The 72,089-nt window shown below is 37.9% G+C and overlaps 1 long non-coding RNA gene across 1 annotated transcript; it reads left to right on the top strand.

Annotated features, from left to right (window-relative positions):
* Positions 1-20,486: 20,486 nt before the first annotated feature.
* LOC121824086 (uncharacterized) lies at positions 20,487-31,985 on the top strand. The gene is made up of 4 exons (XR_013045912.1): positions 20,487-21,559; positions 26,781-26,830; positions 28,853-28,915; positions 31,380-31,985. It is a non-coding gene; the product is annotated as an uncharacterized LOC121824086 (long non-coding RNA).
* Positions 31,986-72,089: the final 40,104 nt, after the last annotated feature.

Raw genomic sequence — 72,089 nt, 5'->3', positions numbered from 1 at the left:
CCTGGGTTATAATGTTCCTATTACCATGGTGCTCTCTGTGTCCTGGGCCCACAATCAAGGGACTGAAGGATGAAAGATGGAATCCTGTAAAACATGAACCCCAATAAACTTGTCTTCTCTTAGGTTTCTTTCATAAAGCCCTTGCCCTAGTGAAATGAAAGTCAATAACACATGTTACTTTTAGTAACAAATGAAAATTATTATTAACTAATAGATGTATAATTGAACATTGCATTGAGAATAAGTCACCTATTTATATAGTGTCCTGGCCAAAGTTGCATAAACTATACTTAATACTGAAGAAAACTCAGAGAAATTCAAGTTGAAAAACATTATAGAAGAGCGTAAACACTAAATACATAGGAAACTGGCCAGTGATATTTTAAGAAATAGGGAGTTATGGAAGTAAAAAAAAATGCCTAAAAATGCTTCCAAACCAAAGATGACCAACAAAACAATACAACTCTCTGCAATGCTTGAGTCTGATTTGGAACCTTCCTGTGGTAACTGGTTACCATAGAAACCACTGGTGGAACTTGAGTAGGATTTGAGGATTAAATATAGTAATGAATCAATATAAATTGTATTTATTTGAGTAGTTCTATTGTGGTTAAATAGATTATTCTAGGACACTTGGAACATCACCTCAGCAATCACTTCCAAGAGATCCAGAAATCAAATATTCTTTTTCCTTTGTGCAGATATATGTGCACACATGTGTGCATGGTTTTATGTGTTAGGGTCACATGTGTGTGCATATATTTAGTGGTCCAAGGTTGATGTCATGTGTTTTTCTCAATTGCTTTGCTACCTATTTTATTTTTTTGAGGTAAGTTCTCTTATTGAACCCTGAGCTTATAAATTTGGCAAATCTGGATACCAAATGTGTTCTACAGAGTCTGTCTTTCTACCTCATGTTAAAATTATAAGTGGGCCACCACAACCCCTTCCTTTTCATGGGTTCTGGAGATGCAAAAGCTGGTCTCCCCACTTGAATGACAAGAACTTTCCCTACTGATCTTCAGTCCTTCCAAATCATTTTTTTCAATCATTCACTTTTCTTGGACATGTTGGACTCATTCAAATTATAGAAATAAAGTGATGATTTGCTTTGGATACTAAGGGACAATGACCTTCAGCAAAGCATTTGCACTCCTTTTTATTTTAAAATTCCAAATAAAAGTATATTTTGATTTAATAATTATCCCTTAGATCACTCACTGAATTAGTTATTTTATTAATATACTCTTAACTCGTGAAGCAATTTTAAAATAATGCAATAAGTGGTGTAAAATTGGAGACAATTTATGTATTTTAGAGTTAATGATTGTGACATCCTAGTGAAAAGTCATTCATATTTTATTCTAATTTGAACTTGGAAATAATGTTCAAAGAATGTTAATCAAAGCCACATGCAGAATAGGAAAGACTGAGCTGAAGTTCAAACGTTATAGACTATACCCAGTAGATTACAATTGACCTAATGACAGATATGTACACTGGAACATTCATTCTTTCAATGAAGTAACCAATTTATTGATAATTGTGCTATAATAAAACAAAGCTTGAAACTATAGCATTGTTATTCTTCTTTAAATAGAGATGTTTGTTTCCTGATAACTTCTAACCAAAAAAAGAGAAATGGCAGAGAAAATTGTGACTAGAATAAACATGATCAGAATTTTAAACACATGTGGAAAGAAAGAGTCGATGTGATAAACCCCCAGACTGTTTGAGTGAAATATGTGCCATTCCAGAGAAGGTGCAATTATTAAGACAATTAAAGGGTTCATGGTTGAAGGAAGGCATGAAGAAGATATTTTCTAAGTGTAATAAAATTATTCTCTGTGATTCTGTATTGGTGGCCGTGTGCAAACCCACAGGCGTGTGATATAAGAATCATCTCTGATGCAAACTATGGACTCTATGTAGTAAGGTATTCATATAGATTCATCATCTGCAACACATGTGGCACTTTCCTGAAAGGTACAAATATTGGGCAGACTGTATACATAACCCTGTAACCCAGCAGGTGTCATGAAGCAGCTCTGCATTTTCTGTATAATCTCAAAACTTTTCTGTAAACAGAAAACCCCCTCCACTCCTGTGTGTGTGAGTGTGTATGTGTGTGGGGGGAGGTGTTGTTTAAAAATTTCCTCTGAGATTGAAACATTCTGTCCTATAGGGAAGCTCTTTAAACAGAAAGCCAAACAACTCAAATATCTTGAGGGAGTCTCTGAAAAATGACTGGATTCACTTGGCCCTTCCCTGCCAGAGGGAGCAATAAAAAGAGAGAGTCACTCTTATATCAGCCAAGCTGAAAAGAGACTCCAAGACCAGATCAGCTTCCCAAAAGAAGCAGAAACCAGCAGGGCTGCCTAAAACACGTTTATACCCAAGTCACTTTGAAAGGACATTCTCCAACCATCTGATCTGAATTCAGACTGTGCAATTGGTGCCTGGTTCCCAGCTTTTGTGAGCTTTTACTAGTGCTATGGTAGGCTTTGGTGATACGGCTGTCTGTGAGACATTTTTGCTCCTGTAAATAACATTCACCCTTATTTCCATAAGTAACTCCAATAGGCCTCATTGGCTTAACAAATTGGACTTTGATGGTATTCATACTTTGGTCTGTCATGAGCTCCAAATCTAAGATGAGAGGACATGTGCATAGCATTTCCCCAAGAAAACTTTTGTCACACACAACAATATGTGACAGAGAGCCAAGAACAAAGATATTCCCAACTCACTCACCACTCAGATTTCTAAATTATGATACTTTGCCCAGTATCTGAAGTTACCTGTTAAGCTCTACATATGCTGAAAGCATTTCTAGACAACCAGAGGGATAAAACAATTCCCACACAACTTTCCAGGGCAGTCAGTAACATAGGCTCATACCATGAGTAAAAGAAGACACTATGAAGATAAACAAGTGGTCTTGTGCTATGTGTATGGCTCAATGGTAAAGCAGTCACCTGGCATTGTTGGGAACCTTCGTTTGATCCCAGCAATGCAGCAGTAAATCAATAAATAACCAAAACTAATTTTGCCTACTCTCTCAGAAGAAAATTATTGAGTGATGTCAACTATGTTTAGTTGTATCTGTAGAAAGTATCTGTTGATTGATTATGATAAGAAAACATTAAGACTGAGGATGCTTGAGAGATGTCTCAGTGGTTAATAGCACTTGCTACTCTCAAAAAGCACCTGAGTTCAGTTCCCAACATCCATATCAGGCTGCTCACAATCATCTATAACTCCAACTTCAGGGGATGTAAAAACCCCTGCTGGCTTCTAACAGCACCTACATAAACATGTACATACAGGCACACACACACACACACACACACACACACACACACACACACACACACACACACAGAGAGAGAGAGAGAGAGAACACAATAAAATAACAATATAATAATAATAATACTTTAAATAAAAACAAAAATGGCATGTTAAAGTTGCAAACCTGACTGTTCTTCTCAGGAAAACATGTAGTGAGAATTGAGTGAGCTAGAACTGTGCAGCTCCAAGAAAGAAGGGATTTATGTGAGCCCAGAGATCAGAGTGAAGTACGATGTGGGCTATTAAGAGCTCAGTTCATTGATATTCACTAGCCTTCCGGAAAATGATCAGAAAAGTCAGAGTATAGAGGTGTCATTGGAGTTCTCACTGAAGCTGGCAAGACAGAGAGAGTATAATAATCTGTCCTAGGGGCAATGGCTCTAGGAAAAGTGTTAAGCCTGCACAATGCGAGAAGTTACAGTTTCAGGATAAGACTCCCTAAATTTCTAAAGTTCAGAAGATCCCTAAGATGCCTTTGGTTCTGTCAAATCCATTCACACACCCCACTTTGTCATATTATCTCAGTACATTCTGTGTAAGCAGGGTTAGGGAAGGCATTTAGGGTAATGTTAGTTCATTTCAATTTTCCAAAATATGTTTGAATTTTTCCTGAGTTTTTTTTTCTCCCATCCAGTTAGTGTGATGAAATTTAACTGAGCATAATTACATAATACCAATATAACTACATACATAATCTATACAAATTTATATGTCACCACAAATACATACTTGATCATTTATTTTGCATATAGACATGAAGAACAATTTAATGAGAAAGAAAAAGAAAGTTTCATTTTTTTAACAATTACATACTTCAGTGCATTTCAAAGGCTTTCAAAAATACTTACAAAATGACACATTTAAACTACATACCCACATAATTCATTGAACATGAAAAGTTGAGCTCATTCCTACCTAGAGCCTTCACCACTACTGACTAGTGTCCCTGGTTCTGGAAGGTACTCTGCATGATAGCAAAGGAGAAAGGTAAACACAAGCCCAGACACAAACCTTTCAGTTTACAATGGTGATCTGATGGTGCAATAATGGCTGAAAGCTTGTGAAAATAACCAACCAATATCTCATTGGATTTAAGGCCCACTCTATGAGATAGAACCCAGACCCATCACTTTTGGAGTGATCAAAAACCTGGAATTAGATAGCTCGGGGACCTAGGGTAAAACCAAATAGTACTGTTCTGCTAAAGAATTCAGCCATAAAATGACTCCTCATGACATTCTGCTATATTCGATCACTGCCTTGCTCAGTCATAATCAGAGAAGCTTCTTCCTGTATTGTATGGGAATACAATTATACAGAAACACACAGCTAGACAATGTGTAGAGAGTGAGCGACCTTGGAACACTCATTCCTAAATGGTATGTCTCCATCAGCTCATCCGTTTAGGACACAGGGAACTCTGCAAAAGGGGAGGCAAAAGATTCTATGAGCAAGGGAAGATAGAGGACACAGCAGAACCAAAGTATATATGACCTCACAGAGACCGTGACAGCAAGCCCAGGTCACACACAGGTCTGGGCTAGATAAGAGTGCCAGCATCAAGAAAGGACATGTCTCTATTAATTATTATTAGTAGTAGTAGAAGAAGAAGTAGTATTTTAGATGCTTATTCGTATTCTAATGAAAGAGAGTGTGGATTAGGGTGGATGGAGATGTAAAGAGGATATGGGAGGGGTCAGGGGGAAGAAAGCCATTATTAAAATATATTGTACGTTAAAAAACTACTTTTAGTGAAAATATACCTACCTACCTTTATTAATTATTCAACAATGCAGCTTTCCCCTATTGGAATAGCTCCTTATCTTTCTAATTGAGAAGCACATAAACCTGACCAACATTTTAGTGTGCTTTAATGAGAAAATTATACGTAGCATCCTATGTTTTTCAAAACTTAGATGGTCTTTTAATAAAAAAAAAAAATTAAATTTAAAAAAAAAAAAACAACAAACCCAGAGTCAGATATCAGGGTGAAAGCTGAAAGATTAGAGAAGTAGAACAGCCAGCCACTAGTTCTTACTGCTATGAAAGCCTCAGCTTAAAGAGAGAGAGTTCCAAGCCGGGCGTTGGTGGCGCACGCCTTTAATCCCAGCACTCGGGAGGCAGAGCCAGGCGGATCTCTGTGAGTTCGAGGCCAGCCTGGGCTACCAAGTGAGCTCCAGGAAAGGCGCAAAGCTACACAGAGAAATTCTGTCTCGAAAAACCAAAAAAAAAAAAAAAAAAGAGAGAGAGAGAGAGTTCCTCTTTCCTCATGTCTTATATACCTTCTCTGCCCTGCCACATTACTTCCTGGGATTAAGGCAGGCGTGTGTACTTCCCAAGCAAAGACCTCAAGTGCTAGGATTAAACGTGTGTGCCACCACTGCCTGACTTCTGCGTCTAATCTAGTGGCTGGTCCCTTCCTTTGATCCTCAGGCAAGTTTATTAGAGTACACAATATATCACCACACTGTAACATGAGGGGCTGCAAGGTGGATGTCTTTAATACTGGCACCCATGCTAAAGAGGCACAGCCAGGCCTCCCCTATGAAGCCCTGGAGCTTGGAGATCCCATAAAAAGAAGGGAGGGTTTATTGGCAACTGTGCTCCCCTGGGACTGAACTCACGACCACTGCTGGGGGACACATTTTCTGTATGTCGTTTTTTACCTATTTAATTCCAAGAATGCGATTCTCTTGAGAGGGTGGCTTCCACTTTCCTTGGCTCACTTCCTTCTGAAACACAGTTCTGAGTGTTGGAACTTCTCCCTAGCTCCCCTAGAACCCAACCAGTCCTTCCTTGAGTGGAAGGTTATGCTCTTTCCAAAGCAGAGAAGGCAGAACTAGAGGGCTCTGTCACTAGCTCCAGTGGGTCACCCAGCTGTGGTGGTGTGAAGTCGGAAAAAGATGAATCTTGAAGAAGAGGAAGGTGGGGGAAAGCTTCCAGAGGCTGCGCCCCATCAGCCATTTCCTCCTCTTCTCCCCTCCTCAGGGCCTCTTTGGAGCTGTTTTTAACCTGGCTTTCCAGGCCCATCTTTTGCATACTTCACTCCCAAGAGTGGGCTGCTACAAACCTTGTCCCTTTCTCTGGGTGCCTGGGGACCCTCACAGTGGTGGCACACACGGCTAATCCCAGCACTTGAGATCTCATGCCTTTGCTTGGGAAGCACACATGCCTGCCTTTAATCCCAGGAAGTAATGTGGCAGGGCAGAGGAAGGTATACAAGAGATGAGGAGACAGGAACTCTGTTGCTGGAGGGCTTCTCTCCAGGTTCCCCAAGCCCCGCATTCCCACAATCCACGTATAAAATAATCACTCAGACGCTTATATCACTTATAAACTGTATGGCCATGGCAGGCTTCTTGCTAACTGTTCTTTTATCTTAAATTAACCCATTTTTATAAATCTATACCTTGCCATGTGGCTGGTGGCTTACCAGAGTCTTTACATGCTGCTTGTCCTGGCGGTGGCTGCAGTGTCTCCCTTCCTCAGCCTTCCGCTTCCCAGAATCCTCCTCTCTCCTTGTCCCAACTACTTCCTGCCTGGCAACCTACTTCCTTCCTGGTCACTGGCCATCAGTGTTTTATTTATATACAGCAATATCCACAGCAGAACTCACTCTCGTTAGGCTGAGGATTTCGTAGAGGTAAGGATTAGTGGCTGGCTGTTCTGCTTCTCTGATCTTTCAACTTTCACCCTGATATCTGGTCTGGTTTTTTTTTATTATTATTATTAAAAGACCATGTAAGATTTGAACAACAATCCTGAGTTCACACTGAGCAACGTGGCACAGATATTATCATCTAACAATGTTGTGAGAGCTTGTGCTCTCCAGTTCCCAGGCCACATCACACAGCAGAGGAGGAACTAGGAAGGAAACAAGGGGCACTATTTAAATTATAATAGTTTTTCTTGTTGTGGGAACTCTGTTTAAATACATATTTGTATAAGTTTAATATATGTAACAAGTTTATACATCTCCACAACTGTGTGTTTGTATCTGTGGCTTCTAACACAACTCAGAGAAAAGGCTATGGAAATTAGTAATAATAATAAAGAAAAATCCAATGGGTGGAAAATTGGCAACACAAACATTTTCACCAAGCCATCCACTTCAGCAAAGAATCATCTCATGCCAATTCAACATTGTGTGCCAAGTGGTATGAGACATCTCTGCCTTGATGGAGTTAAGTTTGAGAACTATATGAAAGTAAGAGAATCAGTAGTACGGAAAGAAAATTAACCAAATGAAGAAAGTTCTGATATTATAAATTATCAAATATACCTTAATTTTGCTTTATAAGAATAATAAAGTATACTATTTTTTAATCACAGAGTATTTATTAATTAAATGTACTAGAAATGCTGTAAACTTATTAAGCATTGACAGGAATTAAAAATCTGGAAAACAAACCACACTAGGAAATCCAAAGTACAGACAGTGGGTTAAATAGTATTGGCTTTAGCATACATGAGCTCAGAGTGGAAAAACAATAGAGATTCATTATGAATAGGGTGTGTGTGTGTGTGTGTGTGTGTGTGTGTGTGTGTGTGTGTGTGTTATGAATGTGACTACCACACTATACAGTCTTGGTTATTGGAGAAATATGTTTTGAACTCACACTGTAGAAATAAAAGCTGTAGGCTCTATCAGAAAGTAGTAAAAAAAAATTGCAATTCTTACTGAAATCCAATCCATTTCACTTTCCTTCTCTTTCAGATACACCAAGTAAATCCCCTGTGAATCAGCTCCATTGCTGATGTCTGCAGCCGCAGGTAACATTGGAGGACCACATAAATTCTCCTGGGGGCAGATAGATGGCCATTAAATCACTGCTGAGTCACATCTATGTTCATCTTATAGAGATGCAGAGACAAGTGTTATAGCCAGTAACTGTGTGTGCCGCTGCTCTGGTTCAGTAATTCTCAGAAGTCAAGCCTACCCATTCCTTGCACAGACTATTTGAAGAGTAAGCTCCTCTGCGGTAGCTGTGCATACACACGTGTCAACTAAAGTTAGCTGGAGCCTCTCCTGCTCTCCAGAGCAAAATAAGTTTGGTGTGCAGAAAAACATAAACCTCACTAATTTCTGCTAAGCCATGAGAATTGCTTCCTATAACTAGTTTTTATGGTTTTTACATGATTTGCTTTTTTACATTATGTTCTTTTTTATTCATTCAAATATCAGTGTTCATGAAACTCTCACAAAACATATTCTGAGTTTTAGTAAATTTTTCTGGCAATGGAGAAAAAGGGAGATCAGGGGCTTATGTCTATTTGCCCTCTAAATTGCCTACATTCCACTCTCATATCTTTATTCTTATCCTCTCTCATATCCTTAGTATTCAAAATAAACTTTCCATTACACAGAGAGATTGATTTCCTGTTTCCATGGTGAGTGGTACTATTTAACATAGGTTCACAATGAGTCTATCTTATCTCTTTATGAAACTGTCAAGAGCTTAGTCCCAGCAAGGAGGTGTTACCACATCCTTTAATCCCAGTACTCAGGAGGCAGAGGCAGGTGGATTTCTTTGAATTCAAGGCCAGCCTGGTCTACAAAGTGAGTTCCAGGACACCCACAGCTGTTATACAGAGAAACCCTGTCTCAACAACAAACAGATAAATAAGTAAATAGAACTTAATCTCAAACAATATGGTCAGTATTATAGTAGGAGTTGTGGTAAACAGTGCTTTCTCAGACTTATCACTTGTACATAAAGACGTAAAACCCAGAAGAACTCAACTCATCCATGAAAAGTTTGTATGAGTTCCAACCACAAGCATTTCCTGCACACAGATTGATCTCTCAAGGAAATGAAGGAAGTTAAAGAAGTATATCTAGGACTTGGGATGCAGCTCAGTATATTTTCCTGCCAGGAGGGAAACTGAGATAATTCTACACAAGGATAAAAGATATAACTCACAGTTTCTGTTCCAAAAGAATTTACTGATATGTTGGTGACAGATCCAGCACATTTGGCTCTCAACATTTCTAAATAATACACACACACACACACACACACACACACACACACACACACACACACGATATATGAATGGATAGATTGATATATGATAGATAAGTAGATGATAGATACATGAATACAGTTATATTTATATTTAGACTTTCTTTCCTGAGATATCACAGAATATCACACATGAAATAAGCTTATGGATTTATCTCTGGCCAACACACCTACTTGTAAATATTGTTCAAGAAAATAGTTATCTGCTGGACAGTGGTGACACACGCCTTTAATCCCAGTACTCAGGAGGCAGAGGCAGTCAGAGCTCTGTGAGTTCTAGGTCAGCCTCATCTAAAGAGTGAGCTCCAGGACAGCCAGGGATACACAGAAAAGCCCATCTGGAAATAGCAAAGAAGAAAGAAAATAATGTTATCCATTTTATACACACAAGGCTAAATGTACAAGTTTCTGCCTTATGTATTGTACATCCTAAACTCTCAGTACAAAAGTAGAATATGTGACGAGAACTGGTTATTGCTTTCTCTAAAATGGCAATGTGATGCAAGAAAAGATGTCTGCTTTACTGTGGCAATCAACTTATAGGTAAGATGGTGACTGATCTGAAGTATCCGAGAAAAAAATCCCTGAGACCACAGACGTGTAAACTATCCTTTATTCACACACCAATTCTGCCATCACATAACCTTCCATTGTAAACTGGAAGCTGACATCTTTTTCACTATTATAGAATTTGTAAGATCCCTTTTATGCTTGGAGGAGTCCTGAATTTCTGAGGCGTGATTTTGACAAGTGCTTCATAGTGAATCAACACTATCAACATGTAAGCCTGACTCCTCAATCTTCCTAAAATGCGATTCTTTTTTTTCTAGCACCCTGCAAGTGAATCTTGATGGTTTAAAGACATTGGATCCCATTAAACACAGGCAAGAACCTGTACAAGTCCTGTGAACATCTTTCAGATAAATGTATCCAGAACTGCTATTTCCATCATTTATTATTTCCGTTAAAATGGTCTTTCCTAACCTGTGGCTTTGATCCATGTACTACCATTCAATTCAACAGATGGGGCTTTAACAAGATTTATTATACATGAAATATAATTTTATAAGACTTATTATACATGAAATATAATTTTATATTTAAAGTCTTTGGAAGTCCTGGCATATTTGAAACATTTCTTTCATTATACAAACTTCTCAGCTTTGTGTGTTCTTTGAAATCTGAAAACACTAGCTGCCTGGACCACGCTGCTTCATTCTGACACCAAACTGCTTTCTCAGTGGGGCAGAGTGACCTAACTTACTGACATGCATACTGGCTGATGTAGCGATAGATGCCTTATGTCAGTATATCACGACTCTTCCTTTTAAGCAGAGGAACAATATGAGTTTTCTATTTTATATTACAGAAGAAGACAGCAAAGCTCACGGAACTTATGTGATTTCCAGTCACCTGTTTAGGACTCACACACACACACACACACACACACACACACACACACACACACGTATCTAACTCTAGCTATTCTCTTTCACGGCTGTGCAATGGAGATTTCATTTTTAGATCTAACTTATAAAATATTAAGTACCATGTCAGGTGGAATATGTTATGTTTCAGGAAAGTGCCTCAGGACCTGATTGCTCCCATGGAAACATGAACCAGCAAAGAGGAAAGATTAAAGGTAGCGTGGGCCTGTGTGTGGGGGTGGGGGGTTGGGGGGGTTGGGGAGTTGGGGGGTACTTAGTATCTGGCCCTTAAGTGAACCTTTCAATACATCACGGCCTCATTACCAGGCAGGAATGGTTCATAGTAGTTTAGTTATGGCTAATAGAGCACTTTCTACACTGGAAGGAATCAAGAATCGATTGTTGCTTATGACTCAACTACTTTTGTTAAAATATTAAGCAGTTTTTGGGTGACTGTTGCCAGTATCGATCATTACCAAGGACTGAGGACCAAGGACTGAGGACCCATACACTAATTTGAGGCTCTAGTAACAAGGTTCAGTCTGTCATTCTTGTCATCATGAAAAGTGGAGAAAACTGAAAAAGGGGAGTGAAAACAAATTGCAAATGAGGTCCTCTAACCACAACAGGATGACATACACATATGAACTCACAGAGACTATGGCAACATTCACAGGGTCTGTGAATGTGTTTGTGCCAGATAGGTTCCCAGCATTGAAAGGAGAAGCAGACACAAGCCACATATCTAATCCAAAAGCTCTCTCTAATTGATAACCACTCACATAAGAAAAAGCAGTTTTTTTCTAATGGAGTCACTCTTAATGCTAGCTCCCATTCCCAGCATAGATGGCTAATAGAAAACTAACACAATGGTGTTTTTTGAGAAGCTTTGTCTCATAATGTTTTGCCAGGCATTTTGTTTGTTTGTTTGTTTTCTGGGACTTTGGGGGTTCTGGGTGGTTTTTTTGTTTGTTTGTTTGTTTGTTTTTAATTTTTCAGGTGCTTTGTGTACATACTATGGGTTTCAGTTTTGTGTTTTTATAGGATTCCTGTGTGGATAAAAGTGTATCGCTGCATCTATTTGTGTTTCTTATGCTTTTTCTTTTGCTCCATTTCTTCTTAGTTTGTGTGTTTGTTTTGTTCTTTTCTGGTGTGTTTATTTTTGTTTCATTTAGATGTCTGCTTTGATTTTATTCTCCAGTGGGTAAACTGTAAGGCTGTAGATGGTGTGGATTGTGATGGGAGGGGAGGTGGGAGGATCTTGAAGGAGGTGAGGGAAGGGAACCATAATCAGAGTATATTTTCTAAAAAACTATATTTTCAAGAAACTGGAGGGGTAAAGGTAAATTTTATTCAGTCTAATTGAACCCTAAATTATGGAGAATGAGAAATCTGATGTGTTTTGTTTCTCACTTGTAAAGTGGCAATCATAAAGCAAATGCAAAAGGTTAACAGCCCTAAATATAATAAGAATGTCTTTGAAATCAAAGTGACAAAGTTTGATTTGATAGGGAAAATGTATCTGCCCCTAAGATCTTATTATTTAGTAAGTTGATATGCTTTATCCAACAATGAACAATATTGTATAAAACATGTAATTTAGTAATAAAAGGCATAGGAGCTAAAGGGATGGCCCTGTAGTCAAGAACATGTACTTCTCTTGAAAAGAACAAAAGTGTGGTTCTCAGCATCTACTACAAGTGGCATACAACTCTCTGTGTCTATCTCCAGGCTATGTGATGCCCCCTCTTCTGGCCTCTGAGGATACTTGCACTCGCATGCACATATTCATAAAGAGAATTTACTGCCAAGTTAATTTGTTTTTAAAATTGATCTTTCAAAATTTTTTGAAAGTTTAAAATGTAATATTTTTAACCTATGTGTTTTTAAAGTTTTTAAAACACAAATCTATTTTTTAAAACACAAATAGATAAAGAGTAAAAGCATGGTACAATTGGCAGAAGTGAAAGTGGTTTGCCTAGTCATTTTCAGACAAGCCTCTATGGTTATAAATATCATTGGAGAAGAAATGTAAAATAAAGCAAAAGATGCCCAAGGTTTTACAACCTTCACGCTAAAGTAACCCAAGAGTAAATTAGCTGAGCAGCTAGCATGCAAATGAATAAATATGCAAATCTGAATGTGTGAAAGCACAGTTTTACACTGTTTTAATAATAAATCAGTTTATAATCTAAGCAAGTGTTTAATTAAATTACACATTAATATAATAGTCTTATAATAAGAGTCACCATGATGAAAATGTAGAGAATTTTTTGTTAGTTGACAAAGGTCTCAAAGCATTTTTCTCCATTTAATGACTTTGGAGATCACATACTATGGCTAATGGGATAACTTTGCGGTACCACATGGCCCCAAATCTGAGCATTGCCAAGAAAGTTTATTTTTTGAAATGTACCCAGGTCTACCATCTAGAAGTTGAGTCCTGAACTTTCTGGAAGGTTTTATGTAATAATGCTTTTCTATACCTACAGGCTTGAACCATTGCCTAATACTGCCATACTTAATATTGGTTATCAACTTGAAAAAAGTCTAGAATTACCTAGAAGACAAGTCTCTGGGCATACCTGTGAAAGGTTATGTTGATTGGGTAAACAGAGGTGGGATGGTCTACTGTAAGTGGGCAGCACCATTCCCTAGACTTGGGTCCTAGAGAACACAAAAAGGACAAAGCTAGTTGAGCATCAACATTCATCTCTTTAGGCTTCCTGACTGTGTAATGTGAGCAGCCACCTCAATTTCCTGCCTCTGTGACTTCCATGCCACAATGGACAATATCTTCATACTGTGAGATAAAAAGAAACCCCTCATTTCTTTTTTTTTTTTTTAAATTTTACTTTACAATACCATTCAGTTCTACATATCAGCCACAGGTTCCCCTATTCTCCCCCTTCCCACCCCCTCCCTTTACCCCCAGCCTACCCCCCTATTCCCACCTCCTCCAGGGCAATTCCTCCCCCGAGGACTGCGATCAACCCGGTAGACTCAGTCCAGGCAGGTCCAGTCCCTTCCTCCCAGACTGAGCCAAGTGTCCCTGCATAAGCTCCAGGTTTCAAACAGCCAACTCATGCAATGAGCACAGGACTTGGTCCCACTGCCTAGATGCCTCCCAAACTGATCAAGCACATCAACTGTCTCACCTATTCAGAGGGCCTGATCCAGCTGGGGGCCCCTCAGCCTTTGGTTCATAGTTCATGTGTTTCCATTCATTTGGCTATTTTTTTTTCAATAATTGAGTAAAACCGAAATTTATTATAAGCCACAGTCATCCTAGGGACCTCCATGCTATATATATAGCCTCCATGGTTCTATGGGTTGTGGTCTGATTGATCTTTATTTTATATCTAGAATCCACTTATGAGTAAGTACATACCATGACTGTCTTTCTGGGTTTGGGTTACCTCACTCAGGATGATTTTTTTCTAGTTCCATCCATTTGCCTGCAAATTTCATGCTTTCATTGTTTTTCACTGCTGAGTAGTACTCCATTGTGTATATGTACCACATTTTTTTCATCCATTCTTCCGTTGATGGGCATCTAGGTTGTTTCCAGGTTCTGGCTATTACAAATAGTGCTGCTATGAACATAGCTGAGCATGTATCTTTATGGTATGAATCAGCATTCCTTGGGCATATGCCCAAGAGTAGGATGGCTGGGTCTTGAGGTAGTTCGACTCCTAATTTTCTGAGAAATCGCCATACTGATTTCCACAGTGGTTGTACAAGTTTACATTCCCACCAACAGTAGAGGAGTGTTCCCTTTGCTCCACATCCTCTCCAACATTGACTGTCATTAGTGTTTTTGATCGTAGCCATTCTGACAGTCATAAGGTGGTATCTCAGAGTCATTTTGATTTGCATTTCTGTGATGATTAAGGATGTTGAGCATTTCTTTAAATGTCTTTCAGCCATTTGTGATTCTTGTTTTGTGAATTCTCTGTTTAGCTCTTTAGCCCATTTTTTAATTGGACTGTTCATTATTTTGATGTCTAGTTTCTTGAGTTCTTTATATACTGTGGAGATCAGTCCTCTGTCAGATGTGGGGTTGGTGAAGATCTTTTCCCATTGTGTTGGCTGGCTTTTTTTATTGACTGTGTCTTTTGCCCTGCAAAAGCTTCTCAATTTCGAGAGGTCCCATTTATTAATTGTTGTGCTCAGGGTCTGTGCTGGTGGTGTTTTATTTAGGAAATGGTCTCCGGTGCCAATGCGTTCAAGAGTGCTTCCTGCTTTCTTTTCTATTAAGTTTGGTGTAACTGGATTTATGTTCAGGTCTTTGATCCACTTGGACTTGAGTTTTGTGCATGGTGACAGATATGAATCTATTTGTCATCTTTTACATATTGAGATCCAGTTATGCCAGCACCATTTGTTGAAGATACTTTCTTTTTTCCATTGTATAGTTTTGGCTCCTTTATCAAAAACCAGGTGTTCATATGTGCATGGATTAATGTCAGGGTCTTCAATTTGATTCCATTGGTCCGTATGTCGTTTTTTATACCAGTACCAAGCTGTTTTTATTACTATAGCTCTATAGTAGAGTTTGAGGTCAGGGATGGTGATGCCTCCAAAGGTTGTTTTATCATATAGGATTCTTTTAGCTATCCTGGGTCTTTTGTTTTTCCATATGAAGTTGAGTATTTTTCTTTCCAAGTCTGTGAAGAATTGTGTTGGGATTTTGATGGGGATTGCATTGAATATGTAGATTGCTCTTGTATATTATTAGAGGGACCAGCCTTAATATTATACATCCCAGGGGCTCAGGAGAGAGAACTACTAACGGCGAGGACTATTGTCAGGAAATATAATCTCAGCACACCGAGTTCTATAGTCCACTTGCTTTAATTCCTCTGGCATAACATCCTTTATACACAGCTTCAGTTCTGTTCTCATGTCTAGCTCCTTTCTTGCCTGATTTCTCTCTATATTTATCTACTGTCCCCTCTAGGTTCTATCTTAATTCCTTCATCTAGTTCTGTCCCTTCTAGGTTCTCATCTATCTAGTTCTTTCCCCTATCAGCTCCTCTCTCATCTCCTTCTCTCTCATCTGGCTCTTCCTCATCTTGTTCTTCCCCATCTGGCTCTTCCTCATCTTCCATCTTGTTCCTCTAGTCCTCTCTTTTAGCCCTTCAATCTAGTTCTTCCCCATATCAGTTTGTTCCTCTCAAGTTCTTACCCATCTAGTTCTTCCATTCTCTTTTTTCTTCCCCCCTGCCTCCTGGAAGTCTCGGTATATAAAGGGAGGGTCTGAGCTAAATTGTGTAAAGCTATTACTTAACGTCCACCTCTCCTAGGTGGTGTCTCCTTGTGGAATTTACCGTAAATCAGGAGACTTGCATGTGGGCTGTTATCATTGTTAGTCCACCTGGGACTAACAATGGGCGCCCACCTGGGTGGTGTTTCCTGTAGTCCTTGAAAGTGGCCAAGGGAGATAATCTGATTCCAGAGAAAGCCTTTCCTGAGGCTGTTCTCCAAATACCTGGAATGTGTATGTCCAGAGAGTGATCAGTCTACACTGTTAGCCCTTCTTAGGGAAAAGTCAATTGGGAAAGCTATGAAGGCACACATGATTTTCATAACAGAAGACAGCTGATATATAACAAGCCAGGTAACACCAAAAACTCCTTGGGATTTGGCTTCCTCTGGACGAATTCCATGATCCCTCCAGGTAGTGACTTTGTCATAACCAGCTGAGTTCTTATGATATATTCCTGCGGCCCGCAGCAGATTGCTTTTGGTAAGATTGCCATTTTTACTATGTTAATCCTACCTATTCATGAGCATGGGAGATCCTTCTATTTTCTGATATCTTCTTCAATTTCTTTCTTTAGAGATTTAAAGTTCTTATCAAAAAGGTCCTTCACTTGTTTAGTTAGTGTTATCCCAAGATATTTTATATTATTTGTGGCTATTGTAAAGAGTGATGTTTCTCTGACTTTTTTCTCAGCCCTTTTATCATTTGTGTACCTTAGGAGGGCTACTGATTTTTTTTTAGTTGATCTTGTATCCTGCCACTTTACTGAAGGAGTTTATCAGCTGTAGGAGTTCCCTGGTAGAGTTTTTAGTGTCACTTATGTAAACTATCATATCATCTGCAAATAGTGAAAGTTTGACTTCTTCCTTGCCAATTTGTATCCCTTTGATCTCCTTTTGTTGTCTTATTGCTCTAGCTAGAACTTCTAGTACTATATTGAATAAATATGGGGAGAGTGGACAGCCTTGTCTTGTTCCTGAATTTAGTGGTATCACTTTGAGTTTCTCTCCATTTAATTTGATGTTTGCTGTTGGCTTGCTATAAATTGCTTTTATTATGTTTAGAAATTTTCCTTGTATTCCTGATCTTTCTAAGACCTTTATCATGAAGGGGTGTTGGATTTTGTCAAAGGCTTTTTCAGCATCTAAGGAGATGATCATGTGGTTTTTTTTCTTTCAGTTTGTTTATATGGTGTATTACATTGACTGATTTTCATATGTTGAACCATCCTTGCATCCCTGTAATGAATCCTACTTGGTCGTGATGGATAATTGTTTTGATGTATTCTTGGATTCGGAAACCCCACATTTCTTAACTTGCATTAGTCAGGATATTTTAACCTAGCAACAGGAAAAGTTACTAAGACATAAAATTGGTCTGAAGCCGGGCGGTGGTGGCACACACCTTTAATCCCAGCACTCGGGAGGCAGAGGCAGAGGCAGGCGGATCTCTGTGAGTTCGAGGCCAGCCTGGGCTACCAAGTGAGTTCCAGGAAAAGACACAAAGCTACACAGAGAAACCCTGTCTCGAAAAACCAAAAAAAAAAAAAAAAAAAAAAAAGAGAGAGAGAGAGAAAGAAAAATTGGTCTGAAGATTGGGGTCATTGTTGCAATAAATATGACCTTCTACTTTTTAGGCCTGTGGGATCCCTTTGTGAGAGAAAGGTAAAAAGATTTAGAACTTTGAACTAGAAATGTCCTTGAATGTTTCAAGCAGGGCTTACTGTGCTGTTCTCCTCAGATCTTGGATGTAGCTAGAGTTTTCCTGTCTGGCCCACAGTCAGGACAAATCTCTGTCACCCTCCAGTCCCACAGCCGCTCAGACCCAACCAAGTAGACACAGAGACTTATATTGCTTACAAACTGTATGGCCGTGGCAGGCTTCTTCCTAACTGTTCTTATATCTTAAATTAATCCATTCCCATAAATCTATACCTTGCCACGTGGCTTGTGGCTTACCGGGATATTCACATGTGGCTTGTCATGGCAGCGACTGGCAGTGTCTCCCTCCACCTTCCTGTTTTCTCTGTTCTCTCTGTTAGTTCCACCTATACTTCCTGCCTGGCCACTGGCCAATCAGTGTTTTATTTATTGACCAATCAGAGCAATTTGACATACAGACCATCCTACAGCACTTGGAAGACAAGAATGCTGAGAGAAATGCAGCGATTGGAAGTCTAGGTCAGACAGTGTCAGCAGGGAATAAACCTCTTTCAGGAGCCAGATTAGAGACAATCCATGTTATATTCTGGTTTCATTCTGTTCATATCCTGAAAACTTCAAGAGCAAACATAAAACCAGTGAACTAACACATTTGACGGGAAATTCAAAGCAGGATGGTAATCAAGCTATGGGGGTGGCTACTTCCTAGTGCTCTAATTTAGAATTACAGTGAGAGACACCAAAAGGTAAGGGAAGTGGGAATCTCATCAAGGAAATCTGTGTGAAGAAGTAAAACATTTCATGTAAGGAAAGCGATGAGGGCAAAGCTTCTGCAATTGTTAAAAAGAAACCTCATGCTCATCATTGACAGAATAAGAAATCTGCCTGAAAAATAAAGAAAAGACTACACCCATCAAAAGCTCCAACTCATAGAAATAACTACTTGAAATAACAGCCCAGAAAACTGATGTTGCAGATTCAGCCACCAAAGTGTACAGATGTCTTTATAACAGTAGTTTAATGGGAGCAGGCTCCATACCAAGATGGAAGTAGAACATGACAGCATCATACACATGACACTGATTTGTAGTTATTAAAGACATAAGAATGATCAAATAACAGTCTTGTTCCATGGTTTCAGAGGGCTATTGGAGTCAGGCAATGTGTGGCAGCATCAGAGTAGCTGTAAGGAGGCCTTAAGAGGCCACCGAGTGAAACTATGAGGGTAATGGGATAGACAACCCTCTATTTTGGAAATGCCAGCACTATGGGATATCCACTAATGATAGTTAACAGGCTAAGAGTGGAGCTTGCCAAAGACATAGGCTGTATATGCTTATGATGCAGGCAGTGGAGATGAAGAAGTGACTATCCTAGCCATGTAGTCCAGGTGATAGTATTATGAGCCCTAGATATCAAAATGGAACAACAAAATTGGGTCTTTGCCATACTGTGTTTTCATCTTGAATTGGTCAGACCATTCCTTGCTATATCTGAATCTCGCCTTTCAAAAAGGGGGCATTTATTCCTCACCTTCATATATTGGAAACGCATAACATTCTGATGTTATAGAGGTTAATGGCAAAGAGATTACTTGAGTCTCAGAAGAGACATTGAACTTTCGAACGGTTTCAGGATAGTTACAGATTATGGGGACTTGTAAAGTTGAACTAAATGCATTATATATATATATATATATATATATATATATATATATATATATGAGCTTATGAGGACATGGGTTGGAAGGTGATGGCTTAAATGTAATGTATGGATGTCAGTTCTATAAGGTGTACAGTCATGATGGTTAATACTAAGTATCAACTAGGTATAATTTAGAGTCACGGACAAGATAAGCCCCTGGGCATGCCTGTGAAGGACTCTGGAGGACATGATTTGGCCATGTCCATAAGGGATTATCATGACAAGGTTGAGGTAGGAAAATATAATTGTAAAGAAGATGGCACCATTCCCTGGACTTGGATTATAGAGCACATAGAAAGAAAAAAAATAGCTGAGCACAAACAATAATTCTTTCTTTTCCCTGACTGTGGCTGTCCTGTGAGCAGGCTCCTCAATCTCCCACCATGATGATTTCTTTGCCATGATGGACTATAGCTTTAACTTGGACCTGAACTAAACCTTTCATCCTTTAAGTTGCTTTTGTTAGGGTATTTTACCACAGCAAGAGGAGAAGTGATTAAGCCAATCGTTAAGTAAGAGTTTATAGCAATGGTAGGATATATGTTAGAAAGTTTCCACTCCCATTCTCTATCACAGCTGTCTGCATTCTGTATAGCAGAGTGGACAGCTATCTGACACATTTAACAGTGAACTGTCTAACTGCCAATACATACCACAGGTGTCATGCTCTGCTGAGCATTCCTGGTTGGCCACGCATCTCACATGTTATTTCTGAAAGACTAAGTTCCTCCTCTGACACACCACTGGGAGGGGCACCGTGACTTTGTATATGTAAATTTTCAGATTGCTGTAGGTATCCATTGGCCATCATACACTGTCACCCAGAGTATAAGAACTCATGAATCTTATGTGTCCTGGGGTAATTGTATATTAGGAATATGGTCTTGGCACCCCCTACCCCCTGTTATAACATTACTTAAGTGTGCATGTGTTTCTGCTACAAGGAAATTAAGTTACTAACATTTCTTTTTCTTTGTCTTGTTAAAGTTGCCAGATATTTTAACTCATGTTTCTTTAACTTTAACATATATACTATATATAAAATATTCATTTATTATTTGTCTACTTGAAGATCAAAGCTCAGTCATGGTAGGAGCAATCACTGACATCTGCCTGCAGGTTTGAAGCTCTCTACACAGATGCGTTGCTTCATAAATCTTTGAGGTAGAATTTAATTCCGACTTTGCTGTGAGGCCCAGTGAGTGTGTATCATGCAGGAAAAGCTATTAAGCTTCTCAGCTGATTCCAAATGGCCAAACTAGCAGAATCTCATTATTTGATAAGTGATGGAAATTTGATGGCAGCTAGTACCAAAGATAAATGCACACCGTGTGCATCTAATTCATAGTCCCTTACAGAGAGAAGACCGGCAGAAATAAGGTACCCAAGAAAGGCTTTTAAAGTTCGATAATGATGCTAGTTACTGCCATTTTGATACATTTGTAGATTTAAACACTTACCAACTTGCTCAATTTGTTGCTTTCACTGAAGGCTGCCTTCTGTTCAACTCCACAGGAAGGAGGGATCTGCTGAGCTGGTTCATGTCTGGAACTATATCAGTGAGGAGGGAGGGGATTTTCAAAGTTACATCCTGCTTAAAGAAGTAACAGTGAGACTTCCTGCAAGTTGGTTTCTGTAAATCTCTCTTGAGTTGTATGTCACCCAATAAAAGGGATAGACCACATTCCAAGGGAGCTGCTAATTTGAAGCATAATCAGAGCAGATCCTTTCTGACTAATGAGCCTATGTTTTCAAGGTTGAGCTGAGAGTGAGAAGACTAAGTTCTTGGTGTGTAAACAAAGCTGAGTATTCTGCAGTCATTAATGATGCCTCCCTTTCGAAAGCATGATCTTTTTTGTTGTTGTTGTTTTCTTTTTCTTTTCCTTTTGTTCAGCATCCTGCTGTAACATCTGTCAAGCATGAACGGCCCCTTGCTGTGCTGTCTGGGCCTTCTCCCTCTAGTTATGGCATCAAGACTCAAACATGCCCTAAGAGCATCAAGTCTTTGCTGCTCTGCACCTTTTCCAAAGAGCTGTTTCTTCCAAAATGGATGACACAGAAGTGCACCCAAGGATTCCTGCAGCCGTTGATAAGAACACCCAGAACACATGTTCTCCCCAAGTGACTCTTAGTTTCCTATTGTAAAGGAAATGAAATGTTGCAGTTTGGAAAAGAAAGAGAGAGTCTGTATCTCCTCCTTGACATTATTTTTCCATGTCCAGATAAGGAAGTCTCCCTAAAGAAGGGAGTCTGGACCCAGGTCTTTCAGCAGGGAGGCTGACACTATCCTTGTAACGACAGGGTGGAAAGTACTAACATAACTGAAAACATGGAAAAGAGGGAGAGCTTGACCTTCCTCCTCTTTCTCTCCTATTTTCTACTCCACTTTTCTCATCTGTTTTTTTAACCATCATGATTTCATTTAAAAAATAATGGTATGCTTGTGAAGAAATGAAGAGTGTGCTCAGTGCAAACTAAATGACTAAATATTATGGTAGCTATCAAAGACAATCCTATTCAAATAAAGAGAAGAGTAAAAGGAATGAAATGAACAAAGGTATTTTCAATAAGTTCATATAAAAGTAAAAGGGCCAGTGTTAAAAAGAAAACTGTCACTAATTTTATTTTTATTATGTTAATATCTATAATAGTAATAGGAACTTATTTTCCTTCCTAAATAAATTACTGTCTTTTATTTTACATCATATTGATGCCTTCAACCACAACTATCAGATTCACTATGAAGGCAACACTCTTAGCAGAAGAGATTAAAATCCCTTTCATGATTAGACTGTGTTCTATTTGGCAATACAGATGGTAAATGAATGCATTGGACACTTTTCTGGAAAGTACTGAGTGCCTAGGAAGAAAGGAAAGAGGGTTGGTGGCTGGACCAAAAAAAGTAACAAGACAAGTGGGGATGGGCTCACCGTGGGTCAATAGGGTGTCATGCTGATGCTTTTTGTCTAAATGAATTGGGAAAAATTGGGTTGTTAACAAGGTGAATTACAGTGTCTTAGTTAAGCATTACCAAACAGTTCCTGTGGCATGAAATCATAGAATGAAAGAAAATCACTTGCAACCTCCATTTTTTTTCTTCCATTTAACAAACAGCCTAGGGGAATTACATTGTTTATGTTCTTAAGTAGAAAATTATGGAATAGGTTAGCAGGCTAAATTTGCAATCCTCAGGAGCAAAGAATAAGTTCAAATATGAAAATATTAAGTGAGTATATCAGGTAGAAAACACGTTACAGAGACATCAAGACATTGTGTAAGGAGGGGGAACTTGGGTGGAGCAAGGCCACTCTTGCCTCCGTCTCCTAAAGGGTCCTTCTCTGTTGTCATCTCTCAGCCTTCTCCTCCCTTGTCACCCCGTAGGCTGCTGTCAACCGAAGCACGAACCCATCAGGCTTCAGAAACATTCTGTGAACAGGCCACTTCACAAACATGTCATGCCCTGCCCCACCACTTGGTCCAACCTACCCCATTTACTGCGGTTCTCTTTGCTATGAAGTTTCTAAAAGGCTCTTTCAAAGGCTTTGCTCTCATTCCCAAAAGTGCTCTGGAGTATGTACTGTTTCTAACATCGTCACAGATATCTTCAAAAAGCTGAAGAGTTCTGATGTGGTCTGGTGAGGAGAAAGTGGATAGGTGGGTCTGCTAGCCTGAGGAGAGGCCTCCAACCTGCTGGCCCCTTGATTTAAGACTGACATATCTGAAAGAGTGAAAAATGAAATTTCTTCTGTTCTGTCCCAGAAACACTAGTGTGCAGTATTTTATTACAGCAACTGAAGCTGACTAATTTAGAATGATTGGATGTAGTAGTCATGCCAGCCAGTACAAGTAGATCATGGGGTGGGCAAAGGGTTGTATAAAGGGCATTGGCTGGTCCTCACTGCAGAAAAATTGGTAGTTGTTACATTAGGAGAGAGTCTACAAGCTTAAGCTGAAGGACTTGAAGGACTTGAATGGGTTTAGGAACATGCCCAATAACTTGCTGTTTATGAAGAGCAGGTTTAGAATCTCCTCCGGGCCTGCCTGCTCTGCAATGGGATGAGATTGGATGGTGGGAATTTAGAAGGTAATTCCGATTAATGAGAACATAAGGAGGGAGCCTCCATGTAGGATTCCTCACTTCTCACACACACAAAAAACGATTTAGAGCTTGTGTGTGACCCAGGAATGATTAGGATAAAAAGAAGGATGCCCATGGGACAGTGTGAGTCCTCACCAGCCATCAGATTAGCCAGGCCTGATCTTAGACTTTGGCTCTCCACAACTATGTTGTCTAAGCTGCCCAGTGCATGATTTTTCTGTCACAGCAGCCTGAGCTAAGACAAACTATTTCTGGAAATGCTGTAAAAAGTACGCTTATTTTAGATAACACATTTGTGCATGAATTGTGTCCCAGTGTAGAGGACAATAAATTCTGTGAAATTTTAACCCAAGTGAGAAGCTTAGACTCTTCTTGAGTTATGAAGTAAGAGTAATCTCTTTGAATTTTAATTCCTCATCTACTCTGAATCTAATTGTAGTCACATTTTAATCATTGTTATTATTTCCATGGCAACTAGGTAAAGGGATATATCTAGCATATAATAAATAGTAGTTGATGGAGTTTGAAAATAGATACAGATATAAAGAACATTCAGGCAAGAGAAGAATAAGAGAATCATTCAGTCTGTCTCTCTTGTTTGTACAGAAATAGAAGAGGGGTCAGTTCAGACAAAGGGTAAAGTGGCATGAAAGGGTTAGAGCAGGACAGTGTGCAGAACTCAGGGCTGATCCCTGAGCATTGTGGTCAGACTAATCTGCAATTAGCATTTCATTTTAGACCTTGACTTTCAGGGACTAATCATTTTGGTTGTCTTTATTTTACAGATGAAGGAATTGACCCAGATCTGTGAGCTAAACATCACAGATCACCCTCCAGTATATGTCTACACCTATACAGAATATTTGGTTATATGTATGTAGAGGGGGCCACGATCACTGAAGGTGATTGATTCATTGTTAGCAAACACACTGCCTTGAGCTCCAACCATTGTCACAGCATGGGTAGGGCTGTCTGAGACGGGCAGGGAGAGAAGACAACACTAATAACACAGACTCCCAATCCAGTCGGTTCTGAAATATCTCGGTGACCAGCACTTGTAAGTTCAGTAACACCCTATCTCTCACTAAAAATGAAACACTGCCCATACATAGTAGCTTTTTTTAGTTTCTGTGAGAAAATATCTGACAAAAAGGGCTTATGTTTTAAAGAAAGCTTCATGAGGACCCATCATTTGAGGATACTGTCTTCGCAGGCTCATGAGGTAGCTGATCACAGTGCACCCTGCACAGGAAACAGAGAGAGGGAGAGATACATGCTGATTTCAATTTACCCTTTTGCTTTTTTTTTTTTTTATTCTGTCTGAGACCTCATTCCATAGGACATGGCTATCAAATTTAAGGTGGGTCTTCCCACCTCAGTTCATGTCCATGAGCACACACATGTCCATGTCTCCTGGGTGGTTCTAAAGCTCATCAAGTTAATAATGACAGTTGCCCATCATCCTATATGCTAAACAGTTAGTAATGGAACCATTCTATTTTAGTAACATCTATTCTTTACATTAGCACATATTTTGTGTGTATGTTGCTGGGGGTGGAACTCAGGGCCTTGCCTATGCTAAGTAAGCACTCTGCCACTAAGCTGCATCCTGGTTCTGAAATTACCATATTTTATTTATCCTTTAATCTGCCTCATATTCTACATGCCGCTCAGTTTGGACAATTCTTAGTTATACAGTACTAAAATAAATGTAGGATATATTTGGACTTATTTTATACAACAGAAAAAATTTACACTGTGTTCAGCTATCAGGATAGTAAAAGAGCGTTTGTTTGACCACTCCTTACAAGGAAAACTTGGGCAAATTCAACATAGTTTTCAAATTACCTTATCTGTATGACAATTCATACTGCGGAAGGCAAATTCAGCAAGCCTTTTAGAATATGTTTTGAAGGATAAAATTTGTATTATATAATATTTGAAAGCTTAATGGACTCTATTAGAAATAAGTTTTCTATTTTTTTTCTGCATGCACCCCATAGAAGCTTAATATAGAAATTAAGATGGATTTCTTAAGTTGAGCATGCTGGAGGAACTACTGTGACTGGCAATTTTTCTTCTTTCTTCTATTCCCCATGTTCACTCATAAAACAACCTGAAATATTCCCATAAATACACACACACACACACACACACACACACACACACACACTCAGAGAAGCCAGTGTTTCATTACATGGAGAAATAGGGTTGTCTACTTTAGTATGAATAGCATAATTATTCAAAAATAGTTGTTTTTAACTACCTTACTTATTTAAAAATTGCCACAATTTTGAATCTTGGTTTTTAAATTATCCTAGAAGCCTTGTGCTTATAGAATCACTTCCATTCTTTTAAATATATGTATAATGGAAACCAAATTGTATTCACAGTGAATCACATAGACGGACCTTATATTTCTTAACTTGAACCCTGAAGCTCACATAGACCTCCCATGGTGGGTATGTGTCTCATACATAGGGTATATCAATTTATACATATGGAATTTTCATGAGACAAAATCCTCAGCTTTCACTGGGTTTCCATGGAGACTAGTGGTCCAGATGAGTTGAGAATCCAGTGCCTCAGAAGTATCATTAATGCTGGATCTGAGTAAAGAAAGTTGGATTTATTAAATCTAGGTGATGGATGAATTGTTCTCTGTATGTTTAAAGTGGCCCATAGCCAGGTGCAATATATTACGTAACAGAAATATATTAAACACAAAATAAATAAGAACAATTTTCTTTGTGTCAAAACATTCTGTCAATGCTTCCGGGTTAGGAGGTGTTAATACCTCGAGATAATTAACCAGATAGACATGAGTGCAGAAGTGTGCTCTAAAATAATGCAGATTTAGATCAAATGTCTCCCAGGATACTGCAGAGAATTGGAGAAAGAACTATATTTGCCATTCAAGAGCTGTCACTAACCTCCTGAGACATTGACTGAGACCAGAGGCATCTCTGTATGTTTCTCCTCCTACAGGATAAAGCAATTGTTCCAGAGGGCATGCCGACTGAGTCCCAGTACCCTCGGTGATATGAGCCTAGATTGCTGGGTCTTTACTTTTAAATTACCCTCCCTTTTTCTGCTAAGTTGACTGTTACATAGATCCTTCAAAGATGCTTTGGTAGGGGGTACTGACTGCTTCCTTGGACACAAAGTAATCTGAAACAGGAAGGCACCCCATGCCTCTGACTTCAGTTCTTTCTTTCTTCTTTGCTTTGTTTCCCACTGCAGCTTGAGTGCCTACTAACCTGCCTCATCCCTTTGCAAGGCTGAATGCATAGGTAAGTCACTGTCCTAAACCTGAAGTCACCTGGGATCACAGGTTTTCTAGCAGGGCTACGCTGATCCCCAGAGCACAATGATCTCCTGAAAAATCAGCTCAAGAGATCAGATTATCTTCAGACCACCCTGCAGGATCAAAGCTGAACCAGCGATAGATGGCACCACACCCTGACCAGAGCTGCTTACTTATGATGCCTCTTGCCCCAACTCTCATTCTGATGGACTTGGTCACTCGACCTCTTTATCAGCTTCCCTCCCAAATGTGGCCTCTGTCTCCCATGTCTGCTTCTTATCATTTACTCACATCTTCATGGGACAGGTAACTGAACATAACTTGGTGCTAACTGGAGCCAGGGATTTCCCCTCAGATTCTCCATCTACACCGTTACCTTCTGTCCTTGAAATAGCTAAGCTAGCTGCTGATTTTCACAGGAAAGAGTGACAGGAAGATAGAAGATACAATCACTTCCAATATGTACCTAAAGAACAAAACTAGGGCTACTGAACTGGCTCAATGAATAAAGGGCTCGCTCTTGCTGCCAAGCAAGAGTTCAATCCTCAGAACCCACAGAGTAGAAAAAAATTTCCACAAGTTGTCCTCTGACATCTGCATATGTACTGTTGTGCACCTGTACACACACACACACACACACACACACACACACACACACACACACACACAAATAAATGAATATATGTATTTTTAATGCACACTGTTTCATTCAATGCATATAATTTATCAAGTAGCAAATTTATACCAAATAGGAAAAATTTTTAGAGTCTCCTAGATACTAAATTCACTTGACTTAAATTATTACAAATCTTTGTTTCACTTTAAGTTCCAGGGTACAAGAAGATGCAAACATCCACTATTTACAAATCACTGTGTTAAACAGGGTAAGAGTGCAAAAATAAATATAGTAGCATCTAATGTTTCCTAAAGATGGAACAATAAGGTAAATAGCCAAGAAATGCATCATAATTGTAACAAAAATAAAGTTATAAACAAAGGGTAAGTTTCATGACTTTACCATCAACATCCTTAATTCTTTCAATTCCACCATCCTTCACTCTGTCCCGAAATTTTATATATTCTTGCATAAAACACCTAATTCACTATACAGCCCTGCTTTGTGGACATTTAAGGTATTCAATGATGCATGGCTCCACATTTTTCTACAGGAGGCATTCTACCTTCCAACTCATCCATTGCCATGTGTCATTTAAAATTTTGATCTTTGTTAAATTGCTCTATTTTGGAAAATAATAAATCTTTACTGTTTGCGAATGATTATGTTGCATAAAAAGATATTTCACATAAAATAGAAAAGACCTATGAAATAATGAACGAAAACATTGTCTTTACTTCTATAAATTTGACTTTAATTATGAAAATAGGCTCATATCCTACTAGTTATACTATAATTCTGTACTACTTTTATAAAAGTACTACTTCAACTGTCTATATCCAAGATACATTTTTCAGGGAAATTAAAAAAGACTACATGTATGGTAACCACCATTACAATGACATTGCATTTTAACATATAGAAATGTATATATGTATATATATATATGTGTGTATATATATATACATATATATATATATTCATGCACGTTTAGGGTTAAACTCAAAGTCTTGAGCATGCTACCCTTTGTCATCATTGTGTTCTTGTTTTCTTTATCATTTCTGCTACACTGTCAAAATATTTTAATTGAATTTTTGAGAATTTCATTTGTAATAGCTCTTAATCTATACACTTCTAATAAATTTATGGTTTTTTGTAATGTAATTGGGCCAATACATATAAGTTTTTTCTTAGTGTTCCTTTTAGTTGATTTTTCTAAGGTCCAGGGTGGCCTTAATTAAAGATGCCCCTGCCTTAGCCTCTCCACCACTGGGATTGTACTATCATGCCTATTATATCCTATCACCACACAGCTGGAGACACCAGTATGTTTTCCTCTTCTCTCTGATATTTAAATAAATGATCTTCTTCATGTGGTATGCTTAATTCCAGAAAGGTGACCAGTCCTGTGAGGTGCACGGGCTTACCATCCCAACTTTTGTGAAACTAAGACAGGTAAGGAAGATGACAATTTTAAAGTCAGACTAGGTCATATTAGTAGGTAAAGACAGCTGGACCTACTTAGAGAGTGCCTGTCTGGGAAAACAAGTAAACAAAGACTACCATACGTAGTTGTAAGGCACTTTGTCAGTATGATAATTTAATAAATTAACAATAGCAGATTCTACCCTAGGGCATGACCTCCAATCATGGGCTTCTGTCCATGATTACAGTACTGATAGACCCCAGACCCAGGGTACAACCTTCTCGGGTGGGTGCCCCAAGTACCCAGACTCTGGTCCAGTTGATGCAAACAGCAAGAGGTTTATTGATGCAGCTGTACAGTCGGGCTTCTCTTTTCCTGAGAGCAAGAGTCACACCTACTGCAGCCACATGGGCACTTTTAAAGAAAAAACTCACAAAAGCCATAAGATTACAATTCCCATACAATTTCCTTTCGATTGATTTATGTCTAGAGGCTAATTTCACAAGATCATGGCCTGATCACAGGGTAGGTACAATCATGTCTGCATGCACATTCTTCCCGAAACCTCAAGGCGGGTATCAGGGTGGGAGTGAAAGTTACACAAAGGTTACAGTGGTCTTTCCTGGAACACTTGCAATTATCCCAGTCACAGTTGAGCGCATCTCTTAACAGAAATCTCTTTACATTGTTACATTGTGGCAGGGGTGGTTGAGTAATGGCTGAGTCAGTTTGCCCTTGGAACTTGCTTTTTAATTCCTCATTCTCCTGGGGATTGGGAGGTGTAAGCCTGAAGGGTTAGGGTCTTTCAGTACCAAGCAAGAAATTTCCTATCATTCACCATGCCTCAAATCTTATTAAAAAGCTGTTAATACGCAGTAACAAACATACCACTACTGTACCAGTGAGAATATCTTGTCTGATGGGTCAGCACTCTATCATGCAGGATCCAGAATACTAAGCTAAATTTCATTGTATGTATTTATGATTTCTCATGAATAAAGAAAAAAAAACTTAAATGTGAGAGAACAGTGGTGGAGTTCAGCATGGCAGGATGCTGAGATGTTTGCCTAGGATGAGCAAGACATCTGCCAAGCTGCTTCCTCTCTTCAGCTCACATGAACCAACTTAAAGAAAAGCCATAGGTTTGCCTGGAAAGAGAATGAAATGCCATCCCTGAGGAGGTGGAGATCTCAGATCAGACCATCTCTAAAGTGACTGTAGATGATGCTCCATCAAAAGACCATGCTGAGTACAGGGTTTTCTCATCAATTGTCTCACTGTAACCTGGAGTGTCCATAAAAGATGTTTGAACTTTCTGACTGCCTTCCATCCCAGGAAGAAATTAGAGCTAGAAAGTTTTCCTTGATTTGCCTTATGGTGGACCTTGAGAAAATTACTTCTCCAAGTGTTCTTTGTCTCCTATTTGTCAGAGTGACAAACAGTATGAACTTGAACTTGAGATTCCAGTGGCATTGTGGCTAGTATAATTTTGTCAGTGGTTTTGCATCTTAGAGTAAGTACATGTTCATTAACTTCCCTGTTCATTTTCATTTGTAATCATATTTCATTGTTTTTGTATTTTCAGATATTAGTACAGTTGAATTATGAAGAAAGACAGAGGCATAAATATTAGAGTTTATAAAATTTGAAATCAGAATCCTTATGCAATTATTCATTCATTAGCAAATAATTTCAGGAAATTTAAGTTTGTAAAGTAAAAAGATGGCTTAAAATTTACCCTAATTTAATGAATTCTACTCAGATTCTCCCTGACATGAGGTTGCTGACCTAATTAATTTTATATTCTTTAGTTTTCCTTTTGAAGTACATGGCCTATTTGACCAATTCTTGCTATCATTAAGATTCACCATGTTTATTTGAAATGTAACTGTCCCAGATGACAGAACATAGAGTGTCTCTGTATGCCAGTGTCTTTGAGAAGATGGGAGTCCAATGTTAGTTTCCCCTAGCTCCTGTTGTCATGAGACCTCACAATTTTGCTTTTCCACTGGATAAAGTCAGTTAGCAAAACTGGATGACCAAAGAGCCTTCATCCTGTGGTAAGAGTCCTGAATAAAGTCTTTTGTGATTATCATTGACTGCTATATTTTTTCTTAGACAATATTTTGTCTTATCCGTGCTGTGTTATAACTACTAGTAATGATGCAACAATTTCCTTAGTTGTCTATTATTTGTTTAGTTTGTTTTTCTGAGATAGATATTTTGCTCTGTAGTCCAGGCTGGCCTACAATTCCTGAATTTCAAAAATGGGCAACTTGGGAGAGTCTATTAACTTTCTTTGCATAGGAAATTAACAAACTTAGAAGTTAACATATTCTATGGTTGGCATATTTACTACCTATCAGAAAAACCATGTTGTATGCTAAGCAGGCCACTGCTGTGGCCTCTCTTCCCTCCATGCCCACATCTCTAGTAGACCATACACATCTTCCCCTCCAACCTTCTTTCTCTAAACTTATTGGTTTATTCCAGTGATCAACCCCAGAAGGCATTCCTGGGAAACCCACCGGCCATTTGTGCAGAGAAGCAGATAGACTAACTACATAACTTCAATTCTATCTACAAATGGACCTAACAGATATTTACAGAACAGTTACTCAAACACAAAAGTATATACCTTCTCCTCAGCAGCTCACAGAACTTTCTCCAAAATTGATCCACATAATTGAAACAAAGCCAGTCTCAACAAAGATGAGAAAAGTTGATATAACACCCTGCATCTACCTGACTACAACAGATAAAACCTGAATACCAACAACAGAAACAGCAGAAAGTTTAGAAACTCATGCAAATGGAGTTACTCACTATTGAAGAAAAAAATGTACCAATCCAGAAATGAACAAAAAATTAAAGACTTTTTGGAGTTAACTTTCATTGTGGCAAAAGTTATCCACTGGGCAACAAAATGCCCTCTTATCAACTGCTGATAGTATGCTATCCAAAATGGACAGACAGGCCACAAATCAAAGGACTACTGATCCTTACCAAGACAAGTGTGGTTGCAGCTTTAACAACAGCCATCCTCAGAGGCCAGGACAATATGGCTCCATTGCTGAGTGGATTTGCAATCCAGAAAAGGTACAGTGCCCCTTTCTTTGAAGGCAAATGAATAGGCAGTGGACTGATGGTTTCTGGTGTGCAGTGGAACAGTAGCTGAAACAGTTATTCTTGAAAGAGTAACTAGGCTGACAGAGTCTAACCTCTCAATGGTAGACTGGCATTTAATAAAAGAGATGAAGCCATCCACAAGTCGAGAAGAATGGACAGTCAACTGAGGTTTCTCCACAACATTGGGGCATCATCTTCAGCCTATAGGTTTAGCATATCTGACAGATTCATTTGTGAACTAGGATGTACACAAGGTCTACAGTTCGACCTCACATTTGGTGTGAATAGTCCATGTACCAGATAAACCTGAATTCCACCAGTGTCCTGTCATGATTCAGGATTTTAAATTCTGGAAATTGCTGATGTTTTTGGAATTTGGCTGTCATAAAAAGTTTTGTGAAACAGGCTAGATAGTTGAGCTTTGCCATTTGATCATTTCTTTTTGACCTTGCCCTCAAACCTGACTGCTGTGGATGATTGATTGATAAATAAAACACCAATTGGCAAGTAGCCAGGCAGGAAGTATAGGTGGGAGTAGCAGAGAGAAGAACTGAGAGAACAGGAAGGTGGAGAGAGACACTGTAAGCTGCCGTGATGAGAAGCAACATGTTAAGATACAGGAAAGCCACGAGCCACATGGCAATTTATAGATTAATAGAAATGGGTTAATTTAAGATATAAGAACAAATAGCAAGCAGCCTGCCATGACATACAGTTTATAAGTAATGTAAGTCTCGGTGTGTTTACTTCTTTGGGTCTGAGTGGCTGCAGAACTGGCTGGTGAGAGATATTTGTCCTGACAATGGGCCAGGCAAAACCAGGAAAACTCTAGCTATACTTGATGACTGGGTATTTGTCTTTCTTGGGCCACTTTCTGACATCTTCTTTCTTATCATGCTTGGGCAGCATGGCCCAGCTAGGAGAGTGGCAGTGATCATTGTGGCCTTGCTAATATGTTGGATAACAACAACAACAAACAAAAAACAAACAAACAAACAAAAACCCAAAAACATGAGATCATAATAAGAAATACCTGAATATTTTGGGTATGCATACTGAAACATACAGCAGACTATATGTTTTTTTAATATTATTTAAATATGTCAGAGTATAACAGTACAAGAAGGGGAAAGAGGAGATTAAATGAACCTAAAACTACATAATAATGACAAAAGTATGGGATACCACTATGATTTATTATTTTTATAAATATTCTGCATTTTATAATATATATTCTATATATGCGTATATATTGAAAATAGACTATAAAGATTTGAACAGACGTGTTTGTAATGAGTATTTAGAAATATATAAATATATAATGACATTAACTGTATATCTCCTAATTAAGCTATTATGAATAACTGGTTATCTTTTATAACTAGTCTGCAGTATGAATGTATTATTGGACTAACTAGAGATTTTTCTGGAGAAAATGAAAAGAACCAGCTGCATATAGTTATAGCATCTACTTCTCAATAAAAGATGAAATAGCACATACAGAACACACATTTTTGAACCAGGAGCTCTGTGTACATTTCATAGAATACTTGTGGTAATCTCTTTAGATTTGTACAGTTATCTCCATAAGCCCAAACCCTCAGTGGCATGTGAATATGGCATGAAGGAATAATGAGGTAGGATTTAAATCCATTATCTCCCTGCTTTTAAAACCAATTGATTTTGAAATGCCACAGCAACCCTACTCTATGGGCCTTAGCCTCAGCATGAGCAGTCTCCTGAAGAAATTTACCAGAAAGAGTTCAGATCACTTGTTCCAGCTGTTTATTGTTCTGGAAACTGGGTCACTGCCTTCGCGTCCACTTGGCACCATGGTTCACAAGGCATCACTACTGCCATCCACCTGGTATCAACGTATCCTCATAACTATCCTTGATCCCACTATTAGAGAACACCTGTGTTTGCAGAACTATTTTCTGTGCTCTTATCTCAGCAGTAAACCTGTGGATTCATTCTTTTCAGCAGCAGGCTCCAGGTGAGGCAGATGCAGAAAAAATAAAATAATAAATAAAATAAAATAAAAATTTAAAGAGCCCCTCTCCTCTCGGAAAGCTGATTCCAAATGAAATGTTCAAGGACCCATCATTTTTCTTTGGACTCCAGGACTTCTGGGTTTGGTTTTGTTTGTCATATCTTTGCTTAGTAGAGTTTTTCATGCCCAGCTTACCTGCTGAAAAGTGAGCATTGCATAAAGAAAGTGGGGCTGTTTACAGAATTACAGTGCAACTCACTGTTTCCATTGTTTTCAGTGCAGTTGGTCCCCGATCTGAAAGCACCACCCACCTAAGACTTATGTCCCAGAGCTCTTTCAAAGAAAAATAGCTTTACAAAAGTGAGTGTATCAAAATAAAAGCAAGGATTGGAGAGTTAAAATCCAGCATCAACCTCTCTCCACTATAAGAGAAAAAAAACTTACTTGATTTGCCACTGTTATCCTAGAATATAATGGGTTTATTTCATTTTGAAGTAGAAATGTTCAATAAGTATGGTGTCTTTCACACTGATCATTCAAAAAGAATAAAAACATGCTCGGCAAGGGACGTGTTTAACACTTAAAAATTTGCAATCCCCATGTTTTAATCTCTGCCTATGCTGGTGTTGTCTCTACATCTAGTGTTTCTTTAATGTATTCTACTCCTTTAAAACATGATTTTATGCCTGATCATGTCTGACTGAGGTTACAAGAGGAGATTCTGGCCAGGTCCATCTACATCAAGTTTCATTGACATTAAAGCGAGATTGTGCATCTGAAGACATGTGTGTATAAAGTGTGTACTGAACACTAGGCATGATCCCATCCCAGACATTTGCCATAAATTGATATGTTGATTTATGATTTTAACATAGACAGCATTTCAGTTTCATTTCTTAATTCTGTCTTCAAATAATATAATTTCTTGTATTTTCCTAAAAGAAAATAAACAAATTAGATTCTATCTCACATACTTTAAATGGGCCCTTCTAATCCTGTCCTTTATACCTGTTTCCTGAATATAAAACAAGCTCTTAGACCTTGCTGTACATTTCCTTCTTCATGCTATCATTTCTTTCCAAATGAATCTTTGCCTTACTCTCAAACTTCATACAATCACATTTAAGCCATAGCATGTTGTCTCACACGCCCTCAGAAGCTCATTTTTTGCATTGCCAAATCCTTTTAGGACATTTCTAAAAGTCCCCAAGTGATTCCCTGTACTCCCAACATTGTTCAAAAGTCCAAATTCACCATCTATTCTGGGACTCAAAACAAAACAAAATGAGAGAGAGAGAGAAAGAGAGAGAGAGAGAGAGAGAGAGAGAGAGAGAGAGAGAGAGAGAGAGAGAGAGAGAGAGAACACTTAGCTGTGGATCTATGTGAAATCCAAACCAAATTACAGTCTCTCAACATAACATTGACACAACATAAGCATCTCTAGTCCCAAAAGGTGAAATGGAGACATAGAAAAGAGAAAAGGGATGAAATGAGCAAAACACAGCAGGACTATCACTAGCTCCAGAATCAAAACTGGGGGTAATTAGAAGGAAAAAAAAATGTCATTTGCTGTGGGATGTTCTGTATGTTAAATGTGTTGCTCTGATTGGTTAATAAATAAAACACTGATTGGCCAGTAGCCAGGCAGGAAGTATAGGTGGGACAAGGAGAATTCTGGGAAGTGGAAGGTTGAGGCAGAGAGACGCTGCCAGCCACCATGATGAGAAGCAGATGTTAAGGCAAGACCAGGAAAACTCTAGCTACAGTCATTCAAGGGGACCTGGGTAACTCTGCCTCTATAACCTTGACCGCCACAGCCTAAAAGGCACACTTTTGGGTTCTCCATGGATTTCCTGAGCAAACAGTTCTACACCTAGCATCTCTAAAGACCTGTGTTTATTTTAGCTGCATCTGGCTTCATTCAAGTCTTGATAATTTGACCTCTCAGTTGCTTGCTAAACGAGATGTGATCTTGCTACACATTTCTTGGTCTCCAATCTTTCTTATGAAATCATGGTGGACACCTCCACAATCCTGCAACTCTTGTGTTCTACATCTTGAAGTGTTGGCATCACCGAGACCCCAAGACTGCTGCCAACTTGAAGAGTACCTAGTCCAACCTAGACCATGACTTCAGTGGCTTCTGATTGCATGGGTATCTGTTCCAGCAGGGAACCCTGTAGTGTCTTTCTTCCAGCAGTCTTTTGGTGCTATTCCTTTAGATCCCAGAGACCAGAATGACTGAGTCTCATTCAATTCCTGGTATGTCCGTAAGCCATCTTTTCTATTGTTCTGGTCCAAGAAACAATGGCTTCTGTTAGTGGGGCTCATCTAAGCAACCACTGCTTCATTGCAACAATTTTTGTCCACACTTTAATATTTTAAACTCATCTGCCCTATTTTTTTTCAAATGTTTCCCTCTAAATATGAGTAAAGTCAGCTGAGTGGTAGCCTGCCTTAAAACTCCCTCCAACATATTTACTTCTCTGCCGTCCTAATTAGTCTGCCAAAAAGCATCATGACATTAACAAGTTCTTTGCCACAGTATGATACAGTAACCTCTAGTTCACTTCTCAGTAGGTCCTTGCTTAACATGTGAAACCACATGAGCCTGGACGTTGCTGCCTGTATTCTTACTGGCATTGCCATCTTCTGCCCACCTCCCCTAGAATCACTCATTACTCTCTCCTTGTCTCATCTGAGGTTCCAAAGCCTCCCAGAAGCAAGTTCCAAAGCCTTCTAAATTACAGTATCAGGTAGTTACAGCAAGGACTTCACTTGTTCAAAGCCAGTTCCCTGGGGTACAGGTGTTCAAAGTATACCACTCTGAATAACATCTTGGAACAAAATAACGATAAGCCTCCAGAATGAGAACTCTATCATAACTGATGATTTCTAAAATTCTTGGATTAGCATGGAAACAAAAACTCTCCATCTTCTATTCATCATACTCTTCCTCCAAAGCTTGGGTAGTACCACAGTTTCCTGGATAAGGATCTATATTTGAATGCTAATAGGTAAAAAATAAGCCCATGGTGCCTAGTGGGAATGTGAGGAGGAGTCAATATTTGCTTTATAAACTTGAGATTATTTCAGTTATTTATGTACTCATAAAAATGTTAGGTAAACATATAAGACACTTGCCTACTGCATTTTATAAAACACTCTTCAAACAGTGGCCCAATACTAAAATGCATGAAGAACTAAAATGCACACAACTTACCGAACTCTACAGATGTAGAACTCTGAACCAATGCACAGCATTATTTTGTGGTATTGTATTCCCCCAAATATTGTGCATGCTAATAAACTTATCTGGGGTCAGAGACAGAGCAGCCACAATATTAAACATAAAGGATAGGCAGTGGTAGCACATGCCTTTAATCCTAGCATTCCAGAGGCAGAAATCCATGTGTTCAAGGATACAGACAGGCATGGTGACTCATCATACCTTTAATCCCAGAAAGCAAGCCTTTAATCCCAGGGACTGGTGGTAAAAAGCAGAAAGGTATATACGGCGTGAGGACCAGAAACTAGAAGCATTTTGCTGGTTAAGCTTTCAGGGTTCTAGCAACACAGTTCAGCTGAGATTCATTCTGGATGAGGACTCAGAAGCTTCCAGTCTGAGGAAACAGGACCAGCTGAGAAATTGGCAAGACTCTCTAAGATTCATGCTACATTATTTGTAATGCAGTTTTCCAAAATATGCAAATGGTGCCTCTTGAAAAATGTACTCACTGGTAATGTGAGTGAAAAACCATTGCACATAAGTAAATGTTTATTATTTCTGGACATTGTAAGTTAAAGTCGATCCTTTGTCAAAAGGAAAACATGCAATTAAATAAATATATCACAGAAGCATTAATCATAGAAGGTAAGATTTTTAGAAATACTTACTTCATCTTTGTTATCTTGTTTGTTTCTATTTTACATTCCAAAGCAATGTAGCCATTACTTGAATTCTAGAATATAAATGACTTAGGATTTCAACACTGGCTTTGGAGTCAATAAATCAGTGATTCCTGAATTAAAAATAGCCCAGCCAATAAGCTAAATTGCTCAAATATTTCTTAGATCCAATAAGTTGGAGCTCGTTGAAAAAAGAAGGGATTTTTTTTCACTTCTTTTGCTAAAAGTATAAAGTTGATTTTATATATATATATATGTATATATATACACACGTACGTGTGTGTGTGTGTGTGTGTGTGTGTGTGTGTGTGTGTGTGTGTGTGTGTGATAAGAGTCTGTCATAGAAGTGTTAGGTCTCAAACCTGGGACAAATAGCTAACTACAGTTCCCATTCATACCAAAGCATACTGACTGCTAAGTGTCCCAGCATCTCCACAGCCCCACCTGTTAAAGGGTATGGCTGGCATACCCCACCTCCTACCCTAACTTCTCCAGCCCAGAGCCTGGGCTGCTCTTTCCGATAGAATACTGCCGTTTTGGTTACCTGACCCTTTTCGGTCTACCCTTTACTCCCTTGGCCAGACTCTTGGCCCAGGCTGCCCCTCTTGGATGGTGGCTTCTCTCTGTCTCTCCATCCACCCCTCACATGGCCCAGCTCAGGGATATCCTCACTTTGGACTCTCCCAGATGTCCCTGCTACTGGCTGTGCTCTCCCTTTTATCTACAATAAACCTTCTCCTCAACCATATCTAGGAACAGTCATGTTCTTTCCTATTTTCTTTCTTTGTTTCATTCAGTAAGTTATTTTCTTCCCAATGTCCTGGGCTAATTCCTAACCATACACAGTAAAGTGGCTAAGAAGCTAAGCAGGAAGCCTAGGAGTACAAGACTGTGAGATGGGTGTAGTGGGTGGTTGTTTGAGCCATGCCCTGAAGCACCACCCCTAGTAAGGTAGCAAGTAGCTATTACTCTGCCAATGACCTTGATGTACATTTCCCTGGGACATGGCCACCAGGGACCCTTAAGACCTAGGATGCATATAGGGTGTCTCTTTTTGCTTCACTACCTCGTTACTTTCTGTTTGGGGATTCTGGTATGGACCAGGGCAGAGCTCACCAAAGAATCGTGTTGGACCATGCCTCACCCTTCCAGGATCCTGTGAGAAATTCCTTTATTCTGTCTTGTGAGTTAACCCCCAAATAAATTCCTTTGATCATTAAGTAGACCCCGTGGATTAATCCCATTAGAAGGGCTTCAGCAACCCATTCTGTTGGACACTCCTGGAAAGAGTGGTGAGCACACATTCTCAAGTTCTTCTCAACAAGGCATGAATGGATTTCTAAGTACCTTCGGGTCCAATAGGCAAATAAGCTAAGCTGAATGCTAGGCAAACACAGAAATCTTATTTACAGTTAACAAAAATTGGAGTTAAGAGTATCCAATCTAGGAAAAGCAAGCTCAGCAAAAACCCCATAGTCTCCAGAATAGATTCCAAAGTTTTGATTTAGGAGTAAGAGAGGTCTGAATCCCAACAAATGATTTGAATCCAACTTGGTGCGAGCTCAGTATCAAACTAAATTATGGTCATTTAAACCAGAGTTAGCTGCATGTCAGTATGGGACTAGAATGCATTTCTAATAAACCAACAAGGAAAAAACACAAACATTTTCTGAAGTTGCTGGTGATATCATGAACACTGCTTGAATTGTTTTTTGTAATCAACCAAAAAACACTGGCAAAATAGAATAAGCAGCTAGAGAGCAAAACGGGTATAAAACAATGTAAGGAACCCATAGTTGATCTAGGTATTAGAGTTTTCATACATATACTTAAAAATAGATGAAATGTGTATATCTTAAATGGAGAAAGATGTATATTTAACCCAATAACTATTTTAAAACTATTAAAAATCTATTTTAAAACATAATATCATGGGCATTTCAAACATAGCAACATTATAGGTGAAATCAAGTCAACTGAAAATATGTTTTCACAGGCTGTGGGACATACTAAATGCTACTTAATAATACAAACCATTGGTTGATAACACAAAAACAGTTGGAAACATATACGTAAAAGATACAAAGCTTTTATATTAAAACAATTAATTTTTCCAAGGTAGTAAGAAATGGAAAGCCACAGTGGCTACACTTCATAGAACCCATGTAGGATAAATACAGTGAAAACCATACTCAAACATATAACAGTAATGTTTTTGAAAATTAAATATGGTGAGAACAACCAGGAAAAAAGCAAAAAGAAAAAGCATAAAACTACATCCTACCATCCTACTGTGAAGAGTATTCCACTTCTCAGCTGTAATAAATAATGTTATAAAGCTTTCCTTGCTAGTCCTTTGACATAAATGAGTGAATACATATTTCTGTAGGGTATGTGGCTAGGAGAGTAATTCTCTCTCTCTCTCTCTCTCTCTCTCTCTCTCTCTCTCTCTCTCTCTCTCTCTCTCTCTCTCTCTGTTTTGTGTTGTGTTTTTTTTTGTTTTTCAAGACACAGTTTCCCTGTGTAGCTCTGGCTTTCCTGGAACTTGCTCTGTAGACAAGGCTCCCTCAAATTCACAGAGATTCTTCTGCCTCTGCTTCCCGAGTGCTGGGATCATAGGCCTGTAATTTTTCACCTGTATTAAGTGTTCTTTTGTTCCTCCTCAGTGGTAAAGTGGTAACCAAAGGTGTTCTCTCTTGGATTCTTGGTGTTGGTCATTTGTTTTTCAAGAGAAACTAGAAGAGAAACAAATGGCATTTTTGAAGGGCTGAAAGAAAACACCCATCATCCTGGAATTCTATATTCGCCATAATTACACAGTAAAACATGGATGTATATATAATTTTTCACTAACATTAGAACTCTAAGTAATTTTAATTTTTTTTTTTTGATTTTTCGAGACAGGGTTTCTCTGTGTAGCTTTGTGCCTTTCCTGGATCTCGCTCTGTAGACCAGGCTGGCCTCGAACTCACAATGATCCACCTGGCTCTGTCTCCCGAGTGCTGGGATTAAAGACGTGCGCCACCACCGCCCGGCCTAAAATTTTTGTTTGGAATAAAAAGCATTGCAAATTAATGCAAACAATTGCAGGAAATACTGAACAGGAATGCAAAGCACAGCCTTATTAAACTCACGTGGTCAATCTTCCAGTAGGTTTGGATCAATGTTCACATTTCTCTTTCCTGCTTGCTGTTCTCAAGAGCCAATAGAAACAGTACACAGTGAATTAGCCCTTGCTGACAGTCATTATGATGCTGAAAGTTGAAATTCAGATTCCTCTCAAAAGGCTAATGTATTGGAGGTTTGGTCCTCAGATAATAGTGCTATTGAGAATGAGTGGGTCCTGAGAAAACTAAAGGGGTCATCAACTGATTGATCAATGTGTCAATCCACTAATGAGCTTCTAGATGAATTTATCATTATGGAATGAATCCTATTGGATAAAAATGTCACAGACATCCTGTGACTTTGGCATTCTCTCTGTCTCTCTCTTCATCTCTGTCTCTGTCTCTCTGTCTCTGTGTGTGTCTGTGTCTGTCTGTCTCTCTCTTCTTCAGCAAAATAAACAACATTTATCTGACATGTTTTTACAAATGATACTGTGTCTTCTTCACACATAAATCAGAAAGTCAATGGACATAAACTATAACCTCTGTATTTGTGGGTCCAAAGAACCCTTTCCTCCACTATGTTGATTGGCTTGTGTTTTTTTGTTACATCACCAATAGGAAAGAAAACACAATGAGGACCATATTAATGGTGCTGGAATTAGAGATTTATATTTTGGAGCTGTAATGTTTATTATGGTGTTAAAATGACACAAGTACAAGAAGATATAAAATAGTAAATTACATTGGGCCATATTAATTTAAAAATCCATGTTATGATACCTTTGGTAGCCACTAGGGAGGAGCAAAAGAACACTTAAGATAGGTTAAAAGTTATACTCTCAGCCATACACTCCATAGAAATAAACATTTACTCATTCATGACAAAGGACTAGTAAGACCATTTTCACAATAAAATTATTTATAACAGCAGATAACTAGAAATAATGAAAAGACAATCTGCAGTAAAACATGCAATTCATGCACTAACCATTGAATGAATTACTATATAGCAAAGAGAACTGACACAGCAGAATCTCATAAACAAAGATCTCAGAGAGAGAAAAAAAGTCAGATGGAAAATTGTATATAATGCACCTCATTCCTGTAATAACAGCACTTCGTAGTCTGAGGCATGAGGATCATGAATTCTAGGTTAGCCTGGGCTGCATACCAAGACTGTATCAACAGAAAATATACAATGCATAGTTACATTTAGTTTAAAATGAGTCAAAGGTGGTTTTAAAAACAGACTAGTTAACACTGGGAAAGATGGAGGGATATTAATAGAGAAGGTAGTGTGGGTCTTTTTAAGTGCTGGTAATCTAAGGTATTTTAATATGAGTAGTGGCCTTGTGGTTATTTGCTGAAAATCTCTTGAGCCATACAGTTGTGATTTGGGCTGCTACATGTAACAAATCAATTCATTTGTTAGGGTAAACAGATTATGAGAACTTTTTCATTTAGAGTGATTTTTTTTTAAGATGTGGGATTTGGAGCACTAAATAAAATTAAGAAAAGTTTTGGCTAATATACAAGCTTTATCACATGGAAATGCTATTTTCTTGTTTGTCCCCAGAATAATAAAAAGTCAGGCTAGTTTTCCATTTTAGCTTCCATTCAGCAAAATCAATGTGTACATGATTGCTCTCTTCTCTAGCAGCGAATGCTGTCTCTTGATGTGGATCTGTAGCACTTCCATGAACCAGCAGTGCGAGTGGAATTGTATTATAAGATGCCAGTCTGCAACATGGCCATGGAAGAAAAATGTGTTTCTGGCTTAATTTTTGGTTCTAGTCTAACCAAATCTCCCCAAGCATTTCCTCCCGGGATGGAGATGTCCATTAATCGAGAAAACCATGTAAAAAGCAGTCAACAAATTTTATGCTAGGTATTCCTCAGTTATGACATCACCTTTGGAGCTCATGAGAAAAGTAAAATTCAAACTTTCTTTTCTGTATTTTAAACATGTGTTATTGGAACCTATATCATGAATCATCCTGTTAATAATATTAGAGAAGAACAGATCAAGCCAAAACAATGTGGTTTAGAGCAACCTGCCAGGAGAAATATTCTAAAGTACCCTTCAAGGACTGCTTAACTTGATTTTTGTCTCAAACATTGTAGGATGACTGTGGGGTTTAAATTCAAGGCTAGCACCCAGGTGACTATTTCCTGGCAGCCTGAAGGCTCCAGGAGATGAACTAGAATGAGCAAGGTTACACTTAGTTCACCGTCATTCTTGCCATCCTATAACTCAAAAGATCCCAAGAATGCACGTCTGGGTGTTCCATCAATGACCCTGTCTAAATCTTAAGATTATCTTCTATCCTTAATGAGTCTAAAGCTGTTGTTGTATCTGTTATCAAATTCCCCAAATTATAAAGTGTGTTCTATTACATAGTACAAAAGCATCATGGAATTGCAGAGGAGGGTCTTTGCTGGACTAAATATCAAAACCTGAGAAAAAATATACTGAAAACCTCAGCAAGCAAATGGTAGGAAGTCTCACGGTGTTCAAAAAAACAGAATGCAAAAATCATTCCAGGAATTTGATTGAAATAATCAGTTTAAAAGATGACATCACATATTGAGCAATAATATGCAAACTTCTCCAAAATGGATACAGCAATCAGTAATGGAAACATTATTATGGCAATCACCTCATGTCAGTGACTGTAGCAAGCATTTAAATAATTTATGTCATTAGTTTTCATAAAATTATTTCATTTACAACACATACAGTGTTGGTGAGTTGGCTCAGTAGTAGTTAAGAACATTTGCTGCTCTTTCAGATGATCTGGGTTCAGTTCTCAGCATGTATATGGTGGCTCATAACCATGTGCAACTCTCATTTCAGGGGTTCTGATGCCCTCTCCAGGCTTTTGTAGGATCAAAGTACACCCATGGTGCACATCCATATACATAGGCGAAGCATTCAGGTGTACATAATAAATAAATAACAAATACACATATATATATGTGTGTATATACATTTCTGTGAAGGTATATATACATACATTCTCTCTCTCTGTCTCTCTCTCTCTGTCTCTCTCTCTCTGTCTCTCTCTCTCTCTGTCTCTCTCTCTGTCTCTCTGTCTCTCTCTCTCTCTCTCTCTCTCTCTCTCTGTGTGTTTATAGAATAGAGACTAAAACAAATCATAAAATCTTGCATAGTCTTTAAGTTACCAAGAGACAAAAATCAGAGAAGATATAAAATACCTAGGTCTGTCTGTTGACTAACCATGCTCCTAAGTGGCACAGTCATAAAGTAATTTTTAAGTGTTCCATTAGGTCCAGTTAAAGCTTTCTTTCCATACTAAATATTAAAATATTTAGTATTAAAATGACTTGTCCTCATTTAAAAATGTAATGTATAATTAAGAAATACAGGTTAGTAGTTAGTCATCTATAATAATCAAACTTGTAGTTATGTTTGGGATGTTTCTATGGTAAAACAAAAATATATTTTAGATAGACAGGTGGCCTTCAAACCCTTCAGGGACCTACAGAATATGGCATTTGAAATGTTTAATAACCTAAGGCTTTTCATAACAGTGAAACACATCTGCTCTTGGTAGCACTAATTTACTTCAAAAAAGGATGATGTACATTGAAGAACCTCCATATGGAGTTTGCTTTTGTTGTGGCAAAGTTAGCCACTGGGCAAGAAACTGCCCTTGCCTTGACTGATGACAGTATGTTGTCAAAATTTGATAAGCAGGACACAAAATAAGGCTTCTGTCAAACTTTGTCAAAACAAGGTAGGACAGTCCTTTAAAATTCCTGCTTCACAGAAAAGTCTATCAGATATTCTAGGCCTGTAGGCTGAAAACAGATGCCCCAACATTGCAGAGGAACCTTGGGTGACTGTCCAGACATCCAGCTGCATCTGTCATTTCTACAGCTTTGAAAGTAGTCTACTCTGCACTTGCTGTTTACTCAGGTAATATTATCTCCTTCATGGGTCTCTGATGGAGTTGAAAATGAGATAGTTATAATTACAATTTTCCTTGTTACCAAATTCAAAAAAGAAACTCATAAAAGAGGTATAAGGTTGACAGACATAAAAGCTTAAATTGTTTATCTAAGAAAATACTTTGAGGTCTAAGAAGATAGTGCTGGGATGGTAATATAAATTATGACAGAAAACGGTTTAGGTATAAAACTTTAAATTCATCAAGATAAGATAGATAATAGAGTATTTTCTCCAAATAGGCCAAAGGCAAATGGACAAATGTGAATATAATTCTTACTTGATAATTGTTCCTATTTTATGTAGTTTTACTATGTTAGAGTTAAAAACCTTTCCTTTTTATTTAGACTAAAAGGGGGAAATGTTGTGGGATATTTATACACTGTGTGATGATATATTGCTGTGATTTGTTTAATAAAGAGCTGAATGGTCAATAGCTGGACAGAAGGTATAGGTGGAATTTCCAGACAGAAAGAAGATGTCAATAAGACATGTAGGGAATCAGAAATACAGAATGAGGGGTAAAAAGCCATATAGCAAAACACAGAGTAATAGAAATGTGTTAATTTAAGTTATAGGAGCCAGTTAGGAACAAGCCTAATCTATAGGTCAAGCTTTAATAATAATAATAATAATAATAATAATAATAATAAACAAAGGCTTGTCATTGTTTTGTGTGACTATGAGCAAGTACTTTAATTTTAGTAGCTTATATTTTTCTCATAAATAAAATGAGGATATCTGAGTATTCTAAGCAATACAATTATGATTAATTGAGAGTGACATTATCACTAAGCTTGAGGAACTGCCACAGTTTGAACTTTGGGCTGCTTCACATTGTAATATCCACAGTCATGACCCCTTATTCTCTTCTATGGTTGAGGCTAAGGTAGCTGGTTGCTTTCAATCTCCACTCTCAATTACTCAGCCTTGTAGTTGGTCCCAAACACTTATTACTTTACAGCATATTATTTGGGCCTGATTCCTAGGCCCGTTTCATTCTAGATTTCAGTATGCAGAAGAGCTGTGCTACTCTACTCTCAGCATTGCTGCTCAGTCATGAGCTGTCATTAGAACCGGTGTTATTACAACTGCAAATCCACTTAACACATAAATACATTTAAAAAGGTCATGTGCAGCGTGAATTGCTCTGGTGCTTTACAATTATGGTCCAGTGCCTTCCACAAAAATTATACCCGTGTGTACAGTGTGTGGAAAGGCTGGGAAGAGAGTTTAAATAATGATTTTTTTACTTTTAAAATCACAGATATGAATATATACACAAACACACAAAGCTATTTTTTGCCCCTGCACATCTGTTAGGAGTCTGAGTCACAGCTTGCACTTGTTTCAGTTGGGCAGGAACTGTGTTTTCTCAAAATGTTAAGCATCATCTTCAAGAATCTGTTCCAAACATAATATCAAAAGCACTTAGATAACTAATATATAAGTAAATTTCTGAGATTAAGGGAAACCTTGTGGAATTGTAATTAATTATGAGAAAAGCAATATCTACTATATTTACATACGCTGAGTTTCCTTTAAGGAGAAGAAAAATATCTGGTTTAAGTTTTCTTCAAATTCCAGGAGTAACAAAATTTCCTTTTTACCATAATATGAACATCCAGTGTGTAGTTCTGATGCACCATACATCTGTTGCAGTTTTTTCTACTATATGTGAATTGATAGCCTTTTTTGTATCAGCATTTTAAAAATCATAGGCTCTAAAGAAACATCAAGTTGAAAATACACATTAAGGTACCATCGAGATTAAAAAAAATTGAAATAGTTGGAACAGATTCTGTCTTGTGTAATCTTAGGCATGATATTAGAGACACAAAAATTCTCTCCAGTGATCCTCCACAGCCTGGTATATAAAAGAACATGTAACATATTGAGTTTAGTGGCACTGTACTAGCTTAACACATAGCTTTACAGTGTGTGCCATGAGACTATCTAATTATTTCTATTCATTTTCATCCAAAACAGAAAAAAGCTGGCTTATAATCATTATTTTTTAAAAATTTATCCTCAATGCAGTGAAGACTCAAGTGTTTTAAATAATAAGCTTGCTAGTTTGTTATTTTGTTCATTATACTATATTTTGGATATTTTGGATTAAAATTTGTAATTCAACACCATCATCTTCTCCAATTTGGAAGTGATGTGTGTTTCAGTTGACACTTGCTGTGATCTGCGGAATATCCAATGCCACAGATTTTTTTCTGCTCACCTTTTGATGCTGCATAATGTAAGTAACATTTTTTTTTTCTGAAAAGTTTGAGAGACAACAGGTACAGATCTAAAGGCAAGGATTCTCCAGGAATTTTCTTCCATTTAGTTGGAATGGAATAAAATATGGATAAAAATTCTAAAGTAAAGGCCAGAGTTAATCTATTTTTGCATCCCTTCCCCATGTAACTAGAGGACAGGGAGAATTATGAGTACAGATAATTAAAATTTATCTCCATCATTTGGAACTGTGGGAAATATTCAAGAGACCACTAGATCCACTTGAATAGCAACAGACATAATGAGTAGAACTTTTGTCAGGCAGTGTGATTGGGGGAGTGCGTTCTCCTCTGCTTCACTCTGTAAAACTGGATGATGTTCACTCCTTATACATTTCCTTCAACTATAATATTTGTTTGTATATATAATTATTTGACAAAGAGTTGAAAAAAGGTATCCGTGGGAAGCCAAGGAAGCCCTGAGTAAATAATACAGAGTGGATGAAGTCCTAAATATTCATGTACTCTTTGACATAGACATGGTCTTGTTGAGGACATTAATATCTTAGACCCATTGGAGTTGCAAAGTCTTCTCCAGGAGCATCCCAATGGGATGGAAAAGCCTTCTTCTGATCTGACTCTGAATGTTGACTGTGTTTACTAAAGTTTGATCAGTACATTCAATAACTGGCAACTGTACCTTCCTCTCCCTGTATGACTGCAGCCTGAGACTGCTTCTCTATAGATACCTCATACCAAGACTAGCTAGCCCCTCTTCTTGTGCTGTACATAATAAACATACTGAGGTTCCAGGTTGTTGCCTAGTTGATGCCATTCTATCAGAGAAATCACAGCCCACTTGATCCCAGCTTTTCTGTGATCACTGTTTCTGTTCTTTCACTACCTCAACACCCTGGTCAAGTCAGATAATATCTACAAGGGACATGGCAGAGATTATTCTAAATAACTCAAGGATAAAAGAGGAAATCAAAACAAATTACATATTTCTTGACTTCATCAAATGTCAAGCTACTTTGTATTGGCAGATAAGAGCACTTTGCTCTATGTACTTAAGAACTTTAGGGGAATAATCAACTATTGAAGGCAACAGGAATTTGTAGAGACAGGAAACTAGAAGAGAATTTAAAACTGGAATTTTTTCTTATTCCAAACCTTACCCATTCTAACCATTTTTGTATTCCAGATGATTTGAAAAGTTCACTCTTTCTCAAGATCATTAAAAGTGTTCTAAACTCTTATATTTTTGGTTGTGAACCTAGCCTTTAATGGCTGAGCCATCTCTCCACTCTCACCCCCCCCCCAAAAAAAAGGTGTTCTGAATTTGGAAAATACCAGGTAAAGCTGATCGAAAGTGAAGTGTGTCCTGGGAAGCAGCCTGTGTTTCTTTATACAGAGGCAGGAAAAATAAATATTGTAGAATATATTTGTGTATAATCAATCTCTTTGCTTGTATTTTTGTACTAGTATTACTATTATTGAGCATCAACATCAGAAATATTTAAATGTGTTTAAAATGGTTATTGTGCTTTTGTTGACTATATCACATAAAACCAGAGCCTTGCATATATTTTGTAAAGGCATTTTGTGGAGAGAGAATTGTATGATGTATTACTGGGAATGCCTTTCTGTATGCTGTGAAGGTGTTGTTCTGATTGATTGATAAATAAAATGCTGATTGACCAATAGCCAGGCAGGAAATATAGTGTAGGCAGGATAAGGAGAGAGGAGAATTCTGGGAAATGGAAGGCTGAGTCAGAAGATGCTGCCAGCCGCCACCATGAGAAGCAAGATGTAAGGATACTGGTAAGGCACGAGCCACATGGCAAGGTATAGATTTATAGAAATGAGTTAATTTAAGATATAAGAACTAGATAAAAAGAAGCCTGCCATTGCCATACAGTTTATAAATAATATAAGTCTCTGTGTATTTACTTGGGTCTGAGTAGCTGTGGCCTGAGCAGGACTAGAGAAAACTCCAACTACAATGTTTCTTATTTATTAGTGTCTCAGATAATTCTGTTTGCTTTATTCACTTAGACATTTGAACTCTGAGCCTCCATTTATACTTTTCATGTATTACAAATCTGAGTAACAAGACTGCTTTTTAATTTTTTGACAAAACATATCTAGAGAAAGTGTAAGAAGACATATATTTGGGGTGTTTCTCAATCCATTTTTTTACTGAAGTAACAGATTATCTTAGCCATTGCTCACCATTATCAGAACACAACTTAGAAAACAAGAAGTAAAAGATAACATAAAGGACAAACTGCTGGTGTCCATGTCAGAGGAGCAGCAGTTAGCAATTGAAATTTAAGGTGTCAGCCAACCAGGAGGCAACTCCATGATGGGTGAATCTCAGATAGGCAAGAACCTGAGACCGCAAACCCCAGAATGTCTTTTGCTTCTGCTGTGCCTTTAAATGTTTGCTGCTGCCATCTTTCTCTGGTATTTGGCATGGTGTGAATGGGTGTGAGGAGATCCCCACTGCCTGTAATGTAGTGGGTTTATTTCATGGAAACATCCCATTCTACTGGACATTTTTACTTGTTGAATATTATGAAGATGATTTTCTCCTAAGCTGTACTGTCTTAATGATAATAATAATGGTAGTTTAAATAGACTTTTAATAGTTAAAAATATTAACAAGGAAGTGTTACAGTGCTACAATGAGTTTCTATTGAGGAGCCAGTCATATAGACTGTGGCTTAGGTTAAAGATTAGGAAAAACAATTGAGTCCCTGTTAGCCCAGCTAGCTTAAACTCTTTTAACCTTAATGTTGGGAGATGTGTTCACAGGTTATGGAGTGCATCACAGTTGAAACAAAGCTTTGAAAGTAACTTAAAGTTAGATTAAGATATTTTTGTCAAAAAGCTTTGACAACAAAAAAACAAGAAGATAATCTGAAGTTTTAGAAAGGCACTTAGTTGAATGTGTAACTCTTTAAGGTCAGGGAACAAGAACACAGCCGCCTATTCCCCCACCCATTGCATGCCCATTTGCAGGTCAGCAGGCAGGACTCCCACAGGCAGGACTGACCATCACCCCCCACAGCTGACCCTGTAACCTACAAGCCCCACTTTGCCCCCCAAACCCACCAATTCTCTGAGACAGCAATTGCTCCCTGAGACACAGACTCTTCCAGCTCCCATTCAACCAAAAGAGCTTTCATCCAGTAACAGATGGAAGCAGATGCAGCTATCTACAACCAAGCACCAGGCCAAGCTCCAGAAGTCCAGTCAAAGAGAGGGAAGAGGGATTATATGAGCAAGGGAGGTCAAGCTCATGATGGGGAAATCTACAGAGACAACTGAACCAAGCTCAAAGGAACTCACCCACTTTGGACTGACACCTGTGGAACCTGCATGGGAATGGACTAGACCGTCTGCATACATTAGACAGTTGTGTAGCTGGGTCTGTTTGAGGGGTCCCTGGCAGTGGGATCATGGTCTATCCCTGGTACATGAGTTGGATTTCTAGATCCCATTATCTATGGTTGGACACCTTGCTCACCCTTGATGCAGCTGGAAGAGGCTTGGTCTTGCCTAAATGAATGTACCAGGCTTAGCTATCCCCCCATGGGAGAACTTACTCTGTTGGATGAGGGGATGGGGGATGGGTTGGGGATATGGGGAAGGGGGGGATGAAGCAGCAGGAGGAAGGATGAGAAGAGAATCTGTGGTTGGTATGTAAAATGAATAAAAAAATTAAAAGAATGAGATACATTCCAAAAAATAAAAATTAAAGAACAAAACATCCTAATTATTACTATTTGAACTTTTCTTGCTAGGATCGGTTGATGACCAAAGGTGATGATTAATTCCTTGTACCCATTTTGCCATCAATCCCCCTATATATAAACTATTGATGACTGGGTATGTATCCTAAAGATTTAAGGTAGAACTAACTGATTCTTTTTCATATATAAAAGTTTAGATTTATGATTCCTTTAAGAGTCATTATAAGATAAGGACTTTCAAGATAAGTAATAAAATAATTGATCCTTTCTTTGTAACTGCAAAACTGCAGCCAGCCAGTATAAGACCTGACTAAGAAGAATATCTTGTTTGCCTACATGGTTAATCTATACTAAGTTGCTTGGGTATGAATGTATGTGGGTTCTTAGATAATTTGTTTTCCATCTGTAATATGTAAAATGTTTAATAAAGTAAGGGATATGGAAAACATGCTGTTTTTTATTTGAATTCGTTGTAATTATTCATTTGAAAAACAATGTAACCACATTGTAATTTTTATATTATGTGAAAGATTTTGCTAGGGTATATAAGCTATAAGGGAAAGAATAAAAATACATTTAAAATGGGCTAGAAGGAAAACATCAAGAGTGGGAGATTTAAAATGATTTAGAAGGAAAACATTAAGAATGAGAGAGTTAAAATGAGTTAGAAGGGAAATATATCAATAGTGAGAGATCTGGAAGGAAAACATGCAGAACGAGAGAAGGAAATTACCAGGAAACTAAAGAGTAGAGAATGCAAAAGAAGAATAAAGAAAAAGTCTGAAGGAAACCATCAAGGGAGTGTGTGAGTGTCTTTTCCCCTAACCCCTTAGGTAAAAATGCCCAGTACACACCAACTCTGTGGATGTCCCTTTGAGCCCTGTGTTGCTGGAGGCTGGTCCCCAGGGCAGTGATAACAAACTAATGGTGAACATTTTATTTCTATTTTCATTTAAGTTTCTGTCCTTAGAGTTTATTCATATTGAAGGGTGTCCTATAATTATGAATCCAAGACAAATTTTGAAATTTAGACAAAATTTTCATCAACAAACAATGTATTGATGGAAACTTATCATTGATAAATACAATATAGATTAGTAAAGTAAAATATTAATGGTATGTATTAACTGTCAAACAAAATCAGTTCTAAATATAATGTTTGAAAGAAGCAGTTACAGTATTGAGATAATTTCATTATAATTATATAACTGGAAATTTTTAAGAGCTGAAGGCATGCTTAATACCAACTATTCTTAATGGAAAAGCATATTGTTGGTTCCTGTTTCATAGCTAATTAAATGCACCTGGGAAAATAAAGCCATAAATTTTTTTTCTCCTTTAAAATCAGAATAAACCATGGTCCAGAATAGACTGCTTAAATCACAGATTATACAACTTTCCCAAGAGATTTGTAAAACTGTTTTCCTCTCTATAAACTGCTTGATTCTTTAGGATATCAGACATTGCCGGTGTCACTTTCCAGTGAGCCAGTACTCATCTCACCCTAGAAAAAGCTGAAAGGTCTGAAGGACGTATGATATATGTTCAGCAATATTAAACTTCGATTCTTCTACTAAAGTCACAATTAGAGAGAAAGTAAACTCACACTGGCCTGAGTAGACCTTAGCTACCACTGGAGGGGATGAAGAAACACTTTTGACTCCTTACCATACACACTTATTGTAGAGGTAATAATTGGTTTCAGAATTACGGTGTCTAGGTAACCATACACCAGCTAATGGATGTGCAAAATCACAAAGTCCTGTGTGAAACACGGGTGGTTCATTATAGTTTGGGTGATAACTGGATGACAAGATTTGTCAGCTACTTCATAATTTGAAGTTTCTATAAAATTCTTTAGAAAAACTGGGAGGCAGGAGTATTCACTAACTGTGGCACCCTGAGAATTATATAAGGTCAAGAGCTTACATCACGGGTGACATGCCAAGCAACTCCTTTCTGTTTGGATATTTACAGTGGCAGTCTCTGTAGCCTCATGCTGTAAGACAGTTGAAAACTGAAAACTGGACACTTGCGTTGAGAGAGTTTGCCTTCTCGTCATAATGCATCAAAGTCCACAAATGAAAACAACCAATTGATAATTGCATATGCCAAATGGGAAGTGTTGAGTGAAGAAAGTCACACTGTGGTCATCTGTTGATGTCTCCTGTCTGAAATGGTGACGAACACAAGAACTCTGATGGAAACTCATGCTTCCTGAGGAACTGGCTTATTGTAATTTGGTTTTTAATAGTTGGAAAGATTTTTTTGTCTCTCTCAAGAGTTTCCTAAAGGCTAAAGAAAACTGGGTTGTGTGTTCGGGTGAAGGCATACAGTGTGTTCTGCCATCAGTTCATTCATGTACTCTTGTGAGTTATTTACTATCTCTTAAATCTTTGTGTGGTTTAGTTAAAGGAATAACAGATGGTTCAAATATTATGTTTGCTGTTGTTGCAGCCTAACATAGCTTTCTTTAAAAACATAAAGACTATACTTGTATATTTGGAAAAATAGTATGTGAGTGTTTAAACAACAAAACTTTTTTTTTACTTATTTTTGATGTAACAGAAATAAAATGGAGAAAAATCACCTACAAATATTAGAAGCAGGCCTCTTTCATAAACTCTGGCTGAGAAAATCCAATGTTTGGGTGCTATGAAAGATGTGGTGACACCATGAAGAGATTGTGTGGCAGGCAGATGGATGACACCACTAGAGTTAACCTGACTAATCTAGGAATAGAAGGAAGCCAGAAATAGGACACTTTCCTGATGCTAAGAGGAATGCTGCAAGATGAAAAGATGGACGAGAAGTGCAGAGGTTTTCCCACTATATATAAAGATGATATCCAAAGTTACTGCACAGGGAGAGGGGAATACAACTCCAAATAAATAACTTTGTGGCTTAGGCGTGGCCTGTGCTCATAGGTCTGTGTGAATGTGTGCTTGGTTTATATGTCACGTCTATGCCAGATGTGTTTCCTGTCAATTATCTATTCTAATATGAAAAGCATATTGGTAATATGCAGGCATAGGATTCTCCACCCTTTCCTATCAAATGTAGCCTTAAATCTAGGCATTTATGCTTAAGGATTTCGTTTGTGACAGTTTGCTTCCTGGAAATACATTTCTTTCAAATGTGGCCTTGACTATCTCTTTCCTGTAGTCAGTGAGAATGTTCACTGACATTTACTTTTCATAGCCAGCATGATTTATATGATCTCTACCTATACCTGGGAAGTTTTTCTTCATTTTAGTCCATCTATGTCTAATAGAAGCTTTAAAAATATTTTATTAGTGATGACAGTGTCTTAGTGCAGACATGAAATTAGCTCATTCACAGTGCAGATGATTAGGGGAAGCCAAGATGACTTAGCAGGTAAAGGTGTTTACCATCAAGCCTGGTCACTTGAGCCTGACATGCTGGATTCACAGGGTGGAAAGAGAGAATGACTCCTACAAGTTGTCCACTGATCTGCACACATGCACGCATGCTCCCATGCAAAAACACACAAATAAATAAAATAATTCATATTTAATTAAAAGTGTGTTTGATTAAAATAGATTAGAATAAGGAAATGTTTCTTGTGAAGGAAGAAAGAATCAGAATACTGTTTGGTTGGGATGCTTGGAAGGCAGAAATGGGATAAGAACTAAAAAGAGAGAGAAAGGCAGGACAGGCATTAAGGAAAGATCTGAGCTGGGATAATTAGCTGGGAACAGTGTGGGAAAGCAACTGAGGAAAGGAAATGTGACTCAGGAGTGTGTGTGTGATGTTTCACATCCACATATTTCATTAACGACTACATTTCTTTCTGTTATCTCTGTGAAATGTTGGATAAAACCTAAAACATACTCTCATAATTTAAGAGTAGGGTGTATGAAGAAACTTTAACTGACTTCAAGTTGAGATTATGGGTTTATAGAGAAATAAAACCTGGTAAGATAAATGCTAAGAAGTTTGGGAAGATGCAGGATATGTGTTTCACAGCGATGTTTAGAATACTCTGCCCTAAATCAATCACCTGAATTTACTGTAGTATAACAGAGGGACTGTAAAATGGAAAGTGGACTATTTCAATGCATTGTCAACACTTCTAAATAACATCCATTCTCCCTGTAGCCATTTATCAGAGCAAAAAGGCAAAAGACAAAACCCTGGATTTGATCAGTTTACTTCATTAGTTTACTTCATTCAGATGACAGAGAGAAAAATCCCTTCATTACATCTGCCTGCTATTAATCACTTAAGATGCATGCTATACATTTATATTTTCAGCTGACGTTTTGGAGGAGGAATGAGACTCAAACTTTATTAGTTTATGTTGCATTAGAAATTGCAAACCTGGGACTTGAGAGGTTAAATTTGCAGTTGAATGAAAGCATTTGGTTGAAGCCAATTGCTGCACAATCACTAGGACTGGATTTCAGATTGCAGTACCTACTAGTGTCTCCCATATAGCTGTATCTCCAGCATCAAAGGATCCTCCTTTTCTGTGAGTACCTTCTGGCAGGTACTTGAGTGCACAACTGCACACATACATGCATATACACTTATACACAAAAAATAAAGTTCAAAACTAAGCCTCGTTGGATTTGGGTTTGAAATATTTTAATATTGTTTTACAATCTTAAAAATATTCCTCAATTTTGGAATTCTGGAAAATTAGGATTATGGTCACTTTTAAAAATAGGATAAATTTCTTGTGGGTGCTGCGCTGTACCTTACTGACATTTTTGCCCACTAAAATCAGGAACACTTACAAGTCAGGGCAATAAGAATGTCTCTAGACATTGCCAAAATTCCCCCAGAATGAAGAGCAAATAGCCTCTGGTTGACAACAATTGGATTATACTAAAGGAATTAAGCCTAAATATTTACATTTTTGAAACAGTATTTTACCAGAAGGAGAATGTGTATTAGAAATAACATAACTTAAATAGACAACAATGTCAGATTTTCAAGTGTGCAGTTCTGTCTGAGGTGTTTCCATCTACCTTAGAATGGCATGCAGATGAATTTTTATGTAGTGGCCCATGTGCCAGTATCTGAGGCAGAGCACATTTAAAGTAGAGTAAGAACTATGTTGGACTTCGGAATTAGAAGCTACCATCTGTTCTTCACACTCTAAATAGATTACATTATATGTTCAAAATACACAGATATATTAAATAGCACATAAAACAGAAAATCAAAAGCATGGGGGTAGGATTGGGGCTAGAGATAATTGAGTGGATAGAATACTTGCCATGAAAGCATGGTGACCTGAGTTCAGATCCCTAACACTTATGTAAATGATGGGTGAAGCTCCATACATCTCTAATACCAGTGCTGGAATATAGAGACAGTTCAATCTTGGGGAGCAAAATGACCAGCCAATATAGAAAAAGGTACAAATTGTCCATTCAGTTAAAAAAAATGCTATCTCTAAAAATGTAAGATGAGGAAGTGACCAAGGAAGATATCCCTAAGTCAGGGTCTGGTTCACACAGACAAGTTCACCTATACAAATATTACACACACACACACACACACACACACACACACACACACACACACACACGGAATAAAGGTAGGATTAAATATGAAACTAAAAAGAGTTTTTAGTTTCCAAAGACAGAAGAGAAACTCAAAGCAGAGAACACAGTTATACTCAAAGGACTATTCTGGAAACTGCTAGAATGCAGGTGCAGAATTTTAATGTGTGGCTGTAAGGTGAAAGTGAGAAGGGAGATTGGGACTTGGCTCACCTAGAGAAATCAGCAGTTAGATTATTGTCCTCCTGTTCAACAGAAGCTTAAAAAAAAATAGCTACTGTGAACCTCTGCCTGTGGTTTCAATCTAAAAATAGGAAAAAAAATTCTTTGCAATTCAGACATTCCTTGGGAAATTTTTTTCCCTGAAGTTTATCCTTTATAAAAGCATCTCCTCTCTGTGGGGTTGTGGATGGATTGCAGATGTGCAACAGACGTTTATATCCTTAGCCCTGGTGTCACCGATGGAGATTGAGATGGCTTGAGCCTCTGGTCTGATTTCTGGCCCATTTTCTCATGTATGCTAGCATGTGAAATTTTCTGTAAATGAATACCCGTTAAAAGTGTCTTTTGGTCCAAGCATTAGTGCTTCCCTTCCTGAAGATATGTATCAGTGCCTAAAGGGACTCTACAACAAAAGTCACATACTGGGTAATGTAGCAGGAATCTTAAAAGTTCTTATTGATAAAATCAAACCCGAGGCGAGTTATTGGGGTCCATGCTGGTAGATCAGAGAGATAGAACAAACCACAGCTATCTCACCTTGCCAATTCCTCAGCTGGTCCTGTTTCCTCAGACTGGAAGCTTCTGTGTCCTCATCCCAATGGCTCTCAGCTGAACTGCTGCTTAAAAGCCTGAATGCTTATCCAGCCAAATCTTAACCAGCCAAAAGCCCCTAGTTTCTGGTCCTCACGCCTTATATATCATTCTATTTTCTACCACCACTCCCTGGGATTAAAGGCTGGCTTTCTGGGATTAAAGGCGTGTTACCATGCTTGGTTATTTCCAATGTGGCCTTGAACTCACAGAGATCCAGAGGGATTTCTATCTCTGGAATGCTAGGATTAAAGGTGTGTGCTATCACTGACTAACTAGTGGCTTGTCTGTTCTCTGACCCCAGGTAAGTTTATTAAGGTACACAATATTTTGGTGAACACAATACCACCACAGGGTAACTTAAAATACATTTATGTCCTGACAATTTTAGAGGCTGGATGTTCAAGATCAGATGTCAGTTTGATTTATCCCAAGGCTTCTACCTTTCATTTTTTCATGTATTCCAGTGGTGTTTTCTGTTGACATCTACCCCTGGTGTTTCTTTGTGGGTTCAAGTTATCCTTCCTATCAAAGACAACAGTCAAACTGCAGCACAATCCACTTTAACAGCATCCTTTTCCCCTTAACCCTTTTTTTTTTTTTAAGTCTTGTCGCCAAATTTGTTGCCCTCCTGAGACTCTGGGGTTAGGACTTAAACATAAAGATTTCAGAGGAGGGAGGGGGAATAATTTGGCTGCAGGACCTACTTTCCCTTTTAAAATTTCTTTGAGAATTTCATACATGTATTCAATGATATAGGAACATTTACACCCCTTATTCCCTACCTACTCCTCATGCATATCCTCACCAACATCTTTGCCTCCTAACTTCGTCTTCTTATTTTGTTTTTGTTGAGAACCTACCAAGTCCAACAACATTTTCCACGTTTGTATAGATGTGAGGCCATGTAACATGGGGCCTCTCATTAGCCACATGCTCAAAGAAGGATTCTTTTTTATTCCAGCAGCTATTAACTACCAAGAGCTCCTCAAAAAGTTAAGTGGGGGTTAAAGATTGTCTAGCCCATCTATGTCAATATTTTAGCTTGCTTGACCTTGTATAAGCCTTGTTATAGGTTAATGCACCTAATACAAGTTTATGCATGTGATAGCCATACCCTGTCCAGAATAAAGACTTCCACAGAACTCCGCCCTACACTTCAGCTTTTACATTCTTCCCAGCTTTTCTTCCACAATATTCTCTGTGCCTTGGTAGATCCTGAGGAGTTGATAAAGATGTCCTATTTAAGGGGGGGACTCTCAGTCTCTTCTCAGCAGTTTAACTACTTATAGTCTCCATTAACTGTTGTCCACTACAAAAAGAAGTTTCCCCAATGAATATTGAGAGGACCCCATGTCCAGAGTCATATCCATCCTTCAGGACACATAATACTTGAAAATACCTTCATTCCATCCTCATTATTGAAGTATAGTTCAACTAAACATAAAAATAGAGTTTCTGAGCCAGGAGGTGATGGTGCATGCCTTTAATCCCAGCACTCGGGAGGCAGAGCCAAGTGGATCTCTGTGAGTTTGAGGCCAGCCTGGTCTACAGAGCAAGCTCCAGGACAGGCACTAAAACTACACAGAGAAACCCTGCCTCGAAAAAAAAAAAATAGAATTTCTGCCTCTGCTAATAATGAGCTAAGAAACTGAGATAACCCCACACATATCATAGTGTTTTAAAAGCATGAAAGTAAACCATGTATATGAAAACAACACTGATTTGGTGATATGCCTTGATGAATCCATTAGAACAATATATTGATTAAAGACAGTTTGGATTCCCCTAAAACATTTGGCAAAGTCAAAAGAAGCAGTTGATACATGTAAAAGCTTATTTGAGAGTTCTGGAGAGATGCTTCCACTGTCCTTTCAGACGAGATGGGTTTGGTTCCCAGCACCCACATAACAATTCAAAACTGCCCATACATCCAGTTCTGAAAGACCCTATGCCCTCCCTGTCTCCACAGGGACCAGGCATGTACATGGCACACATACATACAGGCAAGAGAAAAAAATTCTCATACTCAAAAGAATAAAAAAAAAAAAGAAAAACGCTGATCTGTTACTTGGTAGATTTTTGGGAAAGTGGGATGACCATTGTAATACAAACAAAATGGGCAAACATACATCAGTGGCAAAGAGGGCTGTGTTGCTAAAGTGTCTCCAAGGCTCAGGTAAAACACTCAACAGTACTTCAGGTTTGACCCTTGAAAGTGCTGAGTTGAGTCACAAGTCACATATTCTCTTCATCAGGCATAATAATCTGCCATTCTGCAAGCCACTCATAAATATTTCTCTGTATACATTGTTTCAGAGGAAAATTTTTCTTTTCTGAGACAGTGTTGCTCTGTGTAGCTTTGCGCCTTTCCTGGAACTCACTTGGTAGCCCAGGCTGGCCTTGAACTCACAGAGATCTGCCTGGCTCTGCCTCCCGAGTGCTGAGATTAAAGGCGTGCGCCACCACCGCCCGGCCTCAGAGGAAAATATTTTAATTGCAAATTTCAAATTGTCTTTCCTATAGAGAAAGAGAACTTTTTTGTCTTGGTAAGTATAAATTTTTATTGATATACATTTCTAAATAAAGAAAACAAATGTGGAAAAGGAATCTGAGAAATAAACAGTAATGGAATTGATCCTTTAGACTTCCACACACTAGAAACCTCAGAGACATTTTTTGAAGATGTTTATTTTAAATGTGTGTGTGTGTGTGTGTGTGTGTGTGTGTGTGTGTGTGTGTGTGTAGTATAGGTCATATACATGTGTGAGTAGTGTCCCAGAGGCCAGAAAAGAGCATCATATTCCAGATTCCCTATAGTTAAATTGAGAGAGGGTTGTAAGCCCCAGATGAAGGGGCTGAGAATTGAATTTGGGTGTTTTGTAGGATTGGTATCAGCTCTTATCTGCTAAACCATCTCTCCTGACCTTTGAGACACATTTCTATTGTTATACTACTCAAGGAAATAAAATGATTGAAAATTTAAGAAAAAGAGAAAAAAAATTGAATGACCTGTTGTGGAATATTATTTTAAAGTGTATCACTTTTGTTTATGTTGCATTTGTTTAATTTTGCGAATCTGTAATACTTCGCCTGTCTAAAACATCTAATGGTTTAATAAAGAACCGAACAGCCAATAGCAAGGCAGGAGAAAGGATAGGCCAAGCTGGCAGGCAGAGAGAATTAATAGAAGGAGAAATCTGGGAGAGGAAGAAGGAATGAGAGAGGAAAGAGGAGGACTTCAGGGACCAGCCACCCTGCCACTCTGCCACCCAGCCACCCAGCTACACTGCCAGGCACAGAGTAAAAGGAAAGAAAAGGTATGCAGTAATAGAAAATGAAAAGCCCCAAGGCCAAAGAGAGATGGAATAATTTAAAATTCAGAAAAGCTGACAAGAAACAGGCCAAGCTAAGGCCAGGCATTTATAGTTAAGTATAAGCCCCCACATGTGATTTATCTGGGAGATGAGTGGCAGGCCTCCAAAGGAGCAAAAACTAATAACAATGACCCAAAAAGTTTCCTAAATATGAGAATAATAAATATTACAAATTTTAAATTTTCATGAATGTATTCTGTACTTGGATTTTTCTTTGGGGCACCAGCTCTCAAAAAATGACACAGAGACTTATTATTAATTATGAAAACTCAGCCTCATCTTAGCCTTGTTCCTAAGTAGTTCTTATAACTTAAATTAACCCATATCTTTTAATATGCATTCTTTTATGTGGCTCAGTTATCATTACTCTGCACTGATCATTCTGATTCCTCTGTGTCCAGCTGGTGAATCTGACTTTCTTCTTCCCAGACCCATAAAAAGATTGCCATCAGTGATTTATCCCCTATGATTAGCTCCATCTCATAGTTTTCATCACTTACAAATAGCCAGTTGAAGATTCCATCATGAGAAGTCTTGCCAACCTCTTCCTACCTAGCTATTGGCTATTCAGCTTTTTATTAAACCAATCAGAAGGTGCCTTGGCAAAGATACATCTTTACAGTGTAAGCAAATATTTCACAATAGCATTCACTGAAATTTTCACACTAAGTGAATCATTAAACTAAGAAGAACTCTTTTAAAAAATGCAAAGCATAAGTCTGGGGAACAAAGAGAAAACATAAGACACTGAAAGAACTTACGGCTCAAATATGTATAAGAATTCCAAAGGAGAAAGGGAAGAGCATGAAAATGAAGCAATGTCTGCATGGATAGTAGGTGACAACTACCCAGAGCCTAGAAAAAAATGTAAAGCATCTACTTTTGGAATTACAAACTAAAAATAAAACATCCTAGATGTAAATACATATTAAACATATAGTAAATGAAAAGCAAAATAAATAATCTTACATGTAGCTAGACAGATAAGACAAAATATGTTCATCAAATATCAAAAGGGGCTTAATTTGTAACAAGCACTTTTAGACTCAAGAGAAACTACTGCACAGGTAGGCGTGTTGCTGTGGGGAAGTGGGAAAGTGCACACACACACACACACACACACACACACACACACACACACACAGACGTGTTCACCCACCAAACAAAAGTGGAAGTGAAATTTTGAAGCATTGTAGGAAAAAAAGAGGTGGCTGCCTGTACACAATATTTGTAAAATTATTTTTAAAAATCCTATTTTAAGTGCTACTAAACCTTCCTTTTTAAATGTTTGATTTTGTTAAGTTAATTTTATCTCACTCAAATGAGGCTTTATTCACTCTCTGTTGCTCTGACAAAATACTTGAGTAGTCTATTTAAACGAGGAAAGGTCTACTTAGCTCACAGGTTAAGGTGTTTCAGGCCATGGTGTTCGGCTTTGTCCTTTCTAGGCTGCAGTAAAGGAACAGTGGTACAAGAATGTGCCGAGGGAAAGCTGTTCAATTTGAAGTAATGGAACAAAACATACCCATAAAAAGAATGCCGTCAGTGATTTTTTTCCCTATGATTAGCTCCATCTCTTAGTTTTCATCACTTACAAATAGCCAGTTGAAGATTCCATCATGAGATTAACCATTTCCCCAGAGCTTCACCTCGGAATGTTATTGTCCACAATGGGACACAAATCCTTCAATATGTGAGTCCTTGAGGAACATATAAGATTCAAACCACAGCATAAAGCAAGTAGTATTTGTTCTCCTATAAAGAAAATTTATATTAAATTAAATCTATATTTGGTTCAGGCAACATTCTCAATAGCTTAAGCAAGAATATTTGTAAAAAATCCAACAATCCATGATTTAATCTCCCAGCACACTAGAGGACAACCTCTTTGAATGTAAAATAACTTCTGATGAAGAGCATTCTCTAAAAGGAAGAATGTTTCAAGTGTCCCTTTGAGGTTGAAAAGGTTATACCATTGCAACAAAAACTGTGACTGAAGAAGTTAGAGACTAGAATATCATTATGAGTGTTCACAGACAATTAGATAGATTTTTAAACAAAAATGTATGTTTGGGTATTTGCCTGCATGTCTGTCTTTGCACAACATGCATGCCTATTGCCTTAAGAAGTCAGAAAAGAGGATTGGAACCCTAAGAACTGGAGTTACAGATGGTTGTTAACTGCAGTGTGGATGCTAGAAACCAAACCTGGGTCCTCTGGAAGAGAAGCCAGTGCTCTTAATCACTGAGATGTATCTCCAGGGTTCATTTTCCTGTAAACAAAATTTATAGTAAATTGATATTAATACTAAAATTAAATTAATCCACAAAGATTGTTTTATTTCTTCTACTGAAAGTAATTATTTTTTCTATACACTGTATTCTGATGATGGTTTCCCCGCACCTAACTTCTCTAAGATCCCTTCTACCAACCCTCCCATCTGAGTCCACACACTTTCTGTCTCTTTAAAAAAACAAACAAGCCTCTAACGTATAATAAGCAATAAACTGATATAAAATAAAACAAAAACAAATAAACAAGAACTGAACAAAATAAAGAAACTGAAGAAAAGCAGCCAAAGAAAAAGCATGATAAACTCATGGAGACAGAGACTTGAGAAACCTAGAAACAGAGACATGGCTGTCCTGGAACTCACTCACTACTCAAGTCTGAGTAGACCAGACTTGCCTTGAGTTCAGGGATCTACTGCCTCTGCTTTTTAAATGCTTAGATTAAAAGTGTGAGTCACCAGGCCCATCTACCAATATTTTTTTATATAGGCACTTATTGTTGTGAACTTGACTCTTAGAACTGCCTTCACTGAGTCTCATAACTGTGAGTTTTCATACTGTGTTTTTATTTTCATTTAATTATACTGAGATTTTAATTTCTTTCTTGACCCATTTTTCATTCCATAGTGAGTTACTACGTTTCCATGAATTTGTAAGCTTTCTGTTATCGAAGTTACCCAGTTTTAATCTGTAATGGTCAAGTAGAATTCAGGGTGTTATTCAGTTTGACTGTTATCTGTTAAAACTTGCTTTGTTTCCAAGTATATGGTCAATTTTTGAGACAGTTCCATGAGCTGCTGACAAGAAGATATATTCTTTTGTGTTTGGGTGAAATGTCCTATAAATATCTGTTAGGTCCAATTGGTATATGACAACAATTAGATCCAATATTTCTGTTTAGTTTTTGTCTGAATTACCTGTCTCTTGGAGAGATCAGGGTATTGAAGTCTCCTACTATCATAACATAAGGGTCAATATGTGATTTAAACTGCAATAGTGTTTCTTTTTTAACTTGGGCAACTTTGTGTTTGTTGCATATTTAGAATGGCAATATCTTCTTGGTGGATTTTTTTCTATGGTGAGTATATGGTGTCCTTTCCCATGTCTTTGGATTATTTTTGTTTGAAGTATATTTTTGTCAGATATTAAAATATCTATCCCAACTTGCTTCTTGGATCCATTGGCTTGTAATATCTTTGGAAAACTTTTTCTCCCCTGAGATGATGTCTATCGCTGATGTGAAGGATGTTAAGGTGTATTTTTTAGATGTATCAGGAGAATGGTCCTGTTTTTAATACAGTCTGTTAGTCTGTGTTTTGTTTTTGTCTTTGCTTTTGAACATTATACCATTGATGTTGTGAGTGATCAGTGAGCAATGATTGGTAATTTCCATTGTTTTTCTGTGGTGTGGGTTTTTTTCCCCCTCTTTTGATTTGTTGGTCTAAGAATATTCATTCCTTATGTTTTAGTGGTTAAGCTCTCCAGCTTGGATTTTTTTCTTCTAGCACCTTCTGTATGACTGTTTTTGTAGACAAATAATGCTTAATTGGTTTCAATCATGGAATGTTTTTTTTTCTTTCCATATTTTGTTATTGAAAACTTTGCTGGGTATAGTAATCTGGACTGACATTTATGGTCTCTTAGAGTTTGTAGACCATCTGTCCAGGCCAGTCTGGATTTTAGAGCATCCAGTGAAAAGTTTGGTGTTGTTCCAAGGTTTGTCTTTATGTTATTGGATACTTTTCCCTTGAAGCTTTCATCATTCTTTCTTTGTTCTGTGTGTTTAATGTTTTGATTATTATATGTATTGAAGAATTTCTTTAATGGTCCAATCTATTTGGTGTTCAATATGCTCCTTGTACCTTTATAGATACCTCCTTCTTTAGGTTAAGACATTTTTTCTATTATTTTGTTGAAGAATTATCTGTGCTATGTGGGTTTCTTCTCCTTACTCTCTTCTGTTATTTGTAGATTTGATGTTTTCATGGTGTTCTAGATGTCTTGGGTGTTTTGTGTCAGGAGTTGTGGTTGTTTTTTTTTTTTTTTTTTTTTAGATGTAAGATTTTCTTTGAGTATGGTATACATTTCTTCTACTGTGTCTTCAATGCTTGATATTCTCTCTTTCATCTCTTATATTCTGTTGGTGAGATTTGCCTCTGAGGTTCCAATTCCAATGCCTAAAATTTTCATTTCCACTTTTCCCTGAATTTGGATATTCTTTATTGATTCCATTCCCATGTTTGCTAGGAATATCTTTCTGTATACTGTGAATGTGTTGCTCTGATTGACTGATAAATAAAATGCTGATTGGCCAGTAGCCAGGCAGGAAGTATACTAGAGGTGGGACAGGAGAGTGTAGAATTTTGGGTGGTAGAAGCCTGAGTCAGAAGATGCTGTCAGCCACCACTATGAAAAGTAAAATGTAAAGTACTGGTAAGTCACAAGCTACGTGGCAACATATAGATTAATAGAAATGGGTCAATTTAAAATATAAGAACTAGATAGCAAGAAGCCTGCCACAGCCATACAGTTTATAAGTAATATCAGTCTCTGTGTGTTTACTTGGGTCTGAGTGTCTGCAGGCCCTGGTGGGACTGGAGAAATCTCCGGCTACACATGTTCATGTCTCAAACAGGCTTTTTTTTTATTCCACTGTTTGTTGTATTTTCATAAATTTCATTAATGAACTTATTTATGTTCTCTTTAAGAACATCTAACATTCATAATAGCTATAGAACTAATGACATTAATGGAACTAACATCTATTGCTATATGGTATATTCAGATGTTATAATATAGAAATGAATTATGCTTCATGCATCACATGAAAGTAAAGGGAACATAAAGAAAACTAAAAAAAGCTATAGCATTCCACAAAATTTTACTTCTGTAAAGCTGACCCAAGTAAATCAAACAGTATTCTGTTACAGCACAAATACTTACTAAATTTCTACTAAATAATAGGCTCAGTGAATGAACAATATGCAGAAGAAAATAAGATCTGAAATAGCATTCACATGTGTCAATGAATAGGTTAGTATTTTCTTTGTTCTAAGGTGGATAAAAGCAAGTAGATTTGGAAAATACCAAATCCTGTAACTATTAGTTTTGAAGTTGGTTGTGAGGCTATCTACTTGTAATGATAATACTTTGTGACCTAATGCAGGAATATTACTCTGAGTCTAAAAACAGTCTGGAATATATGGTTAAAATTTGCCTTCAAAAAATTAAATGAATAAATTTATTTTTTCTATATTTAAATGTTATAAAATTATTTCAAACAGAAAAGCAAAACTTAATGTATACATAGAAGAAAATTCATATACAAGTGTTTTAAATCACTGAGAGAAGTCCAATGAAGATAAATCACAATAAAGTGAAGCAGACTGATGTGGAGTAGAGTAGCACAGTTAAAGAACAAAAAGAATAATGGCTAAGGAACAGAAAAGATAAGAGGGGATAGAGAGGATTGGGGAGAAGAGATAGGAGAGGAGAGGAGAGGGGAGGGGAGGAGAGGAGAGGAGAGGAGAGGAGAGGAGAGGAGAGGAGAGGAGAGGAGAGGAGAGGAGAGGGGAGCAGAGAGGGGAGGGAATATAAATTTCAATTTTAGTTTCAGAGTTTTATGGGGTTTTGGGGGGGCAGGGATTAATATATCTTTTTAAACAAAATGAGAAAGTTAGCGACAGTGCTCCAAACTCCAAAAAAGTGATGTGATTTTGCTGGCATAAAACAGAAGAAAAAAAAATCAACAATCTGTTAGCACTGCTTGTCATCAAATTCTACTTGAAGACCAGAATCCTCTGCTGTTGGTCCCTTTAGATCATATGCAAGGTTCTTAACTCTACAAACATTTGTTTGTTTAAAGTGGTTCAACACTTCATTCATAGTTACTATTCAAAATAGTACAATTGTTTTCATTTTCATAGTACAGGAAGACAAGACTTTATGTCAAATCCTTCAAATAAAAAATATTATAATATTTATCATTTGTAAGGATTAAGGGGAAATGACTTATTAATAGGAAATCAATTAGATTAATTTGTTCTTGCCTTTTAGTTTCAACCGAAAAATCATGCTGTTTGATTAGTCTGCTGAGTTTTATTTGTTTTCTAATTGAACAAAGGGATTCATATCTATCAATATGTTATCAATTAAAAAGAATAATTTAATGCTTATCTTTCCATAAAGAAAGATTGGTAAACATGATTAAATAAAGTTAAAAAAATGTTATATTTAGTCTAAGGCCACTTCCCCTCTTTGGTCCTAAGAACTTCTGTAGGTCTCCTGTGGGCTGCCAGAGTTCATATGAACATTAGTTCTGCTGTGTCTGGAAGACATTGTTTCCTCAGAGTCACCCACCACTCTCACAATCTTTCTGCCTTCTGCTCTACATCATGTTCTAAGTCTTTGGGGGAGAGATTTTATGAGGACATCCCATTTAGGAAAGAATACTTCAAAGTGTCTTCACTCTCTGCACATTTTCCAGCTATGGCTCTATGTCCTGATGTCAACCTACTGTAAGAAAAAGCTCTCTGATGATGATAAGCCATTCTCTGATCTATGGGTATAGCAATATGTTACTTGGAGTTCTTGTATTGGTATGTACTTTAGGAGAATAATAGTAGTAGATTTTCCCCTAAGCCCACGACCTGTCTATTCCCAGGTTCTTGGCCACTTTAGCACTATCAGGTTCTACCTCATATAGTGATGGAATTCACTTTTTAAAAAAATGGTTGACTACTCCCATAAACATTTGTGCCACTATAGCACCATCTTTTTAACTGCTGAGTAATATTTCATTGTATAAATTAGTGTTAGTTGTCCTTCCCCATATTCCTTCCTTTTTCCTGCTCTCTGATCCCCCTCCTCATTTAATCCTTTAATTTTAGTTTCCACCTTCTAGCTTCATTATACCATATTCTCCTTCCCACTCATTAGTGATCTCCTCTACTCACTCCTGGTCCCTTACTAGCTAGCTAACCTCCATACTTATTTGGAAAATAGCACACATATTGAAGGCTTAAAAGCTACATTCACATTCCACATATAAAAGGAAACATATATTTGTCTTTGTGGGTTTGGATTTCTAGCTTCATTCATTCACCTTCAAATTTTGTAATTTTCATTTTTCTTAAAAGATAAATAATAAGCCATTGTATAAATGTACCACATTTTCATTATCTAGTCATCAGTTAATGAGTATCTAGGCTGTTGCCAATAGCTGACTATTATGAAGAGAGCAACAATGAACATGGATGAACAAGTATCTATGTTGTAAGACACAGAGTCCTTTGTGTATTTATCTAATAGTGGTATTTTGGGATCTTGAAGTAGATCAATTCTCACCTTCCTAAGAAACTTCTTTTGTAAAATGGCACGTGAGAGGCCTTGGCGAGTTTGAGCCAAGGTGCCCCACAGACACCATGCAGTGAAAAATTACTCACACCACACTGATCTGGCATCCATGTGGAAAGTTTTATTATTAAAGGGGGAGGAGAGAGGAGATAAAGAGAGGAAAAGGGGGAGAGGGGGAAAGAAGGAAAGCGGAGGTATGCACTACCTTATGGCGAGAAAGGGGGAAAGGAAGAAGGATGAAGAAGGGAGAGTTTTTGTCTTATGTAATGGGACTTTATGAAAGATGGCATCAGGATGCTCAGCAGGTCCCCACGGGGCAGTTCTGAATGCTAACACCCTCTACCTTGATTTTCACAATGGCTGTATCAGTTTGCATTCCCACTAGCAAATCAGTGTTCTGATTTCACCCCATCCTCACCAGCACATACTGTCATTTGTTGTATTGATCTTGGCCATTCTGAATGGGATAAGGTGGAAATTCAGAATACTTTTAATTTTTCATTTCTATGGTGGCCAGGGATTGTGAATATTTCCTTAAGTATTTCTTAGTCGTTTGTGCTTCTTCTTTTGAAAACTATGTTTAGTTCATCTCTCATTTTTTAATTGTGTTATTTGATTTCTTGATTTGGGTTTTTGTTTGTTTGCTTGCTTGCTTGTTTGTTTGTTTATATACTCTATATAGAAACCCTATATTAGATGTTTATACTGGTCCTTTGTTGATTAGGTCACAATCTTAGTTTGAGAAGAAGTTTAACAAAACACTGATATAATAAACTTCCCCAAGGTTAGATCCCTAGGATGACATAATTTCACAGATGATGCTTACCCATGAAGACTGAAGCCCCTGAACAGAATTTAGTTTGTTCCACCTAATTTCTCAAAACAGGGTCCCTGATTCTCAGTGTTTTCTTAGCTAGGAAAGCCAGTCCCTCTTCAGCCCACTAAGCCAATATTGAAAGAGTTCTGCAGCTCCAGTCCAGTATACAAAGCCTGGCAGTTCCTTGAGAAAGGCTGCTACTATGCAGCTACCTTGAAAGGCTTAGGACTCTGGGCCAATGTCCTCAAGTAGGTGCAGCAGAAAACCTAACTCAAGAAAAGTGAGTGTGCAATAGTGAATTTCCTTCTGTGTTTGTTCTGTCCCCGGGTCTGATAAGATTGAAGTCACATTTTCAACTATTGAAAGAAACTTTTTTGATGCTTGGCTGAGTCTGGTAAGATATAGAGCACAGAAATAAGTGACTTATACTCAGCCCCCTTTGGATCATGAGATCATTCATTTGGGTCCATCACATTACTAGAATGAAAACCCAGATGACAAACCATTAGTTACTTTGAATTTCTGAATTAATTTCTCTTATAAACAGAGGTTAGGAGAAAAGAATAAGGTTCTATTTTGCCTACTATTGTTTTCCTTGTTTTTAAAAGTATGTGGTGTAGGCAGAGTTTCGCTGTCCCACAGCCCCTTTCAAATAAACACATAGAGGCTTATATTAATTATAAATGCTCGGCCAATAGCTCAGACTTATTGCTAACTAGTTCTCACATTTTAAATTAACCCATATTCCCTATTTACACTATGCCATGTGGCAGTACCTTTATTAGCATGGCATGTTCATCTCCTCCTCCCTCTGCTCCTGGCTGGTGATTCCAGATTTCACCCTTCTTCCTCCCAGCAATCTCCTAGTCTGGCTCTCCTGCCTAACTTGGTTCTGTTCAGCTATTGGCCAGCCATCTTCTTTATTAAACCAATCATAATGACATAGATTCACACAGGGCAAAGGAATATTCCACAGCAGTGTGGGAAAACAAATAGATCGGTATATTATCATCCTAGTCATTTACTTTCTTCAGTATTTCTTTTTTGTATTCCAAATTTTAGCTGTTAGCTTTAAGAGAATTCTTAGGTACAGTAATCTTTCCAAAAGCAGTCACCAAACGGATTATCTACTCCTTGTAGCTATTTCAGTTGCCATCTCTTAGGTTCAAGTAAGATAATATTTGACTTAACTGTTACATTAATTATTGGTAGCACAAGCAATGAATATAAGTTAGCTATTCCACATAAAAATAAAGTCCAATGCAGTAACTTCTGTAATATTCATGAGAAAGGGTAGGCAAGAAATTAGATATGAGGTAACCAAGGTAACTGGAGATTTATCATTGTAGCTTTGTCTCAATTGGTAAGAATGTGGCTAACCATCCTTATAGTTAACTTACATTCTTCCCACTGTATCAAAAACCCAAATACCAGGGACCTTTTCCAGTTGCCACACACACACACACTAACAAAGGATCTGCAATGTCAAAAGATGTTCATTGTACTATCACTTACACTGTGGTTTTGACATTGTGAACTTTTCAAGGGAGAAGAAATGAGAATAAATACCATAAAAGACAGATCCAGTCACCACTATTTACCAAAGGAGAAGATACTTTTATTCCTATTAATATGACATACACCTCATAAATACACATAAAAAACCCTAAAAACTCCAAACTACAGAACTGTGGGGGTTGCTCCCTCCCTTTGAGTTAGCCTATTCTGATCTGTCTAGAGTGTATGCTCTACTTTGCTTTGTTAAGTAAACCTTTGTTTAAACTGCCCAAGTCTCTTAGTTGAATTTTTCTTTGAGACAAGAAGTGAGAAGAAACATGGAACCTATATTTTTCCCAAGTGTGGTGCTTTGAATAGGAATGGCCTCCATAGGCTCTTAGATTTAAATGTCTGCTCATTAGTGAGTGGTGCTACTTGACAGGGATTAGAAGGTATGGAGTTGTAGGAGCAGGTGTGGCCTTGTTGAAGGAAGCAGGTCACTGGAGGTTGGCTTCAGAGTTGCAAATGGTCAAGTCAGGTCCAGTGTCCACTTTGCTCTTCCTGCTATCTGTCAATCTGGGTGTGAAACATTCAGCTACCTCTCCAGAACCATGTCTGTCTCTGTGCCACCATGCTTTCCACCATGATGATAATGGAGTAAACATCTGAACTGTAAGCAAGCACCAATTAAATGCTTTCTTTTATAAGAGCTGCCACAGTCATGGCATCTCTTCATAGCAATAACATTGATGAAGATACCAAGTTTCCTTCTGCTGTTTCCTGGCTTTGGCTTTGCTTTTCCCCAATATGGTTGTTATTGCACTCATCAACATATTCTTAAATGACAGCACCTTAGACAGGAAGGAATTGGGTCATTTTCTAAAATATCATTTACTTGGTATTTTTTATTCATAAGTTTAAACTTCATTGCTATTTTTATAATTTCTAGAGCAACACTGAATAATATGAGATTACTGATTGTCAAGAAATAGGAATATAATTGCTAGTGTTACCACAAACCTAAATAATTTACTCCCTGAGAAGAGAGCATTGCCACTCAAACATAAAAGGACTGAAAACATGGGGAGATGGGAAATGGGAGTTGAAGAGACAGCAGCAATGACTACAGCAGGAACTTTCCTCAGGGTTTTGAAAGCAGGAGCTGATTTTAGTCAATGTTTGTCTTACACTAGAGTAGCAGATAAATCCATAAAATCTTTCTGTATGAATTGAGAAATGGCTTTAGAAGAAGAAAAAAAGAGAAACACACTTGGAAAGTTATCAGTTTTTAAGAAAAAGGGTGGTAACTGTTCTCCCTCTTCTGATCATTCCACAGTGAGGGATGCTGAGGTCTTTGAGGTCTTCTGGAACACATTCTAGCTCCCTCTCAATGATGGAGTTGGTGATGCA

The sequence above is a fragment of the Peromyscus maniculatus genome, chromosome 19, assembly GCF_049852395.1.
Source record: "Peromyscus maniculatus bairdii isolate BWxNUB_F1_BW_parent chromosome 19, HU_Pman_BW_mat_3.1, whole genome shotgun sequence".
Taxonomy (NCBI): Eukaryota; Metazoa; Chordata; class Mammalia; order Rodentia; family Cricetidae; genus Peromyscus; species Peromyscus maniculatus.
The sequence above is the reverse complement of the archived record's forward strand: the minus strand, read 5'-3'. Positions and strand labels throughout refer to the sequence as shown.